Here is a 71,724-nt window from a genome sequence, read left to right as displayed (position 1 = left end):
AGAAGTTCCTTTGTGTTTTTGTTGTTGTTAATGCATTTCTCTTCCCTTCCAGCTTGCAGCATCCATTAAGGAACTGTCTTCCCCGCCTGGTCTTTCTTGTATGTGTCAGACTGTAACACAGACCTGGTACAGGTCAGAGGATTAAAAATACATGCAGGGTAAATGAATAGAGCACTGGGAAAGACTAACAGAGATCTCCTAAGTATCATCTGAATTAAGAAACAAAGGAAGTGGGTAAAGTTGTGAACCCCAAGACATGAAGTTTTATAAATCTTCTCCCACCCCCGTCTTTTTCTTTGTTTCTTTCTTTTCTAGATTGCCATGAATTAAATTAACACCTTAAATTTTTAAGTCATATAAAAAAAGAAATGCTTGGCACTGCGGGCGTTCTTGCTTGTTCTTTCTTACCATGAGGACATTTCAAACTTTTGTCTCTTTTCATTGGTTCTTTGGACAGCGTTTGACTAACACCAGACTTTGTGTCTAAAAGGCCCGTCTAATAGGGCCTTAGAGAAACTTCTGTACCCAAGCTGCACCAATGAGAAGCAAATCCTAGTGCAGACCCCGGAAGTCCCGAGTGTGTGCAGGGTTCCCTACTGGGTGAGGACACCGCCATTCACTTTGGCTCTGTAGACCCCACACTTGAGTCTCATGATTTTTCTAACTGCCTCCTTGAAGTCCCTGTTCCTCAGGCTGTAGATGACCGGGTTCAGCAGCGGAGTGATCACAGTGTAGAAGACGGAAATGACCTTGTTGGTCTCTGGTGCCAAGTGTGCATTTGGGCGCACGTACATGGAGATCATGGTCCCGTAGTAGATGGTGACCACGGCCAGGTGCGAGCCGCAAGTCGAAAACGTCTTCAGCCTGCCGGAAGTGGAAGGGATTCTCAGAATGGAGGACACTATGAAAACGTAGGACATGAGGGTTAGAAGGAAACAGATGCACAGCACAGCAATAGACAGGACAAAGATGGCCATCTCCGTCACATAGACACTGGAGCAGGACAGCTGCATCAGTGGAGGGAGGTCGCAGAAGAAGTGGTTGATGCGGTTGGGCCCACAGAAGTCCAGTTTAGAAATCATCAGGGAAGGCAGGAATCCCGTGCCCACCCCTGTCACCCAGGAGACTGTGACTAGGGCAGCGCAGTTGTCAGGACTCATGAGCTCAGAGTAGTGGAGCGGGCTGCAGATGGCCAGGTACCGGTCATAAGCCATCGCGGCAAGGAGGAAACACTCAGTAGCACCGAAGAACACGAAGAAGTAGAGCTGCGCCATGCAGGCAGGGAAGGACAGCGTGTGGCCCCAGGAGGCCAGGTTGGCCAGCAGCAGGGGCACCGTGGTGGATGTGTACCAGATCTCCAGGAAGGACAGATGTTGGAGGAACGTGTACATGGGAGAGCGCAGGCGCGGGTCTTGGCTCACCACTGTGATGATCACCATGTTGCCTGCGATGGTGAGGAGATAAAAGCACAGAAAAATGGCGAAGAGGAGGGACTGCCACCCAAAAAGGTTCTGGAATCCTAAGAGCTGAAATTCGGTGACCTTGGACAGGTTTTGGGCTTCCATTTCCTGTGAAAGCAGAACATATGTTGAAAAACATAGACTACACAAGGCATAAAGCATTTGCAATTTTTGGTGTCTAGAATGCCAGCGGTTAGTCTTTTAGTAGTTTGAAGCTATTGTATGGGTGTTGTTTGCTTGTTGAACAAAATGCAACTTCTGGGAGGAAGGGTTTATGGGGACTCATAGTTTGCAAGTAGGGAGGGCAGAGTTGGGAGGGTATGGTGGGGAGGTCAGGGTAGGAAGGTCAGGGCAGGGAGAACATGATGGGGAGGGCATGGGGGCATGGTGGGGAGGGGAGGGTGGGGAAGGCACGGTGGGAAGGGCATGGTAGGGAGAGCAGGGTGGGAAGGGCAGGGTGAGGAGGGCATGGTAGAGATGTCAGGGTGGGGAAGACATGGTGGGGAGAACAGGGTGGAGAGAACAGGGTGGGGAGGGCATGGTACGGAGAACAGGGTTGGGAGGGCGTGACAGTAGGAGCATGAGGCAGTATTGTATCCACAGTGAGGAAGGAGAGGCGAGTAGGCGCCAAGCTTGCTGTTAAGCTTTCTCCTTTTCATTTAGCCAAGACTCCAGGTCAGCGGGCAGAACTGTCATTCGGGGGGGGGGGGGCTCCTCTCACATAAATGACTGAATCTAGACACTCCCGCCTAGACACACCCATAGGCTTGTCTGTTTGCTGATCTAGATATCAAGCTTTCAATATTACATGTAGGTTTTCAGAGGGACAAATATGTTAATTCCTACTTTCCTCTATACAAACATTTTGTTTATTTGGGTTTCTTTTTTCTTTTCTTTTTTTTTTTTTTTTTTTTTTTTTTTTTTTTTTTTTTTTTTTTTTTGCTTTTTTAATTTGGTGGCACAGGGTCTCACTAGGTAGTACAGACTGCCCTGGAATTCATTATCTGCCTGCCTCAGGGAGTCAAGCTCTGAGATCACAGATGCTCACCGCCACACTCAACTTGTACCCACATTTAGAGTAACAAGCTGAAAATAGATGTCAAATCCTAGAAAGAGATCGAATTCTGTTTCTTTGCAGTTTGTGAAATCCTGAAAGCTCAGATCCAAAGGCACAAGGGAATGGCGTATGTAGTAGGACACACACACAAGGACAGAAAGAGGCAAGCTGCCCAAGACAATGGGGGAGGTGAGCAGGATCAGAGTTCTGGTTCATGACAGCACATCAAAACCAAATTCTCATCCCTTGAATGTACACATTTATGTTTGACATCAATAACATTAAAAAATCTCAGAAACTGAGAAAACAACAAAACTTTATTTAAATCATGAACACGTGGAAGAAAATGCGTTTCTAGTCTGAAAAGGAAAGAGGACTCTCTGAGCTCTGGGAAAGTTTATTCAACCTTCCTTAAATAACATTTTACTGACAGTCTACTGTGAATGCATGTGTGCTTGACGATGTGTGCATGAGTGTATGTGTGAGCATGTGGATGTGTGTGAGTGTGTAAATGTGTGTGTGGATGTATGTGTGTGAGTGTGTAAATGTGTGTGTGGATGTATGTGTGTGAGTGTATAAGTAGCTCGGTGATCAGTTAATCTCTTTCTCACTCCCACAAAGGCCCTTCTTACCTATTAGGTAACACAGCCCACCACAGAGAAGGGTCTTGAATTAATGTTTTCCAAACACTGCTTTTGTTCCTTTGTTTCCTTGTGGAAGACGTGGCCTCTTCTGGCTGGACTTACTCCTCAGCTTTCTTTATCCACGGGGCTTTTCTGTCATCTCTGCTCCTCTAGGGCCCTGCCCTGTCCCTCCTGCCCTGCCCCATCTGTCCTCATTCCTAATCCTCTTCATCTGTCATTAGCATCTCACTGCTCGGTGACCTCTCCCTCTTCCTGCTCGCTGGCCACTCAGCGCCCAACTAGTGCTCCCAGACCAGGCTCCACATTCATGTCTGCATAGCCTCCAGGCCTGTGCCTCTCAGTCAGCTCTGCTCCTTGCCTCCTTCTGTCTACTAATTTGTGGGTTCTGGGGATAGAAGCCAGAGGCTCCTTCTGCTTCACTCTAAATCCTGTCTTGGCTCTTCACTCTCAGGTCCGTGCGTGAAGCTAAACTCCGGGTGACCATTGACCATGCTGTGTTTGGAACACATGCTCACATGTCTGGTCAGAGTTAGCATCCGGAAAGTCAGTTTGGGTTCCCATCCGCATGAAGTCCTTCTGCAATATACACCCCAGTGCACAGTGCACAGTGTGCTTCACAAATGATCCGCAAATCACTTCTAAAATACAGGTCCCTCGAATGGTGGCTGCTTCCAAATGTCCATGTGACTTCACTTCTACTGGGCTGGAGAAAAGCTTCTGCCTCCCAAAGGTTGTGTTCTGAAGCCCTGGGGGCATATGTGTGACCTCAGCTCTTACTGTACCAATCCTCTTTAAATTTTATAAAGTCGTCACAATCAAGACTGCCACTGATCTTTGCAGCCCTGCATATAGCCAAGTAAGTGGCTTCTTGGCGTTACTTTCTGACTATTATGGCTTTATTTGTTGGCCCACTGAGGTACAATTACCTTCTCTTTCATATAAACAGAGTACAGGTCCCGGCTGAAATTGCTATGATCATTAGGTATAACACGCTGGAGTGAGTATCACTTTAAAAAATCTAACACTCAAAACCACAAACATAACAGAAAGTGTGTGACACTGGACAGACACGAGAGGACATACCATGTTATCTCCTGGATGCAATTCCACCTACATGTCCAAGCTGCCCCCACTCCTGCCCCTCTGAGCCATGCCCAGAGGCCTGTGGAGCAAGGTTCCCCTTGCCCAGATAAGAGCAAGCTGTGCTTGTATGGTAAGATCTGGGACCTGCCATCTCCTGCTGCTGCTGCTGCTGCTGCTGGATGCTGAGGGAAGCAGGGCTTCTTCTTTCACCAGCCCTGGGTTTCCTGGGGACATGGCCCTTCTGAGACCCTTGCTCCCTAGACAGCCTTGTGTAATTTCCCAGTCAAGTGGGTAAACAATGAAAACCTCCTGCCGAGATCCAGCTCAGTTCCAAGTCTTCAGTGACAAAACTCACGGGAGAGACACCACTGTCACATTCTCCGTGGAACGAACCTTTTCAAACTTTTAAATTAGGGGAGGTTCCTATAATTTTGACCTAAGACTTCAGTCAAACAAAACGATGTTTCATGTAAGCCCAGTCAGTGGTCACGCAACTGTGATGAACCTTCGATAGGCCCTGCAATTCTTGTTTTTGTTTTGTGGGATCTCATTGTTCTATTATAATTACAAATGAGATTAAATATTTATGCACCTGCAAGCAAATTAGCTCATCAGCCACACAAGTTTGTGCCAGAAATCTCTGTGTCTGTGAATACTCAGTTGATCTAGGCTAATGATGTAGGACTTGGCCCAGGAGGCGATACTCACTGGCATTTTCAAAGACGAATTGAAAAAGGGATGATCATAACTCATCTGTAACCTGGCAGGGCTTGAAACAAAAAACCACTGATATATAATATCGTATATTAATTTTCTAATATTTTTAGTTAAAATAAATGTATACATTTTAATTTAAAAGAAAGTATTAAAAGGTGTTACTGAGCCAAGGTCTCAGGCTGGTCCACGAGCTCCTGCTCCTCCTGCCCTCATGTCCCTAGTGTTGAGGTGACAGGCTTGTGCCACCATCCCCAGCTGCTTCTGAAGATTTCAAAAATCACTCATGCATTCAACCACCAAGTATGCATTGCTGAATGTCCGGAGTCCTTTCAGGCATTAGGTTCATGCACACTGTGTTGTGTGTGCTGCCATTAATTGATTAGTGCTTCATTTAATGAATATTTTCAAAAGAGTATGACCTGTGTGTATAGCTTTCGCCGAAATCAAGAGGAGGAAAGCGGAATGGAAGTCAGATGAAGACAAATCTGCATCTTTTGGAATTACCCATGGTTCTGTGCTCCAAAGCCAAGCAGCAGTGGCTCTTGAGACTGCCTGTGTGTCTCCACAAACGCGGTTGACAGTTGGATTATAGTATAACCTCCATCTTGGTTCCTTTTCTACTTTCACGGTTAATGTTTATCCTAGGGGCCTTAAAAATTTTTTTGAGGGAAAAATATTAAACTCTTGTAATTATTAATCACCCTGGTATTGTGGGAATCATGATGACTGGCCCAGAGGCAGCTATGGCTCACGTAGTTGTTCATAGTTTGGGATAAATACCATCCAGACCTAAGATCTACGTGCTGCCAGAGAAAGGACCCTGAAAAGCCGGTCATGTGCTCATTTTCCCTGCCAGCTGCAGAAACAAACCAACAGAGCTTTGGTTCAGGTCAATGCCAGCTTAAGCAGAGGCTGGAGGGTCCTGGGGTTTACAAAGTCACAGCCCAGCCATGAGCCAGAGCCAGCCAAAGGCAACCAGGGACAGGACGGTTCCAGGTATCAGGCCTCCCAGGCAGAGGTGTGACAGAGAGTGAGAAAGGAATGGCAGGAGCTGATGGCCAAGGTTCAGCCAGGCCACCACAGAGCTTTTCTTTCCTGGGGCAAGACACATAGTCACCTCTAAGAAGGAAGGGAATGATTATGTGTGTGTGGGGGGGGGGGAGGGGGGAATGATTATATGGGGGGAAAAACAGCCATGAAGGCTGGAGAGAAGGTAAAGGGACTTACTTAATCCTGATCCGAGTTTGATCCCTGGGCCCCATATGATAGAAGGAGGGAACTCCCACAAATTGTCTTCTGACCCTCACAAGCCCACCACAGCATGTGCCTACGCTCAGAAACACACATACACACACTTTCAATGCAAAATTAAAACAAAACAAAACAAAGCCATAAGCTGTCAGTCAGGGAGTCAAGTCATCCTGCTCCCCGCCCCCCCCCATCTTAAGCTAAGGAGAAAGAAAGATGTGTGTTAAAATGAGTGATTGCAACCATGAGTTCTCATTGACACTATCAGTAACACAATATCTAACCTCTAACGTGGGAGCTCTAACTCCTGTGCTCCTACCCCAGTGTTCCTCTAATCTGTTTTACCATCACAGACCCGAAGCCACCGTGCCAATGGGCATGGACTGGAGCCTATGCAAAATAAACGTGTCCATACTAAATCAACCATCTCTGGCATTTGATCCCAATACTGGAAATCTAACTTGTTCATAGGCGTGCAAGCTTCCTACAGTACCGAGAGTATCTAGTAACTTTTCCTCTCCAAATGTAGGGAGTGGGAGAATCCTGTCTGGCCTGGTCATAAAACTCAGGTTGGGGACACAGCGTCTCTCTTGCTGGTTTTCACTTCTCAAGGCTGAGCTCTAGCAGCTTCTAGATAATTAGAATGGTCTGAGGATTTAGAACTCTGTGAAAGGAGAAGGAAGAGGAGGTGTTTCATTTGATGCAGAAAAAGAGAGATAAACATCACATAGAAGAACTGATTTACAACATTTCCTTCCTTCCTTCCTTCCTTCCTTCCTTCCTTCCTTTCTTCCTTTCTTCCTTCCTTCCTTCTTCACTCCCTCCCCCTCCTCTTTCTTTCTTTTTTAAACAGAGTCTAACTATGCATCCCAGACTGACCGGGAACTTGCTATGCAGACCAAGCTGCCCTCACACCCACAGAGATCTGCCTCCTTCTACTCCCACCTGCTGGGATTACAGTTGTGTGCCACCACACCCAACTATATATTTAAATTTATAAATGGCGTCAGCAGTTGGTGACATTGGGTAAATACATTTGGGTTTAAAGGGAGGGATGTTCTACAACTCGGGCTTTCAGTTGTTTAAGCGACCATACAAGGAATAATGATTTGGCAGGTGGGAGATATAGCCAATTGTTTTCTAGAATGTAATTCTGTGATCTCACAAACAAAAAGGTGCATGCTTGTTTTACAAATTAGATGAGTACTGTTGACCAAATCTTAGTACAGCTTTGCCAGTTTGAGGACGGAGGAGGAGAGATTTCTAAAAGTCAGATTAACTTCCTAAAAGCCCTGACTGTCTCAGAACCCATACCAACATTGTTCTTATTTCTGACTTGGTCTGCGAAGTCCAGAATCAGATTGGTTGTTGGGAGAATTATCTTCCAGCATATTTGCCTGTTTTGTCTTTTCTCTAAGGGATTCGGCAGCAGCTCGACCCCGTTGCTGCGCTGTGGATGTATTTCTGTCTCCAACACTGCCTTGCAGCTTCTTCCAGAGTAATAGACGACACTGGAATTCTATTGGTATTTGCTTGTGTTCCAAGAGCAGGCTAGGGCAAAAGGTCTGCTATCATCTTAGAACTGTTCGCTGAAATCAAGCAAATGAATTAAACCACTGATTAATTAAAACCAAAGATCCATAGACGAAAAATGCTAATCTAGGAGTCAACAGCTGCTCCCCTCAAGACAGTCACATCTTGAAATAACAGATAATTTGCTATTGTTTTCATGAGCCAATTGGTACATAATTAGAAAGTCTAGCTTTTGAATACTCCATGTTGAATTCACAATGGAGAAGAGAGAACTTCAGAACAATTAGACCCTGCAGACAACTGGATGTGTTCCCCAAAGGTCCTGCTTCCTTTCCTTCTCCCCCTGTGGAGCCAGGTCTGGGAGCAGCTGCTGGTACAGTTTAGAATCCCCATCTCTATCCACAATACCTGCCGCGTACCACACCCCCGTGTCTGCATTCGATCCGTTTTTACCCAGTTCGCGAGATTCGGGCAAGGGGCAGGAGGTTAAAATACACAAACACAGACAGACAGAAAGACAGCGACACGGGTCATCCTTGAATTCCCCAAGAATGCCCCCTTTATTGTGTTCAGGGGCAGATTATATAGAGATAGCCACGCCCCAGCCAAACCCACCAGAAACCACTCTCCTGCCATCAGGAACTCCTGAAGGTCTCGTGCTCAGAGCAGCTGTAGGCACTCAGATCAGGGGATTACAAAAAATTCAGGATCTGGGGTCTCACTGCTCCCAACAAATATCCGTATGCAAGCCGCAGAGGGTGGAGGCAGAGGGTTGGGTGACTCACCGGGGTCCTTGAAGGGCTTAGCAGAGCACTGGGTGCCAACCCGGGTCTACCTCAGTTTTGAAGATGCTGTCTTTCACTATGGAACTCTGAGGAACATTCTGGGAATCTCAGATGCTGCCATAGTGCAATCAAACTCGCTCCACCAAGAACACAAATACTTGTCAGCTCTTCAGGAGATACCGGGACTGCCAGGTGGTCTGGAGCCAGTAAGAAATACTCAGAGACCAGACATCAGTTCCCAAATCAGAGTGGTGGATCAGGTGTATGGAGAGAGCCTCCTTCTCCACAGGGAGCTGGGGAGTTTGGGGGCACGACTCTTTGGGCTGGTGCTCCCTATCACCGCAATCTTCTGTGAAGATCTGCTTTCCAGACAAATTTCACAACCAAAAAATTCTGAAGAAATTTTATTTCTAAAGGCCAAAAAATAAATTTACATTGTACTCTGTGATCTTTTGTGGGGCTGATTTTTGTCTTGTTTCTTTGAAGAATGTTGCATCTTGTCAGAGACACCACATTCAAACATCCTCTGAGGTCTCTCCTAATTTCACTCTTGCTTCTAGCCCACGTTGGGAAGTTGTTTTAGATGGAAGGACTTTTTTCCCCCTGGTTTCTATAAAACAGAAAGGATGGTGAAGGGCTCCTTATTTGGACTAGTTGGTGGAGGGGGAGGGGACAGACCACAGGAGGTCACTTTGTGAATGAGGGCTCAGGGTGAGCTAAGTGAGATTATTCAGTCACAAAAATGACAAATATCTGGGTCCCCTTTAGCAAAGTAATCTGTAGTCATCAGAAGCGCCGGAAGAACAGTGGGGTGGGGAGAGGAGCTTATTGTTTAGTGGGCACGGAGCTTCCTTTTGTTGGAAAAGAGGGGAGAAGCTTTAGAGAAAACCAATACATTATAAATATCTTCCATGGCATTGACCAATATACACTTACATTTTAAACTGTACACTTAAAATTCAAATTTTAAATATTAACATTTAAGTACATTTAAAGTTGTACATTTTGTAACGTACATCTGTCACAATTTTTGAAATTAGGAGAAAAATGTAGGACACAATTGCTTAAATGCAAACAAACTGAAGTCCTAAAAGTAGAACAAGCAGGAGAGGACTTGCTGAGTCAGTGGCTGATGCTCCTGAGTTCTGCGGTTGAGAGATGGGGAAGAGGGAGGGAGGAAAAGGGAGAGAGAGAGAGAGAGAGAGAGAGAGAGGGGGGGGGGCAGGCGCGGGAGCAAGAGAGGGAGGAAAGGAGGGGGAGATGGAGATGGAGAAAGAGGGAGGAGGAGGGAGAGGCAGAGGGAGAGAGAAAGGCCAGCTACTCAGGAGCACACAGACTAGGGGACTGGGTTGAGCCCTGGGCTGTGGCTCCCTCTAGTGGTACAAAGGTGAAACCAAGACGCACTGGGACGTGGCACATTGCGAAGAACCCACGATGTTCTGAAGCAGTGGAAACCAGACCAAGGACCCAAACGAGTGAAGAAGATACTTGGGGTACAGATGTCACTGAACTAATTAAACGTCAGAGAAGACAGAACCCAGGTGGAGAGGAGGGGTCAAGAGAAAGGCAGGCTGAAATAAGACTTGGATCCACCCAGGCAGCCTGACCATGAGCCAGCTTGTGGGCTGCAGGGAGCAGGGAGGGCAGAGTGGGTCTTTAGGCACAGCTGGGCTGCATGGAAGCAGGTACTGCATCAGAAAGAAAAGACCCCGAGAAAGTACAAATTCCAATTAGATCCTCTCTTCCCCAGAGAGCTAGAAAGTGCCGGGGAAGTGTTCTCACACATGGCTCTTATGTTACAATTCATCTCATTTCTGTATCCATAATGGAATTTGGTGTCATTTCGGGAACACTGGGGCCAGTGAGGTGGCTCAGTGGCTAAAGGTGCTTGCTGTCAAGCCCGATAACCTGGGTTTGAGGCCCTAAACGCACATGGTGGAAACACTCTTACAAGTTGTCCTCTGACCTCTGTATGATATTGTGCACCGTGGTACACATATGTCTACACACACACACACACACACACACACACACACACACTATCTATCTATCTATCAATCATCTATCTGTCTGTCTGTTTGTCTGTCTGTCTGTCTGTCTATCTATCTATCTATCCTCGGTCCTAGCTACAAATGCTGGAGGGAAACCAGTTTAAGTACAGTTACTGTAAAACAGCAGAGAGGTCGCCGGCCCCGATGCCCACCCTCACCCCCACCCAAAGCATATCGCCCCTCACATTAGCATACTAGGTATGGAAGCCTGGCTTCAGGTGAGGCTACCCTATTTGGTCAATTAGGACGATGCTGCAGCATCTGTCTGAGCAATGGAGACACAAGGACATCTGTGTGCTCTGTAGAAAAGCACAGATTGAACTCTCCCCTATAGAGCATCTGTGATAGACTCTTAATTCTGTTGGTCCACTTTCTTATTTATTCTGCTGGTGTTTGATGAGTAGCCGTATGCTTCCATTATTCTGTAATGTTCCGGGGGTAAAGAAGTTGGCAAGAAACCTCCCAGTACGAACACAGCTACATGATGATCTGTCCTTTTCTTTGTATTCCAATTTCTATTATTTTTCTTCAGTCATAAATAATTACTATATGGTAACCTCTTTCAAGCATGGTGGTACCTATTTATGAGAGAGAGAGAGAGAGAGAGAGAGAGAGAGAGAGAGAGAGAGAGACTTAAGCACCATCATCCTTGGCTGTGAGGTGAAATACAGCATAAGACACGGGCACAATCTGCCCCAAGTCACTTGTTCTGTATTCAAGATCTATTTTGCTTTCCCTGAGCCATTTGCCCCCTTTTTTTCCCTGATGTCACATCTTAAATGTTTTCTGCAGTTGGCTCTGAAGAATCCATTTCAATTATCCACTTAACCCCGAGACAGCTGACCCCAAAAGCACTTTGACCCTTTACCCCACCAAAGCTCCAAGCCAAGATTCATCTCATGATGAAGCTCTGCCAGGTCCTGAGTCACCAGCCTGGCCGCTCCTTGCCAGCTTGTCTGCTACTGGAAACTTCTTAATTATTTGGAAATGGTCAGCCCTTCTGCCTGGGACACTTTGGGGCCACACAGCCTGGAACAGGGGCTTTCTGTTGCCAGCTTGCCCTCACCTTTCCCCTGTTAGTTCAGAGAACTTTGAGGTCCAACCACCGGAGCTTCATGGTGGAGTCCTGTGCCATGCTCCCACAGGATCAGTGCCTGTCCTTGTTTGCTGATTCTGAGTAGGTCTCCACCAACTGAGCACAGGGTTTCTGGAGGGATGGGGTTCAATTTCCAGCCTTCTCCTTGTGCCTTAGTCCCCAGTACTGCCTCTGAGACTCTAGACTCCCAACAAATATGTGCATGCTGGGGATGGGACGTATGGATGGATGTGGCAGAAGCATGCCAGCCACCACTTGCACCTGTTGAATGGGGGATACTGAGGCTTGGAGTAAAGTGGTTTCATAGGGGATGTGTTATGACTCAGTCCCAAGAGGAGGCAGCTTTCATGGGCTGGATTTGTTTATCCCAGAGGCTGAAGAGAGGACTCAGAAATCAAGAGGTCTTGCAGAGGGCATGAGTTCCATTCCTGGCACCACGTCAGGTGGCTCACAAGCACCTGTAACTCTAGCTTCAGGGGATCCTATGTCCTCTTCTGTCCTCCTTGGGCAGGAGGGCATCCATTCTACTGTTCCCATCCATGCTGGGCCACATCCCTGTCATTATCATCCATGCCATTCCACACATCTTCCCTTCAAGTGGTCATTTTTTTTTTCTGAAAGTAGGAAATCTCAAGTTTTGGAGTTACACCTTTCCTTATGATTAGGATAATCAAGAATCACAGGTTAGTAGTTAGTCACTGATAACAATCAAATTTGTAGATGTGTTAGGTATGCTTTCTAGATCACACAGAGACATAGTTTAGATTGATAAATGTTTTTCAAACACTTCAAAGATCTATAAGATATTGTATTTAAATGTTTTCTTAACTTAGGGGTTTTCATGACAATGAGACACATCTGTTTCTGGCAGCACCAATTTACTTCATAAAAGGATGATGGGCATTGAAGAAACTCCATAGGGGTTTGTTTTCCCATGATTAGCCATTTGGACAAGAAACTGCTTTTGTTTTGACTGCTTGACTGTGTGCTATGCAGACTGGACATACAGAACCCGCAGGAAAGTGACTGCTGAATTTTTCCTGAACAAGGTAGAACAGTCCTTCAAATTTCCTGCTTCATTGGAAAGGTCTGCCAGATACTCTAGGCCTGTAGGCTGAAGATGGATGCCACAATATTGCAGAGGAACTTTGGGTGACTCCAGGCAGCCAAATGTCTCTGTTGTTAGGTAATAGTAACTCCTTCTAGGGTCTTTGGTGGAGCTAAACACTAAATAATTAGAGTTTCAGGTTTTATTTAGTTATGTTAGAAAGTAAGTTAGGTATAAAACTTTGGACTCACTAATATAGATAATGTAGTATTTTCTCTGAATATACTAAATACAAATGGACTAGATATTGTAAATGTAATTCTTAGTTGATAATTGTCCTTTTGCATGTAGTTTTACTGTGTTAAAGTTAAAACCTTTCATTTTTTATTTAGACAAAAAGAAGGAAATGTGATTTTAAGATGTGTTACATTTGTTTATGCTGTGGAACATTTGTTTAATGATGCAAAGATGGGTTGCGTTCTTTTACGTTGCATTTGTTTAACTCCGTGAAGCTGTGTTACTTTGCCTGTCTAAAACACCTGATTGGTCTAATAAAGAACTGAACAGCCAATAGCAAGGCAGGAGAAAGGATAGGAGGGGTTGACAGGCGGAGAGAATAAATAGGAGGAGAAAAAGAGAGATTAACCAAGGAGTAAGAAAAGAAGGGCCAGGCATCAAGCCACACAGCCATCCGCCAAGTAAAAGTGAAGGTCAGATTACAGAAGTAAGAAAAGGAAAAGCCCCAGAGGCAAAAGTTAGATGGGAATAATTTAAGTTAAGAAAAGCTGGTGAGAAATAAGCCAAGCTAAGATGGGGCATTTATAAGTAAGAATTAAGCCTCCATGTGTGTATTTATGTGTCCCCCCCCCTCCCAAAGAGCAAAAGAATAAATAAAACAACCAACAGCAGGGCAACTTAGTTGGCCTTGGTGTACTTCTATCATCAACTATTTGGGAAACTGAGCTAGGAAGACAGAGCATTCAAAGTCAGGCTGGGTGGCAGAGTGAGTTCAAAACCAGCCTAGACTACAGTGTGAATTCAAGACCAGCCTAGGCAAATTTGATAGAGCCCTGTCTCAAAATAAAAGGTAAAATGAGTACTGGGGACGTTCCTCAGCGGCAGAACTTGCCTGGCTTGTGTGAGGCCCTGGGTTCCATCCACACCACAAAACAGTGCTATTTCAATCACCTCTAATGTGAGTCAGGATGGTGTAAATGCTGCATTACATTAAAGAACTCAAATAACACTAGTGGAAGAGGAATAGTAAAAAATAGGAAAATAAAAAATAGAAAAAATAAGAAAAGGTTTCTTAGGAGGTGACAGTTACTAAACTTGTTGCTGTCACCACGAGTGGTTCTTTTTGGCTGCTGGATCTGGCCCAGCCCAGGAGATAACACCCCAAAGCTTGCACCCCTCCTTGTGGGTTTTCTTCCTTCTGTGCAGACCGCTAGGGCAACAGGAGCTCCTGCCACCGGCCAGGGCCATGGCCACTGCACCCGGGGAGCGGCTGCGGGAGGAGGCTCGGTGCTCCGTGTGCCTGGACTTTCTGCAGGAGCCCATAAGTGTGGATTGTGGCCACAGCTTCTGCCTGCGGTGCATCTCCGAGTTTTGCGAGAAGTCGGACAGCGCTCAGGGCGGCGTCTATGCCTGTCCCCAGTGCAGGGGTCCCTTCAGGCCCGCCAGCTTCAGGCCCAATCGGCAGCTGGCCAGTCTGGTGGACAGCGTGCGACAACTGGGATTGGGTACAGGACACCCAGGGACGCGCCAGTGCGCGAGGCACGGCGAGGACCTGAGCCGCTTCTGCGAGGAGGACCACACGTTGCTGTGCTGGGTCTGTGACACTAGCCCTGAGCACCAGAGCCACCGCACCGAGCCGCTGCAGGAGGCTGCCAGCCGCTACCAGGTGAGACGATGCTCAGGTTCCCCTGTGGAAAGTGGGAAGACCCTGGGGCAGGCTCCTCTGGGAATGTGAAGGGCCATATTCATACAGATCCAAAAGGTGTCACCGAGTCTCCTAAGTAGCTCCCAAGCTCCTTTCTTCCCTGGCTTCTCCATCCTTCCTAGCTCACACTTCCTGGAGCCGCGGTGGCTTTTGCCCCTGGGAAACCCGGAGGCTGGGCAACTGTTAAGCACAGCCTCTGATAACAACGGGCCTCCTGCTGCCGGTGGCTCGCTCCTGCTGAGAGCACAGTTGCTGCTTTCTGTAAAGAGGGGGCTCCCTAAGGCTTCCAGCCTCTGTGTGTATTAATTATCTCGGCAACAGCAGAAGCCTGCTCGCTCATCTTCCGCCAAATTTGCTGGACACGTTTTAAGTACATTTAAGTTTTCAACTTCCTGAACAACCCTACCAGGGAAGCCAGTGTGGTTTTCCTGCCGTTGGCAAGCTTAACCACGCTGTTGGAAGGAGCAGTGACGTTCTTAAAATGTTGGCTGGTTTATTTTCTCTAAAATTAAAATTAATTAATTAAAACTAAATTAAAATTAATTGGAGTATTTTCCTCAACTCATTGGAAATATCTCTTTTGATTTTATTGCTTGCTTCCTCTTGATTTTGAAAAAAAATTCAGGCATGAGGTATTATTTTTTAATCAGATTTAAAACTTATGATCCTACCTGTTTAAGTTCTGAAAATGTTGCACAGAACTTGGCTAGTGAGACATTTCTGATACTGTTTTCTATAACGAGTCTGTAGTTTCTTTTTCAGTTAAATGCCAAATAAACACCATCTAGACCTCTCAGCCAACCAGTTACAGCTGTCTAAGGCTAAGTGCACAGCTCTTATCCTAACCAAACACAGATCCAGCAGAATCCGCCCTGTCACTGTTGTCCCCAGGCCTGCCATGCTGTTTGTCACCTCCTTGGCCTGGCTCATGGTTTCTTGGGGCTGACAGAGCAAAATGTCCCAACAGCAAAGCAAATCCCACCGTAGTCTTGTCAGGAACCCCCACAAGTTCCAAGGCTTTTAAAAGCACGTTTTACAGAGCGCTATGGTGGCCTCCTTTCAGGTGTAAGCTTTGTGTGTGTGTGTGTGTGTGTGTGTGTAGAATTTATTGGGTAGCTTTCACAGTGAGGTTCATTTATCTTCCTTCCCAAAGCATATTTGTGTGTGCCCTCTGTAACCAGGTATACACACGTGCCTCCTGCAGGGTCCTATTGCCCAAAGGAGATGTAGCCTTTGGTGCATCCTCTCCACTCCTTGGTAGGGGCACTTGCTGGCAACTTCATAATCTGAATTTGATCCCTAAACCCACATGATCGAGGGATAGCTGGCTCCTGCAGATTGTCTCTGACCTCCACATGTGTCTCTGGCACTCTTGTGGGCACACACACACACACCACACACACACACACACACACACACACACACACACACACTGAAAAGTGTAAAAAAGAATAAAAAGCTCTTAAGTAATAAGAAATGCCATCACACTTAAATCTGCCAACAATAGATGGCAATTCCTCTGTGGCGTCATAGTTTTTATGAATTCACTGTAAACATTTGTTTTTCACATTTGGCATTATCTGTATTCCGTCGCTACTATATCCTTTCACCTCGCGTTGTGACATTTTGTATTACTGTTGGAAGGAGTGACATGATGAGACACTTTTAGGACCATGTCTGCTGAATTTGGTGAGTACTGAGTTAGGTCAGTTAGGGACTCCCGAGCTGCTCTTTGTCCTGTACATCTGAGCGAACTGGAGGCCTGAGAGAGCGCACCTGCAATGGTCTTGTGTTGTCTTCCCAAACAGAGGATGCTCCGAGCGGCTTTGGAACTTGTGAGGAAGGACATGGAGGAGGCCCTGATGCAGGAGACCAACGTGGGGAAGAAGACTGTCATTTGGAAGGTGAGGACACAGCTGTGGCTTCAGGGAGCTTTCAGGCTGAGGATGTGAGACATTATTTTGTCACCTTTAACTCTCTCACACTCGTGCTCCAATTCCTGAATCTCTATCTCCCCCAGAAAGCATCACAGTGTCCTCCTAGGTCAACCCACCCCTTTTACAACCTGTTGATATGACCTGACTTATAAGTAAGTAGCTTTGCTCTCTGAATCTTACTGGCAAACTCACTGCTAAAAGCCCATCACCTCAGCCCATGACTCCTAGACAGATCTGTGAGATGAATGAAAACCAGTGCTACACAACACATTAACAAGAGTACGGAAAACAGCAACCATCCTATACACAGAAGGACAGTCAGCCGTCTGCAGTCACGCAACCACACATTCCTCTTCTGTACTTCATCCAGCCCCTTTTCTTTCTTTCTTTCTTTCTTTCTTTCTTTCTTTCTTTCTTTCTTTCTTTCTTTCTTTCTTTTTTCTTTTTTTTTTTTTTTTGGTTTTTTTTTTTTCGAGACAGGGTTTCTCTGTGGCTTTGGAGCCTGTCCTGGAACTAGCTCTTGTAGACCAGGCTGGTCTCGAACTCACAGAGATCCGCCTGCCTCTGCCTCCCGAGTGCTGGGATTAAAGGCGTGCGCCACCACCGCCCGGCCCCTTTTCTTTCTTAAACATCTCATTTGCATCCCCGTGGATGCAGTGTTTCTGAACCTGGGTTTTTGCCAGATGTGCCACAAATTGTAGCATGCTGCCGCCACCTAGTGGGCAGAGTCAGGAATGCTGCTGAACACCGTAGCAACGGTGTCGAATCCTTTGGACACTGAGACCTAACACTGTGTTGGGCTGCTTTTACAGCTGTCCCCCAGCACACACGCAGACGGCCCGTGGCTGTGGGCTGGACACACCTGCTACCGTGTATAAGATTCTCCCCACACCGGTGTCACAGAGATGCTAGGTCAGACTCTCAGTGGTGTCAGAATATGAAACTTAGAAATCATAGGCTTATCATGTATACATTGTGTTGTGTGATGTCCAAGTTTATATTCTTATTTTTCTCCTTCTACAAATAACTGTCTCTATTATTATTTTTTATTTTTCTAGATATTTCCTTCTTGTTTTTGTTGTCCTTTATAGACAAATTATTTCCCCTATAAGAACTTTTTTTTTCTACATTTTTCTTCTGGGATAAGTCTTATTCCATTCCAATCACACTGTCCAATATGGGTGAAGTTCAACATTGATTCTCAAATTAATAATATCCAGGCTTATGAACCAAGTCACTTTCTCTTGATCTTAGCCCGTCCATGGACCTAGGAAGTCAGAGTCCCATATCAAAGACCCTAGTCTTCATATCTAGATCCCCTAATGGCTACGCTAACATAGATGTGATGCCAAGATTTCCTGTTAAGACAAATGCTACTGCATGGTTTACAGTCAGCCATGTGTCCACAGGAGACACCGGCAAACAAAGTTTGATAAATAAATAAATACAGGGTCCTTCTTCCTGTCTCGGTAAGTTTCACAGGCAGAAGGATGGAATGGAGGAGGATGGGTTGCAGAAGTGTCTCCTCACCATCGCCTCTCAGGTGCTGCTGGTTTGACCCACAGCTCTGCTCTCCGTCCGCCTCAGCAGGAGCATTGCCTCCCACATCGGGGTGTGTGGTGTATATTTAACAGGAGCCTTACCTTTCAGAAATCAGGGCTTGAAATTCTGATTTATTTGACTTTAGAATGTAGCCATCACATTATAAATGTAGTGGTTTAGAAAATGTGGAAAGAGAGATGAACACTGGAGGAAGGTGTTGTCTTAAGAGAGGGAGATGTTAACACAGCTGGTTCTAAAAGAAAAAATCCTGTCCTTCAGTGAAACCAAGAAATAAGAAACATTAGAAACAGAGCAGAGAATGCAGGAGGTAGATGCTCGGGGGATAATTTGCTTCTTACCCTTCATTTACAGCTGGTTTCCTAAATACTAATTTTGTAAGAATCAAACTGAGATACAATAACCCATAACAAAATCTATTCCTTGGATCTCATTAGGAGTCTAGACGTGAAAGGTGGAAACCAGGATAAAGATCTAAATCTGATGTGCAAGCCCCTGCCTGAGGAGCACTCAGCTTTTTCTTGGCTGTGCAGAAAATGTAAGCCACACCATTACCATATAGTAAAGGACATTTAGAGCCAGGGAGATGACTCAGGGGCTAACGTGCTTGTCATGCAACCACGAGGACCTGAATTTGAGTCCCCAGCACTCACATCAAAATTTTGGGTGGCAGTGCATGCTTGTAACCTTGGTGTTAGGGTTTGGGGAACAGAGACCGGCAGATTCCTGGGAGTTGCTGACCAGCTTAGCCTAAACAAGGATCGCAGGGCTTGGGTAGAAACCTGTCATAGAAACGAGGGGGAGGGAGAGAACAATAGAGGGAGATACCTAGAGTAAATCTCTGGGCTCTACATATGTACTCACAGATAAATACACCTCTATATACACATACACGCATGAACACACAAGCACACGTGCACATGTGCATATGTGCATGCACGCACATATGCACATGAGCACTGAAAAGAACATCTGTTCTTAATATCAAGCTTTTCACAGTTACAAATCCAGGTTTCTTTAATCTCTCCATTGCTGTTTCTAGTAGATACAGTAGCTGGTAGAATCAACAGTAACTAGTGTTGTGTGGGGGCTGGACACTGTTCACAGATGGGCGGATGGCACTGACCTCCCACCCCCACACTTCTCTCCTATTTTACATATGATACTGAAGCTTGTATCCAGAAATCCTTGCCTTCAAATCTCTGTCTAATTAAGGTCCTGAGTCCAGTAACCTTTCTCAATCTGCTGCTGGGCCAGGCCCCCATCCGCCATACAAATGGCTTATGCATGCTGTTAGAACACAGCCAACAGTCAGTTCGAGAGCCTCCCTAGCTCTACTGCCCCACACTTGAAAGCAGGAGCCCCCACCCCCCAGTGGCACCTCTCAACATCCTCCATGATCCAGGTTGGTATGTCTCCACAGGAGAAAGTGGAGATGCAGAGACAGCGCTTCAGGCTGGAGTTTGAGAAACACCGGGGGTTTCTGGCCCAGGAGGAGCAGCTGCAACTGAGGCGGCTGGAAGAGGAAGAGCGGGCGATCCTGCAGAGACTACGCGACAGTAGGAATAGGCTGATCCAACAGAACAAGGCCCTGAAGGAACTGGCAGAAGAGCTGGAGGAGAGGAGTCAGAGGCCAGCCCTGGGGCTGCTGGAGGTGAGGCTAGCTTCTGGGGTGTAGGCAGATACCGGCACCTAGGTATGCTTGCTCCTAAAAGAATGTAGAGCTGATGCAGAAGACATGAGAATCTGAAGGGATTCACAGAGAGCCAGGTAGCTCACACTAACAAAAAGCTTAAATGACACACGTTAAACAATTTAGTGTTTACAAAAAGTTTTATCTTGACTGTCTTTAGATTTCAGGTAATTCACACACACACACACACACACACACACACACACACACACATTACTTTTAAAAGATAAAGTGTTACCAGATATTAATGGCTTCTTTTCAATGCAGATCAAGTGATCAGCTTTGGTATGATGGATCAAAGAATCAGACATTTAGTATTCACTTACAAAGGCATTAAGGGTAACATTTGTGTGTGCATTTACCTCAAATAAATCCTTCCGATATTTTGATATCTTTCCCTCAATTCTGTCTTCAATAAGTACAGAGTATAACTTGTAACTCTACCAAAAGAATCAATTGGCAGAATTATTGGCTCAGAAAATAGCTAACGTGATGGATTTTGGGGAAATGGATGTAAACCGTGTGCAGCATGAGTCTGTTCTGATTGTGACTGATTTTGCCACCGAGACTCTTGGTTATTTAAAGCCCTTTCTTTCTGTAAAGAGCAGGGATTCACTGTTCCCTGAAGCTTCATTTTAGGTGTTAGCAACTCTTAAATATTTCTGCTGAACTCTTTACTGTGCACCCAGGCTGACTTCAGGAAGAGGTCAGAGGCCTGACTCATCCCTGTGTGTCTTTCATTTCCAGGGAGTGAGAGGAGTCTTGACCAGGTATGGTTTATTTCTGAATCAGTGTGGGGTGGCTGGTGCAGGGGAGGCAGGCCCCTGGTGACCACACTGACTCCTGTGGGCTCTGCACACTTCCAGAAGCAAAGCTGTCACACGGCTGGAACCAGAGGCGGTGCCCTTGGAGCTGAAGACAGTGTGTCACATCCCTGGGATGAGGGAGATGCTGAAGAAATTCCAAGGTAAGCATCCAGGGCCTCAGGTCCACCCCGCTCCCTTTTACAAAAAGAGTAAGAGACAGGAAGAGGTCAAAGGAAGTTAGTCTGGGCCAGAACTGGGGAATGAAAAACTCCCAATCTCTCTCCATGTCGCCTGTAAAAATCTCACAATGTGTAGGAAAGATAAACCAAGACTAGGATGTGTGCGTGTGCAGACTCAGCTGTTAGCTACGCCCTTTCCTCTCAGCTCCCAAGGCTGCCTATTCTTACCAGAAGCATGCCGCATTAGTAGACAGAACCTTGATGCCTGGGCCAGCCTCTCAATGCAGCCGACTCTGTGGATGTCACTCAGTGGTAACAATCAGAGCCCCAGATCCTAGAGGCAAGACTTATTTGAGAGTATGCTGTCGTGAGTGGACCGTGAGACCCAGAGCTTAACCTCTGCCCTGGTGCTTGTCATCAGGGAGAAGGACTAATGAAGCAAAGATCATCTTTTTCCCATTCTCTCAATGACCCTAGCACCTTTTGTCACCAAAATGTGTTAGATTCTTCCCTCCAACAATGCCCCAGTGGGTTCCCCAACTAGGAATCTAACCCAGTTCCCTTTCTGACAAGATCAGCCAAGAGATGGAATCAGGCAGGCAGTACACCCCTCAAGACTGACATTTACCCTACCCCATCAATAGCAAGTAGGTTGTGGCCTCCATTTTTAAGAGTTTTATTGGGAGAGGGGTTGTATTTGTTTTTGTTTTGTTTTGATTTTTTTTAAGTAAGCATGCAAAGTAATGGGTTTCTTTCTTTTTAAAGTGATTTCTTTATTTTTATTTTTCCATATGAGTTGTTTTGCCTGTACCATGTGTGTACAGTGTCCTTAGAGACAAGACAAGGACATCAGATCTCTGGAGTTATAGATGGTTATGTGACACAATGTAGTTGCTGGGAACAAAACCCCAGATTCTCTACAAGAGGCCCCTGTGCTCTTAACCACTGGGGATCCTTCTATCCCCAGCACTGGGTTCTTTATGACCTTGTTATATATGAGCGTCATTGGACATTGCTCATGCTGAACCTCTAGGGCCCCCTTCCCTCCTGTCTGTCTCTGACTCACTCAAATGCCTTCATGTCCTAATCTGAGCAGATGATAGATATTTCCCATTACCAATTTCAGAGTCCCTGTGTCTTCGATTAAGGCCTTTGATTTACTTTGAGTTGATTTCTGTGTCAGCTCAATGATAAAGGTCTAGCTTCATTCTTTGGCATGTGGGCATCCAGTTTCCCAGCAACATTTGCTGAAGAGACTCTTTTTATTTTTCCGATGCATGATTCTGGCATTTTTGTTGAGATTCATTTGGTTGTAGCTATGTGAGTTTACACCTGGGTTCTCTCTTCTATTTCCCTGCTTTACATGTGTTGTGGCCACACGTTGGGGTGACATCTGTCAGGGTCCCACCTCAATGGGGTTTGCAGGTTTCAGGGTAGAGGCATGTGGATTAGAAAAATTAGGTAGGAGGTATAGAGATACCAAAGAAATACAGACTTAGGGTAGAGCTGGGAGCGAATCTGGTGAATACTGAATATTCCTGTGTTTATTTTCCATATGTTTATATACCCCAATCCAAAAAGGGGTGAAGAAGGCAAAAGACTGCTTTAACATGACACAAAGGATAAACAGAACAATTATTTGTTCAGTACTTGGAATATCAAGCAACTACATCCTTTAGTTAAATATTCTGTTTAGGCAGAACATGAAATGACCACACCTTAGACCAAGTATCCTGTAGGCAACTACTCCCTGAGTCAAATCTTCTGTCTTAAAAATGAAGGTGTAGGAATAGACTTGGATTCTCTGACCTTTGGTTAAGGTGAAGCAAATTCACCTCTATGGGTCATCTTAACATCCAAAATACCAAGTAACCACACCCTAGGTCAAGATATCTTGTTTGTAGCCACTCCTTAAGTCTGATTTCTTGTCAACAGTCGGATTAAGCTCTCTGACCTGCAGTCGAGGTAGAGCAGACCCACATACATGAGTGATTTTGTATCAACACTATGTTGATTTTGTCACTATGGCTCTGTGGTATAATTTGAGGTCAGGCATTAGGATATTTTCAGCATTGTTCTTTTTGCTCAGCATTGCTTGGGTTCTGTGTTCTGTGTGCTTCCATATGAATTTTAGAATGCTTTTCCTCTTTCTAAGATTTCCACTGGAATTTCGATTGGGGATCATTGTAATCTGCAGACTGTTTTAGTAACATAACCATTTTCATAATAGTAATTCTGCCAATCTGTGAGCAGAGAGGTCTTCCCATCTTCTGATAGTGCCTTTCAATTTCCTCCCTTATTGCTTTAAAGTTTTGTTTGTAGAAGTTCTTCCCCTCCTTGGATAGGTTCATTCCTGGAGTTTTGGGAGGGATTTTATTATTATTTTTTTGTCTTATTTCAGCTTTGTAGAGGCTGTCGTGGATGGTATTTTTCTTTCTTTATCACCAAGATCATTGTTTGTAGGAATAAAATATACTGATATTTGATGTGGGTTTTGTATCCTACTGCTTTGCTGAAAGTATTTATTATGTCTAAAGTTTTCTGCAAAAGTTCTGAGGGTCTTATATATATATGATTTAATCACTTGTAAGTAGGACTAATTTAATTTCTTTCTTCAAATTTGTTCTCTTATTTCTTTACCATGCTTTTATTGCTCTGGCTAAGACTTCAAGCACTACACAGTGAGGACTGTGTGTATTCTTGCCTCCCTCCCTGACTTTTAGTTTATCTTCTCTAACTGTAGTAGGGAGGCCACTTGTTTGTTTCCCAGCTGCCCAGACTCCCAAAATAACCAAACAGAAACTGTATTAATTAAATTACTGCTTGGCCCATTAGCTTTAGCTTCTTTTTGGCTAACTCTTACATATTAATTTAACCCATCACCATTAATCTGTGTATGACCATGTGGCAGTGGCTTACCAGCAAAGTTTCAGCATGTCTGTCTCTGGCAGCAGTTCCATGGCTTCTCCCTGACTCTGCCTTTTTCTTCCCAGCATTCAGTTTAGTTTTCCTCACCTAGCTCTACTCTTTTGCCAAGACAAAAGAGGCCAAGATCACAGGTCAAGACAGTTTTTTTTTATTAACCAATGGTATTCACAGCATACAGAGGGGAATCCCACACCACCTCCACTTTTCTGTCTAAATAAAAAGGAAGATTTTAACATTAACACAGAAAAAAATACATTTAACAAAACAGGTATCAAGCAAGAATTGCAGTTACAATATTTATGTCTACTTTATTTTTTATCATAACTAAGGAAAACTATATTATAGCTACATATTCTTCGACTCCATCAAAGACTCCAGAAGGATATAATATTACCTAAGTAAACAGGAAGTACATTGTAAACAACTTCCAAAACTCTAGAATTGACAGAGACATCTCACTGCCTGGATGGTCATCCAAAATTCTGCAACATTGTGGGTACACATCTTCAGCCTACTGGCCTATAGTATCCAGCAGACTTTTCCATGAAGCAGGAAATTTCAAAGACAGTTCCACCTTTATTTGCAGTTTATCAGTCACTTTCTTCTGTGTCCTACAGAATGTCTGGCAGACTCTTTCATGAAGCAGAAACTTTGAAGGACAGTCTCACCTTTAGGCAAGTTCAGCAGTCATTTCTTTGTGGGTCTTGCATGTCCAGTTCACACAGCATACCATCAAGCAGTCCAGGCAAGAGTAGTTTCTTGCCCAAATGGCTAACAAACTCCATAAGGAGCCTCTTTGATGCCCATCTTCCTCTTGAAGTAATTGATGCTGCCAGGAGCAGATGTGTCCCACTATCATGTCCTAAGTTCTTAAAACATTTGAAATGACATATTCTGAAGGTCTCTGAAAGATTTGAAGAATACCTATCTAACTGAAATATATTTCTATATATCTAGGAAACCTAACTAACATGACTACAAGCTTGACTATTATAGATGATTACCTATTTACCTATATTTCTTAATTATACATTTTAAATGAGCTGTACAAACATAATAATCAAGATCAGAAATACACATGTTACAAAATTAACCTTAAATTTGTATCAATAAACCAAGATCCATACAAATGCAAATTATTCATCTCTATAGCATATCCCCCCTTTAAATGTAAAGAAACATTTATAAACAATATTTGGGAACACCCCCAAAAACTACTTTGCCCAACAAAAAGCAGGAAGTCGTTTTGGGGGATGTTTACAGCGACCTTTTGGAGGTCTTGGTTCATCAAACCACATTAGTCTGGAAGGATTCCATAGGTTCTCATCCTCTTGGAATCAAAAGAAGAACTTCTTTTCCAAAGCAACATATCCTTAGACTCAAATTCAGAAGTCATGATACCTTTATGTTGGTTTAACTTGCAGTCCATACAATGAAATGTCATTCATTAAGTAGCTCTTTAACAGTCAAAAAAATTCAAAGAAAACACAATAGTATACATACTCCAGACTCTCTGTGTATATTTCATCTTTACAAATATTATGTTTTTACTCTATTACTTTTTAATATTTATTTTATTATCCTTACTCCTTTATGACTATCTGTATTCTTTTATATTACATTTACTGTCTCTTTACTCTTTTTCTTCTCTATCCCAAGTCTATGTACATTTTTTTAAACACATTGTGTCTCATGTAGAGGTCTTTTACATCTGAATCTGTCCTTTTCTGACCAGAAGTGCTTCTTAAAATGCTAAGCCCTTCTTATGAACTTAAGAGGCAGCATTGTTAGGTAAAATATGGCTCTGCCTGCTTGCTCTGCTCAGTCCCACATGGCAGAAGTCCATTCACTGCCTCCGAGACTATCAGGTAGGAGCCTTTCTCACCACCTCAACTCTGATAACCAGTTGATCCATGCTGCTACCAAGTAACTTACAGCACACTGCCCATGCACCCCATTTAAATGCTCAGCCTCCTTAAAGAGCCAGAGTTCATGCTGGCAGCACAGCCCAGGAAGCTGCCATTTCATAACCATGTGGCTTTTTTTTTTCTGCTACCGCTGAATCAAGAAAACCTCTCTTAAGGGAACTGTGGCATGCTACCACCTGAAAAAATGAAGCTAAAAATTTTTGTGTGTGTCTAGAGTTCCTTTCCAAGCTTTCTCAGGTTTTATGTGGGTTTTAGTTGACCATGTTGATGTACCAATTTGTTATAAGGAGGCTGATAGTTAGTTCCTGACTTTATTTTGTTCTGGCATCATGAAGGGATAGTTAGTATCATTGAAGGTCTTTCCTGTATCTGTTGAGATGACCATGTGAGTTCTGTTCTTAGGTCCATTTATGTGCTAGTGTGGTAGTTGGGATTACTGTTGCTGTGATCAAATTTCATGACCAAAGGCAAGTTGGGGAGGAAAGGGTTTATTCCGCTTGTGCTTCCACATCACAGTTCACCATCAAAGGAAATCAGGACAGAAGCTCAAGCAGGACAGAAACCTGGAAGCAGCTGCTGATGCAGAGGCCATGGAGGGCTGCTGATTACTGGCTTGTTCAGCCTGCTTTCTTATAGAACTCAGAACCACCAATGCACAGATGGTACCTTCCACCGTGGACTGGGCCCTTCCCCATCAACCACTAATTAAGAAAATGCCTTACTACTGATTTTTGGAGGCATTTTCTCAATTGAAGTTTCCTCCTTTTAGATAACTCTAGCTTGTGTCAAGTTGCCGTAAGACTAGCCAGCACAGCTGGGTTACTTGTACTTTTTACTGAACCAACATGACAATGGAATATGGCATTCTTAATGTTTTCTTAAATTTGATTTGAAAGTATTTGAGTGAAATTGTCTGCATCATTTTCATCAGGGAAGTTTATAGTTTTCCGCTGTGTGTCTCTTTGGGCTTGGTATTAGGGTGATCCTGGCTTAATGGAATGAGTTTGATAGCATACTTCCCCTTTTTGTTTATAGAACTGTTTGGGGAGAAGTGGTGTTAACTCATCTTTAAATGGCTGCAAGAACAGCATTGCAGTTGACTGGTCCTGTCCTGTACCTGTAATTGGTCAGTGGTCAGCAGAATTTCTTAGGACTCCTGTCCTCCGGGTCAATTAACCCAGTTAATTTGTGAGGCCTGCTGACAGAACACAGTGAAACACCACTTGCCATTAATTGTGAAAGAGTTACAGAGGGACAGGCAGGCAGAAAAGCTGAATAGGGAGCAAGAAGAAGAGGCTCAGCTTCTGCCCCATCCCTACCCCTCCCTACGCCAGACTCCTCCTTCCAGGAACATCTATGTGGTTAGTGGTCTGGAGGTCACACATTCTGTACTTTCCTGCTTATTTATTTCTCCTTTGCACATAAAGCAATGGATTTTACTGTGTCACTGGACAATGCAAGTCCCAATGTGTACAGCAGAATTCTGTGAGACCCAAATCATGGTTTTTGCCAGGGTCATCTTTTGAGGGTTCTTAGTGGTGCCTGAGTTTTCCCCAGCTGGAACTGAAGCTCAGTGATGCTATGCAAGGCCCTGGGATCCATCCTACACACAGTAGATGGGAGGGAGGGAGGGAGGGAGGGAGGGAGGGAGGGAGGGAGGGAGGGAGGGAGGGAGGGAGGGAGGGAAGAAGGGAAGGGGGGAAAGGAGGGAAGGGGGAAAAGAGGGAAGGGGAAAGGGGGAAGCATAAAGTTTTACTAGGCCTTTCTGCTCATTCTCATGCTTGGTAAAACTCCACAGTGGACGTGAAACTGGACCCCGCCACTGCCCACCCCAGCCTGCTCTTGACGGCCGACCTGCGCAGTGTGCAGGATGCGGAGGTCTGGAGGGATGTCCCAAGCAACCCTGAGCGCTTTGACACCTGGCCCTGCATCCTGGGTCTGCAGGGCTTCTCCTCTGGGAGGCACTACTGGGAAGTCATCGTAGGAGAAGGAGCAGAGTGGGGCCTAGGGGTTTGCCAAGACTCGGTGCCGAGAAAGGGGGAAACCACACCATCTCCAGAGAACGGCTTCTGGGCCATGTGGCTACTGAGGGGAAGTGAGTACATGGTCCTGTCTTCTCCCTCGGTGCCTACGGTACAAGATGAGCGACCTCGCCGCATCGGGATCTTTCTGGACTACGAAGCAGGCGAAATCTCCTTCTACAACATCACAAATGGGTCTTACATCTACACGTTCAGCCATCTCTTCTCCGGCATTCTCAGGCCCTACTTTTTTGTCTGTGACGCAACTCCTCTTATCTTGCCACCCATGACAGAAGCAGGACCTGGAAACTGGACCCCTAGGGGTCTCCTTGATCTAGCTGCTACTGTTAGAAGGGAGGACTGCTGAAACCACCCAGACGTGCTGTGCTTCACAGAGGTCCTGGGTGGATGACCATCATGGCTGTGCTCTGCTTCAACAAGCCACAGCCGTGGCAGCTCTGTGGCCCGTTCTGTGGAAATTCTCCTGTGGGGACTAGGGAGTGGATCCAGGGTGGTTCACACACTGAGGAGTGAATGTGGAGCGAATGGCGGAGCCGGCAGCAGGCTCATCAAACCCCGTTGCCAGACATCTCGTTCTTCCTTGGTACATGCTCACAGTAATAAGCTAGAACTAAATGTATTGTCCTTTCAGCCTCAACGTTCCATGTAATGGGATTTAGGAGTATCAGTTCTACTCGTTTCTCTTTGTTTTGTTTTTGAGACACAGTCTTGCTGTATAGCCTAGGCTGTCCCCAAGCTCTTGCCTCAGTGTCCTGGGAGCAGGTGTGTGCCACAACGCTTTGCTGAGAAATAAGATGACTTCATAATAACCCGATATTGTGCTAGTGAGACCCATATTCAGAATCTTTTTAAATTTTCCTTTCTTGATTTTATTCTCTCGCTTTCTTTTGTTTTATCTCATCCTACTTAGTCTTAAACTTCCTTCTAGATGAATATATTCAGAGTCATTCCTTTATATGTTTGTATTTCCTAGCGTTACAGACAATTACTTTCTATCTTTTCTGTTTAAAGTTTTTTTTAAATGTGTATATGTCTGTGCATATGTATGCTACATCAATGCAAGTGCAGGCCAAGGCCAGAAGAGGGCGCCAGATCCCTGCAGCTGGAATTACAGACATTTGTGAGCTGCCCAACATGGGTGCTGAGAACTGGGAATGGGACTCCAGTCCTCTGGAGCAGCAAGCAGTTTTAACCACTGAGCCATCTTTCCAGTCCCTGTCCCCTTTATTTTAGAACCAGTTGTCAATTATTTTGAAGTTCATTACTCTAAATCCGACAACACTGATTCCTAGATCTCCCCGTTTTGTCTTTGGATTCATTGTTTATTTTAAAATATTTTAATTTTCTCTTAAGATTTACTTATTTTATGTGTATGGGTGTTACTCCCACAAATGCTTGTGCACTGTTCCCTTGAGCCTTGAAGTCTCTGTTACACTACAAGGCTTACCATTGATGACTAGCCAGAATTTAACTCTTACTTAAATACTATGTAAGGATGGTGATGAAATGATAATAATATTCGTCTTATTTTCCAAGTATATTCTAACAAAACCCTTAAAGGTCATTGAAGGCTCCCTACCTATCGCTGCTCTCTGTATCTGTATCTGATAAATAAGTGTTAAACAAATGTTACAAAGTGTCATGTTCTGAAATGCCAGCCCTATAGGAATTATTGGTAAATGCAGTTACCTTTATCTTAATAGTCTACCAAAAATTTCATCTTCCTCTTTAATTTTACTTGAAAATGCAAGATGTTTTCCTTTTCCATGGATATTTTTATGGTCGACATTATTACTTCTAATCATGTTATTGACATGTCTTTTTAGAATTTTAAAAAATCATGTGCAGATAATTCTCTGCTCTATCTCTCATTTACAGACAGGAAATGACATGTCTTCACATGTCCCTGTGTGTAGTTCACAGACCACACAAGCCATCTTAGTGCACAATCTGAGTGGAAGAAAGGGACTTTAGCCCATCAATAGAGTCTGGGCCAATGGACCAATGATTGGCCTGATGTGACATCTCCCGGGGATCGCCAGCCACTCACAGGGTCATGGAAACCATCTTTCTGGGACTGAGGCAATTGATACATCTGAGTCCCAGGACCAACCTTTCTGCCATGGAGATCCTAAGTCATGTCTCTGGGGTGTCCCTAAGTTCTACCATCTCACAGTGCCCCTTAGCAAGATGTCAGTCACCAACCTAACATGAGTCATTGAAGACTTCATCCTCTGTGTTCTAAGATCTTGCCTCTCCTGCTTTGATCTGTCTCCTTGCCTTTCCAATCTTCGAAATAATCTCAACATCCTCTCTGGAATTCTACTCCATTGACTGTAAGACCCTCTAAATGGGTACCTGTTTCCTCACCTTCCCCACCCTTTCTCCCAAACAATACTTTTTATATTTAGCTCTTGGCTTGAACTCTATAGGCATTTAAAGCCCAGCCTGTCTAAAACTTAGCCCTAGACCTTACCATAGTACAATCCTCCTCTAATTAAAAACAGAAAAAAATGACCCATATCTTGTGCATGGCAATGTCTTTCCTTCAGCTTCTCAGACTGAGCGACCCCTTTACTGTGTTCTTGATCCCACTGTCCACCTCTAGTCCCTCAGAAGTGACAGTGTGGCTCTGCTTTCTAAAGGGCGAAGAGTCCAGCCAGTCTTCATCTTTAGCTGCTGCAATCTCAGCCTGCACGTTCACCCCAACCCTTCTCTCTATGGATTCCCAGCTGGCCCTTCCTTGCTCACGTTCATCGTCAACATCTCTCAGGCCCCAGACAGTGGTACCACTGCACTGACCTTCTCAATTGGGTTAGAGTCTGGTGAAAACTCCACCCTTCATGGTGAGATCTTGGGCCCTCAGAGAACTGGGCTCAATCTCTCCTCCAATTCTATCTTCCTCCCTCACCTCTCTTTTCATTCTTCTCTACCTACCTTGTCTCCGTGGTAGATCTATATCAAACCAAGTGCTTCCCACCACAAGGCTTCTCCACAGCTGTGATTTAGGCTTGCAGTTCTCCTTTCTCTGTATCTCTTCATCTCTTTCCTTCTCTCTGATAAGCCCACTCAAATGCTTCTCACTAAAGACCTCTTCTCTCCACATCCCAGAGCACACCTTCCCAGTTCCCCTCATGAGTTTGCTTACCCCACATAGTCTATATCAGTATGTATCAGCTCCCAGTACATCATAGTTAACTCTTATTTATGAAGTTTTATTTAATTACTAATTTATTTGTTCTTTTGTGGTGTGATGTAAGCATCATGAAGAGAACAGAATATTTATTAACAATATAATCCTAAGTATATCCCACAGTCTCAAACACTGGCTGGGTGTGTGGTTATAGCCAAATACATATTTGCTGAATGAGTAAATGATTAACCTGAAAGGAGAACTAAATGATGCAACCAGCAATGTTTTACAAAATGCAATATATAGATACTATTTGTAACCAGTTAGCCACTATCCAATAAAGGTTAATGCCCAGTGCTAAACATGTCAAGTCTATTAGAGATACAGGTGGAAAAAAAATCTAAGTAGAAAACCAACTTTGGAGAAATCCAGGATTCCAGTGATGAGATGATGCTGCCTTTTCAGGCACGGCTGTCCTGAGCCTGCTGGAGTTTGGGGTCCTTGCAATGCCACAAGGGCACTGTTAAGTTGCGCATTGCCTCGGGAAGCATAGGCCCCATCATCTCTGCCCTCTTGTGCATCCCTCTCAGGACAGACTGAACAATTTTCTAGTCTGAAATATTATCATTTCCCACTGTGTCTTGTTTCCTTCACATTGCTCTGACAATTAGGAAACTCTCTTCTCTATAAAGAATCATTACAAAGTCAACCCCGCATTAGATTCACTTGTCCTAAGCTATAAACTTGAGTTGTGTCTATGTAGGGTGAGACCTATATTTCCAGCAGACTAGATGAGTTCTTTACAGAACTAATTTCATGAGTATTGTTTCCTCCAGTCTCACTCTCCTGAATCAAGTCACTAGTTTGATACATGAATTGTCTAAATAGACCAGTTTTCTCAGCATATTGAAAATCTGGAATACTAAGGGAAAACAGTATGCAGCATTGGCCCTGCTCACTAGCCCAACTTGGAGTGGCAGCTCCTACTCCCAGAATCTCATTGGGGCAGAGAAAGTGGAGGCACTGGATAACTTGTTAAATGTGTCCTGTCTCCTTTGTGGCTGGTGTTTGTTTCTGGGGTCTTCTGTCCCTATATTCTACTGTACATGGAAGAGGAAAGAATGTAGGTAGCCAGCATGGGTGCAGATACTCACCCAGGGACATTGTGGACCCACAATGTCCACAGTTGTTGGCGGGAAATATTTTCTGCAGCTGTAATTACGTTCAGTCAAAAGTGCCTGCACAGCCATTTTGATGAATCGTTGACCAATGGCTCTAATTCCACCTGCTGGTCTCCAGAATTGCCTTGCTGATTTCAGGAGCTTGGCTCCTATTAATTTTTTTTATTTTTCCTATATGTTTTTATTATGTGACATCATTTTTCCCTCCACAGTAGCATTAGGAACAAGGACACAAGTCTGTGAAGGGCATTCAGTGGCCAACACTGCCTATATGACGTCCTAGACTCTATTGACAGTACCGCAGAGAAATAATAAATAGATGCATATTCACAGCCAAAGAAATCAGGGAGCTCAAGATATTAGTTCAGTTTCTAAAGTTAAAATACAAATGTATCTATGACAACATTTTTCCATATTCAATAGTAAAAATAAAGAAATAATACAAGAATACTTGCCAACTTCTTAACTGAATCTTTCTGCTGTCTTGAAAAACAGGCTCTTTTGGCATAAAATTATTGGTTATAGATATTAAAAAACAAACAAAAATCATTTGACTGTTTTTTTAATGTATCTTATGTTTTAAAAAGTGTGTGATCAGTCAGATAACGATGGTGCACACCTTTAATCTCGGCACTCAGGGAGCAGAGGCAGGAGGATCTCTATGAGTTTGAAGCCAGCCTGGAATACAGAGAGAGATCCAGGATAGGCAGAGAAACCCTGTATTGAAAAACAAAAGAAAGAAAGAAAGAAAGAAAGAAAGAAAGAAAGGAAGAAAGAAAGAAAGAGAAAAAGAAAAAAGAAAAAGAAAAAAGTGTGTGAGCCTGCTTTAAGTAAATTGGACTAGTTGTACCTCAACTGAATTTTTAAAGCCACATAGTAATTCTCGTGGACAAGGGAAAGAAGAAAATCAGCCCCTGTATATTCCTGTCTTTTGAACAACAGACTGTGCCCAAATTTTGCTTGCATGCTATATTAAATTATTTTTCTATCAAGGGACAAATTCTCATGGCCCTCATTTTCTGGTTGGACCTGTGGGGACTGGAACAGTGAGGTGGCACAAACTGAATTTGCTAATGACTCTGGTGGGTTCAGAAGATTGCCCAGAGCTCAGAGATGCTGAGGGAATGTCGTCCCTGCCTCCCTTGGGGATGCTGATGAACCCACAACCCCCACAGAAGACTCTCTCCATCTCCTCTGGAGAGCAGCATGTTTGCAGCTTCAGCATTCCCCTCTGCAAGCCTCAGGACCCGTCAGACAGACAATGATGCCAAATCAGCAATAGGCACGTGGATTTCCTCCACAGTGACTCATCCGCAACAGCTATGGGCCTCTAACTGGAGAAGACACTGCATATTCTGCCCCTGATCACCTCTGTGGGGCCACACCTTCTGCACTGGGGTGCCTGGAGCACCAGCAGCATCCAAGTACCATGGTGAGTAGGTTTTGAATTGGGGAGCTGATCTCAGAGATCTGCACTTCTCAGCTGAAGCACAGTTAGGTTTAGCTCAGTGGAAGAGTGCTCACCTAGCTTTGCCAGGTCCTGGGGCATGGGGAAAAGTGAGAACCGCAGGCTCACCCAGAGGACAACAGCAGCACAGGGCTACACATTGCATTGCTTAACTCTACGAGTGATAGACCATTTTTATAAATGGATTAGTTATAAAAGTACTGAGTGGACACAGAATACATGAGCTTTTTGCTGTCTTAGTATTGGAACTAGTTTACTGGGAAAAAGAAAACTGATTTTTGGCAGATAAAAATGAGATCTGAGATTTGAGTTTCTCTTTGGTCCCCCAACCCCCATAGAGCAATCAATGCATGTGGACTCCTCGCTGGGAACTTATGATGACCCAGGCCCCCAGGTCTGAGAGCAAAATCTAGTACCTGTCACACAGTTATTACAGTCTAAGTGGGGGGGAGGATCTTTAGTCTTCTAAATGATAAAAATAAATTCGTTTTAAAAGTTTAAATTAAGATTCAAATAAACTAATAAACTAAAATATTTTCTTTTTTTTTTTTTTTCGAGACAGGGTTTCTCTGTAGCTTTAGAGCCTGTCCTGGAACTAGCTCTTGTAGACCAGGCTGGTCTCGAAATCACAGAGATCCGCCTGCCTCTGCCTCCCGAGTGCTGGGATTAAAGGCGTGCGCCACCGCCGCCCGGCCTAAAATATTTTCTTATGAATACTGCCAGCCCTCTAGAATCTGGCAAAAGCACTCATTTTTTTTTCCTTCTATCAAGTGTAGTCATTTCTGAGATTGGCTGGTATACGTGAGGACAGCGGATCCCCACTGTCTGACCCATCGGCACCCATAGGCAACACTTGTGTGATACACGGTTCGCTTATGCTCCCAAACACACAGGCTGTAGAGATGTTTCACAGGGAAAGGGCCCCTCTGTGCAGGGGAACAGCTTCGCTGTCTTTAGTGTCCTGAAATACCAGCTCTTAGCGGCCATCCTCAGTTTCCTCTTGGCCTTTCTGCCTGTCACCTCACCCATGTGAGGAGAACTCAGGACTCCAACTTAGTGTCTGGTCCTACCTGTGGTGTTTCCCTCTGAGTCAGGAAGGGAAAGAGGATGTGCTTCTCCAAGACCAAGAAAACACGCCCTGCTGTGACGCTGAGCTAGTAATCCATGAGCACCTGCCTGCTGTGTCCAGATGTGAAAGATGGAAGTATATTCCTGCTCTGACTACCCCAGAATAGGAAACTCTGCCTGGTGCATGAAAAGCATTTACTTAGTTTAATGTCACTGGGACACATAGGATCCCTTTTGTAGATCATTAGCCTTATAAATAAAAGAATTTAAAAATGGACCCAGAAGAAAACTCAAGGACAATTTTACTTTCTTAGAGTTCAAGAAGCCAAGGGGCAGGAAAGCTGGAGAGCTTAGCAGCTGCTGGGAAGGGACAGAGAGAAGGAAAGAAGGAGGGATGAAGGCAGGCAGGAAGGGAGAGAGGGAAGGAGGGAAGGACAGAGGGAGGGAAGGAGGGGAGGAGGGATGGGAGGGATGCCAAGGAGAACAAGAAAGGAGGAAGAAGGAGAAGGGAGAGAGAGAGAGGGAGAGAGAGAGGAAGGAGGAGGAGGAGGAAGGAAGGAAGGAAGGAAGGAAGGAAGGAAGGAAGGAAGGAAAAGGGAAGGTGAGAGAAGAGAAGGAAGAAAGGAAGGAGGGAGGAAAGGAAGGAGGAAGGGAGAGAGAGGAAGGAAGGAAGGAAGGAAGGAAGGAAGGAAGGAAGGAAGGAAGGAAAGAAAGAAAGAAGGAAGGAAGGAGGAGAAAAGGAAAGGGGAGAAGGAAGAGAGGACAAACATGGCTTTTGAATTAGAGGTAAAGGAGGCAGAAGTCTCAGCAATGGAGTCTGATTAGTTGCATGAGTAGGGGCTGAGGGCATGTTGAAAGAGACTCCTGTCTCCTGTTCAGCTCTTACATTTGTTTGCTTTGTTTTAGGAAGAGAGATAAAACCCTCATATTAGAAAAATCTCATCTTAGAAAACAGTTCAGTAGAATCAAATTTGCAATAGCATTTTATGCAAGATCCAGGGATCCCGGTAATGGCTTCAAGCCTTGCAGAGGCAGGAACCCCTAGCGAGCATTAGAGTCTGCAGAATTTTTTAAAGAGGGTGAGTGAGGCAACATTGTAAGAGATGATGCCACGGGAGCCACAAGTGTAAACATCCCCTTTAGACACGAACATAAAAAGACACCAAACCTTCCCGGGGAAAGTCTTTCTGGACTGTTTCAGTCAAGAGAATGAATATTAGGAAGGATATACAAACGTGGGCTGTCCTAAAAATCGGACCCAAGCCATTCATGTGCTAGGATTTGTTTCTCAGTTTCCAACCCCCAACTTCTCCAGATTTCTGAGTCAAACACGATGAAATCCTGTAGTGCTCCCAAGCACCGGATTGTTGGCACGGTGCCTGGAGAGCCATTTCAGCTGTCTGTGCTGTGGCCTCTGCGGTGTCCTTCCCAGTCTCCCTTCTCATTGTTAGTGCTTAGGAGATCACAGAGATCTTTCCCCCAATAAACTGGTAAGCAAAATAAGAAATGAAGAAGAAACTTATAGAAAACAAACAGTTTACAAACAAGTGGCTTTTAAATTTGAGAAATGTTCTCATTGATGGCTGAGGACCAGAAATTTAAACCATGAAGACACTGATGTGTAATCACCAATAAGCATGTTAGTTATTTAAGGGAAACATGCCATGAAGTATGCAAATGGATATGATATTTAGAAAATATGCCAGTGAATAATTTCAAAAATATTTATTGCCAGGCATGGTGGTACACACCTTTAATTCTAGTAGTTGGGAGGCAGAGGCAGAAAGATCTCTGTGAGTTTGAGGACAGCCTGGTCTACATAGTGAGTTCTAGGCCAACCAGGGCTACATAGTGAGACCCAGTTTCAAAAAAAGAAGAAACAAACAAAGAAAGTAAAACAGTATTATCATTTAATTTATTATTTAGTTACGTGTGTGCTCTCACCATACATTTTGTTTTGTTGTGTAGCTCAGGATAGTCTTGACCTTGTCTATAGCCAAAGATGGCCTTGAACTCCTGATCCTCCATTCCTGTTTCCCAGGTCCTGGGGTTGCAGGAATGCACCACCACATCTAGTTTACACGTTGCTGGGGAGAAAACTAGGGCTTGGTGCATGCTAGGCAAGCACCTTCAAAAGTGAGCCTCAGCCCCGTATCTTGTTTTCTACATATTTGAACTTAATATATTTGGGTGGACAAAGTTTCAACTGATGTCATATGCCTATGCTTATTTGAATTTGGCAGTTGCTTGCTTCTCATTTGTAACAGCATGGTCTGTGAAATAAAAAGCTATTAACCACAAACCCTGTTTCCGCGGATCACCTGCCTCTGATCTGCAGATCGCCTGCCTTTGATGCCATGGAGATGTGTGGAGGGTCAATATATACAGGGCAGATTCCTACCCGGGAGATTAATTGGACAAAGGGAAAACACTAAATTCTCAATTCTGTAAGAGAAACGTATTTCTTTTATTAAAGCAGCATGCCCAATATTGAGATGTATGTACACAGAAGTAGTGATTTCTTAAAGACTGTGACTTCAGTTTAAACTCCCATCAAGAACGCCCAACTGGCCTCACGTCCCATGCCTTTCTGAGCCTCATGTAGCACTGGTACAGAGTGTGCAGGCCACCTCAGCTTCCCTGTGTGTCAAAGAAATTAGGGAAAGGAAACTGGTAGAGAAATTGGATTTATTTACACTTTTACGAACCTGAGAGAGAAAGAGTCTTCCTTTGTCTCTGTCTTTCCTGTAATGTGTTACAGTTTCAGAGAAAAGAGGAAACAGAGGCCGGGGGATACCCATGTGCTGTTTATCTGTGAGGTGGGTAAGTCGGTCTTCTCCTGGCAGGATGCAAACCTGGGCACTGGACCTTTTCCATTTCTTCTGGCCAGCAAGAAGATTCAGTGGGCAAGGGAACCTGTTGCCAAGCCTGATGGCCTAAATCTGATCCCCTAAGTCCACATGGGGGCAGGGAAGAATTGATTGCTGAAAGTTATCCTTGAACCTTGAAAGGTGAGCGCATGCACACACACACATGCACACACACGCACACGCACACACACATGCAGCACACATGCATGCACGCATGCATGCACACACACATGCATGCACACACACGCACATGCACACACACATGCGTGCGCGCACACACACACACACATACACACACTAATAGTATTTTTTTTAAAAAAAAAAAGCAAAACCATAAACTTGGATTCAGCTTTTCTTTAAGCAACATTTCCCATGTACTTGGAGGATAAACAAGCCCCATAGCAGGCCCAGAAAGAGTTTTTGTGAGCACAGCTTTCACTGATAACCTATTGACATCTATTGTCATCTACTGTGGTTGTCTATTGTCGTCTATTCTTGTCTACACCATTTTTCTACTCAGACATCTAAAATTACCCAAAATTAATAATCAGAAAGACAGAACGAGTCTTTGAAACCAAAAGCATCCCAAATAAATAACTGGACCCAGCTGTTAAGGGTGTCCACCACTTCACTGTTAGACATCTGGGTAAAACATTCGACTACACTCTAAAATAACTACCGGCAGCCTGCGGCTGTCCAGAAACATGCAGGTAATGGTGGCATTTGGCTCGAGGATATTTCAAGAGTCTCTGTATTGCAGAGTGGAAACTGTGTGAGGGTCGGAGGCACTTTGTGATGCCACACAATGCTTGGCGAAGGTTAGCTGCTGAGTTCTAGATGGGTGGTGTTTGGGGTGGATTCTGAACCCTTCAGTTCACAGCAATAGCAACAAGAATGGCTGAAATCTCGAGGCAGAGCCATATACCACGGCTCATTTGACCCAGATATGGCAGAGTGCTTCCTGCCACATTTGGTTAAGCTCCTCTCTGCAGGGTCTTTGTTCCTGTCAGTTTTGACAAACTTTGTTCATAATAGATTTCTTTACTTTTACAGTATATTATAGCATGCATAATGTCTACATATTGTTATATATTTGCAGCTTTCCAAACTTAAAAACTTTAAAGATATTTCTAGGGAACACCATTTTGTTCTTGAATTACCAAATCATTGAAAATCTCCAGAAAAAATCCAACATATGTATTTTAAAAACCTCTCTGTGTCAGTTAACCCACAAGGGTTCAGATGAGTGATGTCCAAGTGTCCAGTCAGCTGTTCTGGGCCTCTTCAAATTCTATTGGTTGATTATTTGGGGCTGTATTTTTTGCTTCCTGTGATTGTACAGGAGCTTGGGATCACGTGTCTCGAAAGACTCAAAAGTTGGGCCACAGTACAATTCCTCTCTCACTTCATGGAATTAGAGGCAGGACTAGAATGACTAAGGCTGACACACTAAGCTGCAATTGTTGGGTTCAAACCCAACTCCATCCTCTTTCTCCTCACAACTGGCTTGCTACATGCACGACTCAGTTTCCTAGTCTGTCAATACTATCTATACCATTGTTGTAGCTAAATGAGCAATACATGACAGAAACACTGATTACCATCAGTACTGATGTCTTCCTCAGGTGCACAGAGATGGGCACAGCCAATGACAGCATCTTCAGTCATTTCATCCTTGTAGGCTTCTCTGACCGGCCCCAGCTGGAGAAGGTCCTCTTTGCCGTCATCCTGCCTGCCTACCTCCTGACCCTGCTGGGCAACAGCACCATCATCCTGGTGTCGAGGCTGAACCCGCACCTGCACACTCCCATGTACTTCTTCCTCACCCACCTGTCCTTCCTGGACCTCAGCTTTACCAGCAGCTCCATCCCGCAGCTGCTCTACAACCTCAGTGGGCAGGACAAGACCATCAGCTATGTGGGCTGCGCTCTGCAGCTGCTTCTGTTCCTGGGGCTGGGGGGTGTGGAATGCTTGCTGCTGGCCGTCATGGCCTATGATCGCTTTGTGGCCGTCTGCAAGCCCCTGCACTACATGGTGATTATGAGCCCCAAGCTCTGCATGGGGCTGGTCTCACTGGCCTGGGGTTGCGGGGTAGCCAACTCTTTGGCCATGTCTCCAGTGACCCTCAGCTTACCCCGCTGTGGGCGCCACAGGGTGGACCACTTCCTCTGCGAGATGCCAGCTCTTATCAAGATGGCCTGTGTCAACACCGCTGCAGTGGAAGGCACAGTCTTCGTCCTGGCCATAGGCATCGTGCTGTCTCCCCTGGTGTTCATCTTGATCTCCTACGGCTACATCGTGAGGGCCGTGCTGCAAATCCGTTCCGCTGCAGGCCGGCAAAAGGCCTTCAATACGTGTGGCTCACACCTCACAGTGGTCTCGCTTTTCTATGGAAATATCATCTACATGTACATGCAACCGGGGAACAGCTCCTCCCAGGACCAGGGCAAGTTCCTCACCCTCTTCTACAACATTGTCACCCCTCTCCTCAATCCTCTGATTTACACGCTCAGGAACAAGGAAGTGAAGGGGGCACTCAGGAGGTTGCTGCTGGGTAGCAGAGAGACAAAGGAAATACGGGCTGGTCCTAGATAGAACAGAGGGAAGCTGTCCTAGTGAGGATGGCAATGAAAAATGAGATGGGAGGCAAGCTCTTAGGCAAACATTTTAATGAGACAGAAAGGGACTGAGAAAAATGTTCCACAGTGATTTGGCGAAAATACAGGTTGCCCTGTGGCAGAGAGAAAGCAGGCATGTTACTGAATTCTTGAAGAGTTCTGGTATTTGGTTGGCAGTCATGATGACGGCACATGTTTTACATTTCTTTTTGTGGTTAAAGAGGACTTTTCCATGTAAGATGCAAATTTGGCCATTTGTCACTATAATGTCTTGGTATTATGTGTGGTGAAACGTGTTCTCAGAGTAAGGTAGGGAGACTAGGGAGACAACAGGTGCCTTGAGGCACTGTCAACAGCTGGGGAGAGTGACTGTAGGTAGCACACCTTAAGGCTTAGGGCATAAGCATCTATGCTGTCCTGTCTCCACCTGTGTCCCTACTTTAGTTTCAGGGATATGGGAGGATCCAGCAGCCCTGGTTTGGATGTCACTCTATGCAAGGTCTTGGGTAGCAATGGCAGTACTAGGTCTGATCAACTCTCGCCTGCAACTCTCCATTGATTTACATCTTCTGGGCTTCTATAAGCCTGTATAAGCTCCCAGATCTTCTGCTTTATGAATGAACCGAATGTTGCCTGTCACCCAACCCTTCCATGCTGTCCCATGATGAGCTACGAATCAATAAATCAGAGTATGCTCACTCATCTCCCTTGTTGGTGTGGCTAGGTTTAGAATCACCCAGGAGACCGAGACACGTCAGGGTGGGTCAGTGAGAGGGTTTGCAGAAGCTTGACTTATGGGGATGACCCACCCAGAGTGTAAGTAGCACTGTCTGATGGCTCAAAGCTCCAGACAGACCAACAGGACTAAGAAAGAGGAAACAAACAGGATGTCACATCTCCCTGCCCTTTCCTGGCTGTATTTTCCTTAATCACAAAATTGTTCCTCTATTCACAGGAACAAAGTGTCTCTCCATGACCACCATTCAGCATTGATGTCAGCATAGTTTGATGTTTTATATTTCCCAAGTTCTCATCTAAAGCCCATGGTGGAGTTGTGTTGGTTCTTTGCTCTGATTTGACATTCCCCTCCCCATATCTGTCATTCTGGAATAACAGAAAAGGTGACCTATGATAACAACATGGGTGGCATTAGATGAAAAGCTTTATTATGTCTTGGGTTTGTTTTCATTTTGTTTGTAAGAAAAATTGCATGTGTGTTAAGTCCTTGCCTGGCGCTCCTATTGTGTAAGCTCAGTGTTTGCTTGTGGCTGGCCTAACTACTGTGACTCCCACAATAGACTCAGAACTAAAGACAAACCCCAGCAGAATCTGCGCCAAATCCAAGATGTCTCAAGGCTCACCTTATTGCTGATATCTGTGATTCTATTGTCAAAACTCTAGGAGGGAAGCAGAGGAGATCCTTTTTTCAAAATTATTTTATCTATTCTAAGTGTTTTTCACATCATGTTTCTTGATCCTATTCATTCCCCATCCCTTTACTTTCCACTCCTGTACTACTCCTAAATAAAACAAAAGTCAACAGAGAAAAATGGAAAAAATGTATCACATCTTAAATTAATCCACAACATTTACCCCTTTTTGTCTTAATAAAAAGAAAAGGTTTTAACTTAAACATAATAAGACTATCTACAATAATAATTATAAAGTAAGAATTATGTTCACAATGTCCAATTTATTTGTGTCTGGCAAATTTAAAGAAAATCTTCCATTATTTATACTATCTTACTGAATCTAAAGTTTTATACCTAATTTATTTTCTATAATAACTAAGGAAAACTGAAACTCTAGTTAGTCTTCAACTCCATCAAAAACGCAGAAGGATATAGTATTACCTAACAACGGAGACATATTGCTGTCTATAAAGTCATTTAAAGCTTCTTTTCAATGTTGGGTCATCCACCTTCAGCCTAAAGAGCCAGAGTGTCTGGCAGATTTTTCAGTGAATCAAAAAATTTGAAGAACTGTCCAGCCTTGTATTGATAAAGTTCATCAGTCACTTTCTTATGTGTTGTGCAGAATATCTGGCAGACTCTTCTGTAAAGCAGGAATCTTGAAGGACTGTCTTACCTTGTTTCAGCAAAGTTCAGCAGTCATTCTTTTAGGTCCTGTATACTCATTCTGCATAGCACACAGTCAAGCAGTCAAGGCAAAAGCAGTTTCTTGTCCAAATAGCTAATATTGCCACAATGAAAGCAAACTCCTTCTCCAAAATCAACCATATACTCAGTAACAAAGTAAATCTGAACAGAAAAAAAAATTGGAATAACCCCTGTGTCTTCTCAGGTCATCATAGATTAAAGTTAGAATTCAAGGGGCTGGAGAGATGGCTCAGAGGTTAAGAGCATTGCCTGCTCTTCCAAAGGTCCTGAGTTCAATTCTCAGCAACCACATGGTGGCTCACAACCATCTGTAATGAGGTCTGGTGCCCTCTTCTGGCCTGCAGGCATACACACAGACAGAATATTGCATACATAATAAATAAATAAATATTAAAAAAAGAATTCAATAACAACCCTAATTGCAGAAAGCCTACAAACACATAAAAACTGAAAAATGCTCAACTGAATCACCACTGGGTCAAGGAAGAATTAAAGAAAAAAATTAAAGACTTCCTAAAATTCAATATAAATTATTGCACAAGCATATGGGACACAATGAAAGCAGTGCTAAAAAAAAGTTCATAGCACAAAAAGGCCTACATAAAGCAGCTAGAAAAATCCTACACTAGCAAATTAAAGAACAACTGAAAGTTCTAGAACAAAAAGAAACAAACTCACCCAGAAGGACTAGAAGACAGGAAATAATCAAACTGAGAGCTGAAATCAACAAAATAGAAATAAACAAAAAACAGTACAAAGAACCAATGAAACAAAGAATTGGTTCTTTGAAAAAATCAACCAAATAGACAAACCTTTATTCAAACTAACCAAAGGCAGGAAGAGAATACCCAAATTAACAAAATCAGAAATGAAAAGGGGGACATAACAACAGACATGGAGGAAATCCAGAAAATCATCAAATCATACTTCAAAAACCAGTACTTCATAAAATTGGAAAACTTAAAGGAACAATTTCCTAGATAAGTATCACATACCAAAATTAAATCAAGACCAGGTAAGCAAATTAAATGAACTATACCACTAAGAAAATAGAAACAGTCATCAAAAGTCTTCCAACCAAAAAAAAAAAAAAAAAAGTTCAGGACCAGATGGTTTCAGCGCAGAATTCTTTCAGATTTTCAGAGAACTAATACCAATATTTCTTAAATTGTTCCACATAATAGAAATATAAGGAACATTGCCAAACTCTTTTTATGAGGCTACGATTATCCCAATACCCAAACCACACAAAGACATTACTAAGAAATAGAATTACCAACCAATCTCACTCATGAACACTGATGCAGAGATATACAATAAAATACTGGCAAACTGAATCCAAGAACACATCAGAAAAATCATCTAACATGATCAAGTAGGCTTCATCCCAGAGAAGCAGGGATGGTTCAACATATTAAAATGTGTCAGTTTAATCCATCATATAAAAAAACACATGATCATCTCATTAGATACTGAAAATACCTTTGACAAAATTTAACATCCCTTCATGATAAAAGCCTTGGAGAGCTCAGGGCTACAAGGAACATACCTAGACATAATAAAGGCAATATACAGTAAACCAACAGCCAACATCAAACTAAATGGAAAGAAAATAAAAGTGATCCCCCTGGAATCAGGAAGAAGACAAGGATGTCCATTATTTCCATATCTATTCAATATAGTACTATAAATTCTAGCTAGAGCAATAAGACAACAAAAGGAGATCAGGGGTTAAAAATTAGAAACAAAGAAGTCAAGCTTTTACTATTTGTTGCTACTGATATTATGGTATACATAAGTGACCCCCAAAATTCTACCAGAGAACTCCTACAACTGATGAACACCTTCAATAATGTAGCAAGATACAAGATTAACTAAAAAACAAAAACCCAATAGCCCTCCTATACACAGATAATAAATGGGGTAAAAAAAGAAATCAGAAAAACATCACCATTTATAATAGTCACAAATAACATAAAATATCTCAGGGTAACTCTAACCAAACAAGTGAACAACCTGTATGACAAGAACTTTAAATCTTTGAAGAAAGGTATTGAAGAAGATATCAGAAAAAGGAAAGATCTCCCATGCTCTTTGATATGTAGGATTTATATAGTAAAAATGGTGATCTTACCAAAAGCAGTCTTCAGATTCAATGCCACACTAGCAAAATTCTTCATGGACCTCAAAAAAAGAAAAAGAAAAAAAACCCACAATATTCAACTTTATATGGAAAAAACAATATAGCCAAAAAAATCCTGTACAATAAAGGAACTTCTTCAGGAGTCACCACCCCAGACTTCCAACTGTACTATAGAGCTGCAGTAATGAAAACAACTTGATATTAGCATAAAAACAGACAGGAGAACCAATGAAATCAAATCGAAGACCTGGATATTAACCCACACACCTATGAAGACCTGATTTTTGACAAAGAAGCTAAAATTATAAAATATAAAAAAGAAAGCATCTTCAACAAATGGTGCTGGCATAACTGGATGTTGACATGTAGAAGAAAGAAAATAGATCCTTATCTATTGCCATGCATAAAACTCAAGTCCAAATGGATCAAAGATCTCAACCTAAAGCCAACCACACTGAACCTCACACAAGAGAAAGTTGGAAGTAGCCTTGAACACATTGGCACAGGTGACCATTTTCTAAATTTAATTCCAGTAGCACTGAGACACTGAGAGCAACAATTAATAAATGGGACCTCCTGAAACTGAAAAGCTTCTATAAAACAAAGGACACAGTCAACAAGACAAAAACAGCTATCTACAGAATGGGGAAAGTTTTTAACCAACCCTACATCTGACAGAGGACTGATTTTCAAAATATACAAATAACTCAAGAAACTAGACATCAAAAGAACAAATAATCCAATAAAAGAATGTGACACAGATCTAAACATAGTACTCATAATAGAATAATCTCAAATGGCCAAAAGACACTTAAGGAAATGTTCAACATCCTTAGCCATTATAGAAATGCAAATCAAAACAACTCTGAGATACCTGTCATAATTGCCAAGATAAAAAAAACACTGATGGCAACTTATGCTGGAGAGGATGTGGAGTAAGGGGAACACTCCCCCATTTCTGGTGGGAGTGCAAACTTGTACAGCCACTTTGGAAATCAGTATGGCAATTTCTCAGAAAATTAGGAATCAATATACCTCAAGACCCAGAAATACCACTCTTGGGTATATACCCAAAGGATGCTCAATCATACCATAAGGACATTTGCTCAACTCTGTTCATAGTAGCATTATTCATAATAGCCAGAACCTGGAAACAACCCAAATGTCCCTCAACTGAAGAATGGATAAGGAAAACATGGTACATTTATACAATGGAGTATTACTCAGCAATAAAAAATAATGTCATCTTGAAATTTGTAGGCAAATGGAGAGAACTAGAAAAAACCATAGAGTGAGATAACCCAGAATCAGAGACACAAAGAGCTCTTCTGATGTGAGACAGTGATTTTGGATTTTCCATTAACAAACGAACTTGGGTTTAGAGAAGGAGAGTCACATTCCAACTCCAAAGCCAGCTTTAAATTATAATTGAATTGGGACTACAAAAAGACTATATATATATACTGTCTCACGTCAGAAGAGCTCCCTGATGTGTGACAGAAGAAAACCAAAATTAAGGGACTTTTCTATTGCCACTAATATTATAATCCTTTGATTTTATACTAACTATTTAAAACTTTTCATAGGCAAAGGACATCAGAAACAAAAATTTAGGAAGACTTTTGAAATTTTATGCTGTTGGAAATGTACTATATCTTTAGGCCAATTTGACTCTTCAACTATCGTCTCTCCTCATCAGGAAGGCTCTCCTGTTTAAATCTATTCTCTATCAGTCTTGATGGTATCCACAGTTTTTGTTCTTCTATGGAAACAAAGGCAAAGCCTCTTCCCCAACATAACACATATCCTGGTTTCCATTCTGAGTTTAATACATCTTTAAAATATGTAGGTTGATTTAATTCATCAGCTTTTTCTATTATCCAATGTCCCTCTGCAACTGTTGTTCCTTTTTCATTCGCATTTAAGAAATATAAAGTTGCTGGGCAGTGGTGGTGCACATCTTTAATCCCAGCACTCGGGAGGCAGAGGCAGGTGGATCTCTGTGAGTTCGAGGCCAGCCTGGTCTACAAGAGCTAGTTCCAGGATAGGCACCAAAGCTACAGAGAAATCCTGTCTCGCAAAAAATAAAACCAAAAAAGAAAGAAATATAAAATATATCAATATAAAAATATAAAAATATAAAGTCAATAATATATTGTGTAATCTGTCTCTGGGTGTCTCTATTACTCTTCTGTTTTTAAGCATTTCTTTTAAAGTTCAGTTAGATCTTTCTATAACTGCTTGTCCTGTAGGGTTACTTGCATACCTGAATATATGTCTATGGCATGGTATATATATTTTAATTTTTATTTGGGACCTGGGTGATAGACCTGACTACACAGTGTGACCTAGCCTCAAAACCCAATAACTAAGGAGGTAACTCAGGGGTTCAGTGCTTGCCTAGGCCAGGTGCTTGATCCCAACAAAATACACACACTAACACATGCACACACACACACACACACACACACACACACACACACTGAGGAAATCAGTGACCAGTGCCAGGGTCTGGATAACATCTGGCACCCGGGGAAATTTAGGAGCAAAACGAAACTGGGCAGTCTAGCATTTTACTCGCTTAGGGACTACTCTGGAGGTGTGGGTTAGCTGAAGTCTTTATATAAAAAGTAACAATCATTTTCTACATTGCTCTATTAATTTCTGCTTAATTTTTTTCACAATTCATATTTTGAGAATTTGAAAAAGATTGCTAGCTTTGTTACTTTAAAGTCTCCTTGTTTTATGCAATAGATGTATAATATGACATAACAATATGCTTAATGTGGTTTCACACGAGGTTCTCAGGCCTTACGTAATCCTCATGTAGCCATACTCTATATTCTTAATTTTTACATTGCACAGTAGTCTCAGTACTTCATTCTCATCCTGTATAAACTCCGTGTTTCTGTTTCCTATGACTCTCCTGCCAATGCCTTTGTTTACACAGTTATAGAACCAAGTGAGTTAACGCCTTCACAAAAAGAGACCTGAGCTCCCATCTCTCATCAGGAAGAATTTGCAAAGAGGAATGGAAATTTTGCTGAGAATGATGCAACTGGTTATTTTATGATCATTTGATTTCGTTCCGTGATCTCAAAATGTTTGCTCCGATACCTCAGTTACAACTTACAAAAACCTTGAATTGAGAGAGGGACTGAAGACTCCATCCGTGTAGAAGTCATAAGGACAGAGAATCAGGAATCCAATCTTTGAAAAAGAGCGTGCCTCCAGGCATGCATTGAAACACCACAGTCTTATATTAACACATATGATTGCAACAGATTAAGCAAAATAAAAAACATTAAAAAGAAAAAAAAAAGAAAAAAACAAACAAACAAAAAAAAACCATTAAAAAGAACTAAAAAGGACTTTTTCAGTAGCTAAAGCACAGGATGGAAGAGAGATTTCCTTAGAGCTATTCCAGAACAATTTATCTCATATGTTAATTGTCATTTGCTTTCTCCCCAGGTCAGTCCTCATCAGACCATGACCCTTCCAGATTGTGTCTGCTCTGTTGGTCCAGTCTGAGCCATGGAAACGGGAAATCAGAGCTGGGGGACAGACTTTATCTTGGTGGGTCTTTTCCAGTACGGCCAGATGGACGCTCCCCTCTTCACAGTCATCGCCATCCTCTTTGCAGTAGCTCTGATAGGCAACATCACACTGGTCCTCCTCATCAGGCTGGACCGGACACTCCACACCCCCATGTACTTCCTCCTCAGCCAGCTCTCCATCATCGACATGATGTACATCTCCACTGAAAGAGGAGTGTCTATGTGTTACTTTTATTATTAATAAAGAAACTGCCTTGGCCCTTTAAGAGACAGAAAATTAGGTAGGCAGAGTAGACAGAACAGAATTGTGGGAGAAAGGAAGCAGAATTGAGGAGATGCTTCAGGCAGTCGCCATAGTGAGTCGCCATGCTTCTCCTCTCTGAGATGGACGCAGGTTAAGACCTCTCCTGGTAAGCGACCACCTCGTGGTGCTACACAGATTACTAAATATGGGTTAAAGCAAGATATGAGAATTAACCAATAAGAGGCTGAAACTAATGGGCCAGCAGTGTTTAAAAGAAGACAGTTTCCATGTAATTATTTTGGGTAAAACTAGCTGGGTGGCGGGACACAGCCCGCCGCTCCTTCTACACTCCACCACTGTTAAGAATATTTTCTAACACGAGCTCTCTGCCAATGCAAAAATCCCAGTCAAGCCAAATCAAAATGTTATGCCCAAATCTGCGAAGTCCCCACAAAAGCCAACAAGGAGACTGAGTCCCGTTTGTAAAAGCAAAGAGCCTTTATTTTAAGTTTAAATATTAACAAAATAAAACATTTTATAGCACAGATGTCTCACAGCCTTAAAATTTAATATTTTTTAAAATGTCTTCCTGTAATATTAAAAATAAAGTACTTCTTTAGTCCCATGCTCAACAGCGTATACATAGCTGTCTTTTAGATCTCAGCCTGCTCCACTTTACTGTAGCTGGTACTTCGTGGTACTACACAGATTACTAAATATGGGTTAAAGGAAGATGTGAGAATTAGCCAATAAGAGGCTACAGATAATGGGCCAGGCAGTGTTTAAAAGAATACAGTTTCCGTGTAATTATTTTGGGTAAAGCTAGCCCGGTGGCGGGACACATCCCCTCCGCTCCATCTACACAATGACACAGAGTTGGAATGGTAAGTCCTCTCCTGCAATCCTGCACTTCAATTCAGCCTAACTTGTGGAAATTGGCAAGTGCCTTCCATCCTCATAAGGTGTGGGAAGGAAAATTAAACATTAAGGATGATAAATATCATTTGTCTTTTAGACTAAATCAAAAACACCCTTTTCTGGTATGTTCTTAAATTTTACTTTTGAGAGTTAATACATTCTGAGAGCAAGGCCAGCAACCTGGATATCAGTAAGGTTATCGAGGCCATGGCAAGACTCCCCTGTGACGATCCTGATGCAAAGCTCACTGAGAGAATATTGAAAAGAACACATCCATGTCGAATGGTTGGACTGGTTGTTGCAGTTATTATGGGAATCAATGTATTGACGGTTACAGCAGCAACACCTTGAGTGGCACTTCATAAAGAAATCCAAACTGCTGGATTCATTAGAGACTGACATAAAGTCAACAGAACTATGGATTAAACAAAATAAGATTGATAATGAGATCATGAATAAATTAGCTGAGTTAGGGCAAGCTGTTATATTGTTAGGGGACCAGTGAAAAATTTTGAAGGAGCAGATAAAATTAAAATGTGATATTGAAATGTTTCTTCTTATTTTATTACACCCTTAAGATTTAATGAAAGCAAGTATGATTGGGATAAGGTTAATATACATTTGATGAGTCACCCTAATTCTTCTCAAATTGTCTATGATTTACAGAAATAAATTATGGAGACTTTTATCAAAAAAGTTACTGAGAAGACAGAAATAAATATTATGGAAAGTCTCGTAGATACTATAGCTTCATTCAACCCTATGAATCACCTTAATAGAATTCTTATTGTAGCAGGTGTTGCTCTTTTCCTATCAATAATAACATTTACTTGATTCAAAATGTGTTTTGGTCTACTTAAGACTGTAAGTCTTAAGATAGATAGAAAAAAGATTCATATACTATGAGGCTACATAACATTCACAATAACTAAATTTTATATAAGGGAAAGGGGGATCTGTGGCAGAAATTCATGCCTGCCTAGACCAGGGGGTTAGCAAGTAACCCTCACTAGCCATGAACTCCTGCTGGGCTATTTCTGACCTGGCTCCACAGTTTTCACACAGCCCCCAGTCCATCCTTTGTGTTACAAATACCTTTTGCTGCCCTGTACGAATCTTGTCTGAGTGTTTCCCATGGACCATAGTATCGAAGAAGACTTTTTCATGCAGTAAATTTCAAAGACAGTTCCACCTATATTGGCAGCTTATCAGTCACTTTTTTCTGTGTCCTGCTGAATGTCTGGCAGACTCTTTCTTGAAGCAGGTAACCTGAAGAACTATCTCACCTTTAGGCAAGTTCAGCAGTCATTTTTGTGGGTCCTGCATGTCCAGTTTATATAGCATATCATCAAACAGTTCAGGTAAGAGCAGTTTCTTGCCCAAATGGTTAGCAAACTCTACAAGGAGCCTCTTCAATGCCCATCATCCTCTTGAAGTAGATTGGTGCTGCCAGGAGCAGATGTGTCTCATTATATTGAAATGACATAAGTTCTTAAGACATTTTAAATGCCATATTCTGTTAGTCTTTGAAAGATTTGAAGAATATCTATCCATCTAAAATATATCTCTGTGCATCTAGAAAACCTAACTAACATGACTACGAGCTTGACTATTATAGATGACCATCTATTATCTATATTTCTTAATTATACATTTTAAAATAAGCAGCACAAATATATGTTAATCAAGAGCAGAAATATACATATAACAAAATTGACCTTAAATTAGTATTAATAGACCAAAAAATCCATACCAATGCAAAGTCTTCATCTCTATATCATATCTCCCTTTAAATGTAAACAAACATCTATAAAAAATATTTGGAAATTTGGGCATAGTTCTCTCCAAATTGCTTCCTGCTTTTTGTTGGGTGAAGTTTTTTGTTTTGTTTTGTTTGTGTTTGTTTGTGTGTTTCAAGACAAGGTTTTATGGTAGCTTAGGTGACTGTCTTGGAACTAGCGCTTATAAACCAGGCTAGCTTCAAACTCACAGAGATCCACCTCTTTCTGCCTCTCCAGTGCTGAGATTAAAGGCATGTACCACCACAGCCCAGCTAGTATTTTATTAAATCGCAACACTTCTTCGCTTATTAGCTTGTGCATATTTCTAGCTAAATATTACATCTTGAATCAACATATTTATTAATCTCTACTAATCAATGAGGTTATAGCTCTACCTCAAGGTTCTGGTGTATGTCTGCTATGGCAGCTACACGGCATTTCAAGCAGTGTTGTAATTAATATAGTTTCTGAGTGATTATTTCAGGTCTGGGTGGCTAGGAAATAATCAGCATCCATCAACACATGCCTTCAGAAAAGAGCAGGCCATCAAGGGATATCAAACAAACACAGTGTAACAAGATACAATAAGACTAGGCACACAACCTTATATCAAGGCAGGGAAAGGCAATGAAATAGGAGGAAAAGGGTCCCAAGAACAGGGAAAAGGGTAAGAGACACTCCCACTCCCACTGTGACAAGGCTGGCTGTTTGGGCAAGAAACTGCCCTTGCCCGTCCTGGTTGATGGTATGCTGTATGACTAGGCATGTATCACCCACAGAAAAGTGACTGCTGAGCTTTCCAAAAGACAAGATGGTTCTTCGGGGTTCCTGCTTCACAGAAGAAACTGCCAGACATTCTGTAGGAAACAGAAGAAAGCAACTGACAAACTTCGTCAGTACAAGGGGGAAAGGATATTCAAATTTCTTGCTTCACTGAAAAGTCTGCCAGATCCTATTGGCCTATAGGCTGAAGAGGGATGCCCCAATGTTACAGAAGAACTTTGGGTGACTGTACAGGCAGCAAGATGTCTCTGTCATTTCTAGAACTTTGGAAATTGCTTACAATGCACTTCCTGTTTACTTAGGTAATATATCCTTCTGGGGTCTTTGATGGGGTTGAAGACTATAATTATAACTACTTATAACATATGATAAATAGATATACATGAAACTTTAGGCTCATAATGATAACATAGATGATGGAATATTTTTTAATTTTTCCCAATACATATAGACTAAATGTTGTAACTGTAGTTTTCCTTAATAATTGTTGTGTTATATGTAATTTCACTATGTTAAAGTTAAAGATAAAACCTTCCTTTTTGTTCAGACAGAAAAGGGGAAATGATATGGGATGTCCTTCTGTATATGTGTTGCTTTTATGGGTTAATGAATTAAGCTGTTTTGGCCAATGGCCTACCAGAGTGAAGCCAGGTGTGAAATCCGTCCAGAGATATATAGAAATAGAAGGTAGAGTCAAATGATACCAAAGCAGACCAGGAAACAAGAAATGTAGAAAATGAGGTAACACCATGGCTTTGAGGCAATACATAGACTAATAGAAACGGGTTAATTTAAGATATAAGAGTTAGCTAGGAATATGCCTGAGCTATTGGCTAAACAGTTTATAATTAATATAAGGCCCTGTGTGTATCTTTGGTACTGAAAGTCTGTGGGGCCAGACAAGACAGAAATTTCTGTCTATACATGTTCTCCTTGTGTTTTTGACTCCTGGACCTACAATTCATTCCTCTCTTCTGTGAGTTTCTCTGAACCACAACAAGAGGTACTGAATGAAGATGTCTAATTAGGGTTCTTGCCACCTATTATCTGATGGTGGGGTCTCTGCCTCTGCTATCTTCAGCTGCTATAAGAAAGCTCTCTGATGATAATTGGGCTAGGTAATCTTCTGAGTGTAGCAGAATATCATTAGGAATCATTTTATCAATTTTTTTTGCTAGGTCTCTGTGCTATCCAGCCTCCAGGTCCTGGCCATCCAGGGAGTTATGGGCCTAGGATTCATCTTATTGCATGGGTCTCAAATTAAACCAGTAATTGGCTGCCACCCGGACAAATTCTGTGCTTCTGTTGCTCCAGTGCATCTTGTAGGCAGGACAGGTTGTGGCTGGATTCGTGTCCCATTCCCACAATTGGAAGTTACCTAGTTACAAAAGATGGTCAGTTCAAGTTCAGTATCCTCCATTACTTGGAGTTCTCGCTAAGGGTCACCCTCATAGAATCCTGGGTTTTCTACTGCACTAGGTTCCCACATTGTCCTTCCAATGCCCTCCAGTTCCTGTTGTCTCTCCCACCATCCCTTCTTGCCTAATCTGATCCTTCCTGTTTTCATTCCCACAGACCCCAGGTTCTTCCACTAAATTGATTCTAATTTACCTCCCAGGATGATCCATGCATTCCCCTTAGAGCCCTTCTTGCTACTCAGCCTTGCTGGGTCTGTGGATTGTAGCATGATTATCATCTTTTACCTAACAGGTAATATCCACTTATAAGTGAGAACATAGCATGTTTGTCTTTCTTAGTCTGAGTTAGAATGAGATTAAAATTAAGGAAAGTGGACTAATTGGTTTGGCAGAGGAAAGATGTGAGAGCAAGCTTAAAGTTGAAGTTAAGATAAACAGCAAAGACTCCCTACCAAAACTTTCAGTCAGCATTCACTGAAAACTGGAAGATTCCTTCTGTGGACAACTTTATAGAGAAGAACACGGAGAAAAAAAATACTTCAAACTAATTAGTTGCATCTGTTATAGCCAAGAAAAGGAGATGGAAATTGTGTGTATTGGCTAGGAGAATAGGAACCAGCTGCCTAGGAGGAAGGTTGAAGCCACATCAGCATCCTCTGGATGCCAATTCCAGTCGCCACTCTGCCTGAGCCTCTAACTCTTCCTCCCTTTTCCCCCTGAGCAATGGGCTCAAGGATTTCTCCTCAGTGTGCAAGGAAATTCATTCTTCTCAATCTCACAGTAATTTCTGAATAAACACTGATTTACTGTCAGTAAAGGAAGACATTAAGTGGGATCTTGGCTACAATCTAAATTCTTTCCATGGGGTGCCATGAAGTATTAGCACATTTGAATGTACCTAGGGCTTGCAGAAGGATGAGTCTACTTCAGGCAGAAAGATTGTTTTCAGGGTCGGATATTACACTATCTGAAACAAAACCAAGTCTGGATCATTCACCTCTTTGAAATATCACATTGTTACTTTGTGTTGTTTTCCAAAGGTCTACATATTTCAGTTTGTTACTTATTCGAAGCTGAGTCTCTCACATGAACATCATAACCAGAATGGGCTTTTACACTTTCAATTGTGACTATTTCTAATTTGAACAAACATTTTGAGAATTATGAATGCTATTTTAAATGCTTTCCTGAAATAAAATGCAGACACCAACTCTCATAAAACAGATCTTTTGTACATGGTGTGTTTAATTGTGGACCAGAGACTAGTTTTCCCAGAAGGGCTGAGATGGAAACCAGGTGAGTTCCACCCTTCATTAGGTAGCCAGACCATTGGAGACACTCAAAGCACCTGAGAGGTTAAGAATAATGACAGCATTTTGTATAAGTACCACTTTTCACTGAAGCTTTTAGTGCTGACTGAAGGTTTATTTAGATAAGGCAAAAGCAACAATTTCTGAATTCATATGTTGAGATTGGAGGCTGGAGCGTGGAAGCTGTTCTTCCTCAGAAGACACAGCTCAGGTGTACCTATCCCTTAGAGCATGTCAATTTCTTTTCCTATGTCTCTTTTATGAAAATAATCACATGTATCATGATTTCATTTAACAGTTCCTTGAGGAAGACATAGCTGTGCTCTCTAGTGCCCATCTCTCAGTAGAGGGAGAGTGTCAGGAGCTCTTCTGTGTCTGCCTTTGAAGTCTGTTTCCCTGTAGCCATCCCAGAGAAATTGTTTATGTGCAACAAAGTGGCTAGATGTACCATATTTATTATTGAATTATTTTTTTCAATGAAATGACAAACAGTCCATGTCTAGACATCTGGAGAAAGAGCCCATCCACACTCCCCATGTTCAAGGCTCAGGTGGGTGGAGTGCAGAAGGTTGGTTCATGCACATTTCCTCAGCTTCCAGAGAGCTGCATGGCCAGTGAAGTCCTGAAGTGAAGCAGAACTCCTGGAGAATTGTTGAGACACAACTAGCCCTGCCTGCTGGTTCAGGTATGTCCGACAGGCATTGACCTGCACAGAACTCTGCATCCTTTTCCTGTAGGCTCAGGTTCTGATTTAGATTTATTACAGGCTAGACGCGTTTTCAGGCTAGAAGCATTTCTAGGCATTGATTTAAGAACTCCTGTGTTGTTGGGGTGTGTGCTGGAGTCACACAGTGCTCTGCAGTGCAGCCTCTCACAGTTGTAGGGACAAAAGCTGGGCTCAGTGTCCCAGCATGGGAGCACAGGTGTGGTCCTGCAGTGAATTTTCTACCTGAGGGAGCAGGACCAGCAGAACACATTCTGTTTTTGGGAAGGAAGCACACCTCTTTCTCGTTTTGACCTACTCATGGGAAATATCCACTTCTGTAACATTTTGGATTTTGGATGCTATGAAGTTCAAACCATTGATATCTGGAGGGGAGGGTTATGCATCCCTCTTCCTCCTGCTGCTGCTGCTGCTGCTCCTGCTGCTGCTGCTCCTTTTGCTGCTGCTGGGGCTGTTTGTGGTAGTGATTATGTTTTTTCTTCAGAGGTAGATTACCTGACTAGGTGATTTCTAATACACTGAAAAAAATCTGCTCTCATATGTGATAAAAGGAAGAGAAAAGAAAAATGTCTTTTCCAGCACCAAAAACTTTAGAACATCTGTTCTCAACCTGTGCATCATGACCCCAAAGACCCTCAAAAACACAGATATGTATATAAAGATTCACATCATTAACAAAATTATACTTATTAAGTAGGATCTAAAATAATTTCATAATTGGGGAGAGGGTTACTACAAGCAGAGGAAATGTATAAAAGGTTGAAGCATTATGAGGTTGAGACCACGGCTTTAGAACATGAAGGGGCTGCTGAGTTGAGTGTGAATAGCACTCCTGATGACCCAAGGTCAGAGCACACTTGGGCACTGTGGTGCAGCCTCTGATCCCAGCACTCAAAAAGAGGAGGCAAGAGGATGACAGGTTCAAGACACGTGAGGCTCAAAGATCCTGGGTTACAGGGCAGGATTCTGTGTCAGAAAAGAAGGTCTGATGCTGCAAAGCACTTGGCTAGGCTGTCCAGCGCTCTGAGTTAGAGCCCCAGTAACACATAAACACACACACACACACACACACACACACACAGAAAAAAAAGGCTTTAAACCAGGCAGGAAATCTGAACACACACACACACACACACAGAGAGAGAGAGAGAGAGAGAGAGAGAGAGAGAGAGAGAGACAGAGACAGAGACAGAGAGACAGAGAGAGAGACAACGGGAGAGACAGAGGGGGGTGGAGATACCCATACCCTTAGAGCAATGACAGACATCATTATCTTGACAAGACCTGACACCTAGGGTGACTCTCAGACATTGAGAGCAACAGGAAAATGCCATCACTATCAGTATAGGAGCAATATGAAAGCCAGGAATAGTTCAGAATTTCTTTTTAGTGAGGGGAACTAGGGGAATGTGTGGGGTTAATTCCATGGCCTGGGGAGACACACAACACAGACCAGAAAGCGCCTCTGAGCTCTCTGGGACTGTTATTATTAGTTCACATTTGCATTCATGTAGAGTATTTCACTACATTGTGAGCAACAGACATTATATTGTGCATATAGTCTAGATTTTACCTAGAAAATCTGTCAATAGTGCTCAGAGCTGAACTGTGAGCAGGTTATGATTCATGACTCAGAGGGATCTGCCTGCCTCTACCTTCTGGGTGCTGGGATTAACGAGATTATTTTATTTAACTTACCGTTATGTATATTTATGTAAATCATTCTATAGCCTTCTATTTTCTATTTCTTGAATCACTTATTTACAATATTTAGTCTAGCTACTCAGGTATTTAATTTTTTGTTGCTGAAGATGTGTGTGTGTGTGTGTGTGTGTGTGTGCATGTGTGTGTACATCCTTAATTTTACTTGATATTTCAGATATTTTTCAGCACGTGTGTTTTTCAAGAGCAAATACTAATCCACGGCAGTAACCATGGATAGAAAAATCATTTCAAATATTTGAAAAATGTTTTCTACTATCTTATCATCATAGCAGTTTCCTTTTTGTGTTTTTAATTATTAGTTTTAACTCCATGCCGTATATTTTCATCACTCTCTTGTACTCCCCCGACCCGTCAGCTCTTTCTCCACCTTCCTAGCCACTCAACTTCATGTTCTTTCTATTGAAAAGAAAAACCAAACCCAAACCAACCACAAAAAAGGCAGAGTCCAACCTGTGTTGGCCAACAACTAAGCACCGGGCAGTTCTCTGCTTTGTATCGCTGGTCTATGTCACTCAGTGTATGCAGTTCAAGATGAATTCTCCCTCAGATGTATTGCTCTTTCTTATCGCTTCCAAATTTTTTTGTGTTACCTTCTTACCAACAATTTTCACATCCCTATGATTTGATTCTTCTTTCTGAATTTTTGCGAGTTTTTACATCATGTTGTAAAATTTGTAATCTTGAAATTTAGGGTTCATCACTAACAAAACCATCTGCTGCTATACAGGCCATCTATGTTTGTCCCAAGAAGTATTGTCTACTGAATGCAATATGTAAACTGTTCTTATTATAAACATATTAAAATAGAACCTACATATCATTAGATGTGTATTAACAATGTGAAGTGTTTTAGGTTGCTGCAAATGCAAAAGATGTCTGATAAAATTCTGCCTCTATAATAATTGTAACTCATACAGTCAGCCTATTTGATGTTTGCAAAGATATTTTTCACTTTTCAATTTTACATTAAAATATTTCAGTCTCATTGTAATAACTCCATTATTTTTGTGTTTCAGTAATGATTGCTCTCTGTGGTCAGAAAATCAAGGTCAAATAAATGCCAAGAAGTAAAACTATTTTAAAACATTTCACCAAGTATCTAGAGCCAGTATTTACCAGGACATTAGTTCCCCTCTGAAAATATGGAGAAGCCAGGCACTGTGTCAGTCCAGAACAAAAATTTCATATGTATAATTTTGACTTAGCAGTCTTCACACTCAAAGAATAAAAGGTACCAAGTCAAATTCAATCGAAAGATTTTTATTTTACTTTATTTTATTTTATGAGCATGGGAATGAGGCTTGTATGTATGTCTGTGTGCTATTTATATACTTAATATCCATAGAGGCCAGAATAGAGCATTAGATTCCCCTGGAAGAGAAGATGCACACACTTGGAAGCTGTCATGTGTTTTCTGGGACTTCTACCTGTGTCCTCTGAAAGAACAGTCAGTGCTCCTATCTGCTGAGCCGTCTTTCCAGCTCCAACTAAACGATTTCTTAAGTCATTGTACATTTTTCTCCATGTTAAGTTTATATGAATAAGTTAATTCTAATTCATAAGGGTTGAAAACTTCTATGTAAATACTGCAAAAATCTTAATTGCTACATATAATTAAAACTAAAGGTGGAATAAAGAATCATTAACAATTACTCTATATTTGATCAATTCTGACATACTAAATTCATCACAAAAGTGAGAAATTGTCTTCATTGCCAAAAACCTAAGTTTCAGCCCATCAAAGTAAAGACTCTATTGAAAAGAATAAAACTTTTGAAAACAAAATAAATAAACAAAATAATTTGTTCTTAACACATTTAATCTGCAATCCTGTAAAATCTTTCCTTCCACGACCCCTTTGTATTAATTTTTTATTTTTATCTTTTGTATTAGTATTTCACCAAGGCATTGAGACAGGAAGAATCTACAGACGTCAATCATGTGAAATGAGCAGGAGTAGGGAATTTGATGCACACATTCTGCATTTTACAACATATGGAAGCTTATACACGGTATGAAAGAGAGATTGCTCTAGAGCTATTCCAGAACAATCTATCTCATATAATGACTGTCATTTGCTTTCTCCCAAGGGCAGTCCTCATCAGACCATGTCCCTTCCAGATTGTGTCTGCTCTGCTGGTCCAGTCTGAGCCATGGAAACGGGAAATCACAGCTGGGGGACAGACTTCATCTTGGTGGGTCTTTTCCAGTACGGCCAGATGGACGCTCCCCTCTTCACAGTCATCGCCATCCTCTTTGCGGTAGCTCTGATAGGCAACATCACACTGGTCCTCCTCATCAGGCTGGACCGGAGACTCCATACCCCCATGTACTTCCTCCTCAGCCAGCTCTCCATCATCGACATGATGTACATTTCCACCACCGTGCCCAAGATGGCAGCTAACTTTGTGTCAGGCACCAAGACCATTTCTTACCTGGGTTGTGAGATTCAAGCTTTTATGTTTATGATCCTGGCTGCCTCGGAAGCCCTGCTGCTGGGCTTCATGTCCTACGACAGGTACATAGCCATCTGCTGGCCCCTGCACTACCCTGTGCTCATGAGCAGGAAGATCTGCTGCTCCATGGTCTCCTGTGCCTGGAGCAGCAGCTCCTTCAATGCTTTAGTTCACGTGCTGTATGCATTTCAACTTCCATTCTGTGGATCTCGGATTGTTAACCACTTCTTCTGTGAGCTTCCATCTCTCCTGCCATTGGTGTGTGAAGACACTTCCCAATATGAGCAAGCAATCCTCATGTGTAGTCTTGTCGTTCTGCTGCTCCCCTTCCTGGCCATTCTAGCTTCCTATGCTCGTGTGTTGGTTGTTGTGTTCCAGATGCGCTCAGGGAAAGGGCAAAGTAGAGCCCTGTCCACCTGCTCCTCCCACCTGACTGTGGCCAGTATGTTCTATGCTACTGGTCTCTCCACCTACACCCAGCCAAATTCCCTGCATTCTCCTGAAAGGAACAGGGTGCTGGCTGTATTTTACTCAATTGTCACTCCCGTTCTCAACCCCTTTATCTACAGTCTGCGTAACAAGGAAGTCATGGGGGCCCTTAAGAGACAATTGGGATGATGGATATTGGAACAAAAAAGTCTGAATTTGGGTCACCTTGTGGACTGATCTAAAAGCTGGTCTTGAACACTACCTGGGAAGACGACAGGACTGATATTACAGGGGAAGTTCATCAAGTTGTCTAACTAAACCAACAAGAGCAGGAAACTTTGTCCTCTCAGTGTCACATCGGGTTGATGGCTTGAATCTGAGTGTTGACTCTGAGGGAGATCAAGGGCTTCATCCTTGTCCCTGGGATCTCTGGCTGCCTGACATCCTGGGTTGCTTTCCACGGAGCTTTACCACCTTCTGCCCTGACACACGGCACCGTGTCTTCTCAGACTGTGTGAGGTAGCATATGCACGTGCCCACCTCTTGCTCTGGAAGCTCTTCCTGCTTTTTATGAGGACAGCAGAGACTTTACATAAACCTAGAATAATTTTTGTCAGATACAACTCTTATTCTAGAGTGTGTATCTGTTTTGATCCTACGATATATTATACGGACAATTCTGAAAGAAATAGGAAAGAAGAAGGTAGGTTACTGTTTCCTTTGATGCTTGTGTGACTATTCCCATGTGAATAAGGTTTCCTGGCTCTCCTAAGCTGTTTAGTGATGTCTCACCAACCCCCCTTTATTAATACTCTTCTCCAAAATTCACTAATAGCTTTGTAACAGGCATCATCAATGGATCTGTCTGTCAGCACAGACTCTGTCTCTTTCCAAAAAACTTTATGTTTATTTTCCAGCATCATGCTAGCATATGTACATTAGGACAAACGGACCCAGAATGGTTCTGCCATAAAAGATTTCTGTGTTTTGTTCATGGTTAATATACAATGAATGTTCAGAAAATCAATGTTATTTCAAGGGAATTTCTTTTAGTAATAAGATTTATTTTTACAGTGCATTTCTTTATAGTCTTGGCTATCCTGGAACTCCTTATGTGGACAAGAATTGCCTCAAACTCACAGAAACTCTCCTACCTCTGCCTCACAAGTGCTAGGATTAATGATGTGAGCCAATGTGCACAGGTTTTGTTTTATGCATTTTGCTGTTGATTTACAAGCACTGATTTTTTTTTTGCTTTAATTTGAATTTACACATGCTTATGAGTCGCCATGTAGATGTTGGAAATTGAACCAAGGTTCTCTGGATGAGCAATCAGTTCTTTCAACTGCTGATCAGTTTATCCACTGCCTCCACATTCTTAAAATATTCAGATTTTTGTCATGAAACTTAATAATCAATAAATAGAAACAGCTATTCACCTAAGTGTGACTATAAGTAATTTTATAATTCTCAGTTTTGAAGCATGAATGTTATAAGGCTAGAGAGGTGGCATGGCCTTTAATGGTACTGGCTGCTCTTCTAGAGAACTTGAGTTCAGTTCTTAGTACCAATGTGAGGTAGCTCACAACTATCTCTAACTTCAATTCCAGGGTGTTCAAAGCCTCTAGTCTCCTAGGCACTGATGTGCACAAATCCACATCCACACCCACACTTACACATTATTATATAAATGACTTAAAATTTTGAAGGTTCATTATTGCTTCTTTGTTACTAAAGCCAAAAGTTAGAGTGTAATTTTAATGACCCCAAGAAATACCTCCTTTTGGCTCTAATAAAAATTAATTGCATCCATAAACATCTCACTTTTGTTATTTTATTTTCGTGTAATTTAATGTCATCCACAGACTCACTCAAAATCGAATGATTGAAGTTGCTAAGTATTCTCAAAACTCTCACCTCATGTAACCCCCATCATTGCGATTTGAGAGTGATCTGTCCCTACAGATTCCTGCATTGAAATACTCAGTCCTCAGATGGTAACAGTGCTTGGGAACATTTGGAACCTTTACAAAAATTCAAAGGAGTAGGTCACAAGGCTGGGTTCTGAGGTTATGTACCATGGCCGTACTTCCTGTTCTGTGCTCTGCTTCCTGAGTACAGATGCAATGTGACCAGCCAAGTTTCTGGACATACCACCATCATGTGCCTTTCTGCCTCCATGTCTATCCCAAGCTCTGGAGCTGTGACCCAATAAATACCCCTGCTCTCTTAAATAACTGGCTATTTCTCTCCTGATTGCCAGTTCCCAAATGACCACTCAGAGGCTTAATATTCTTATAAATGCTTGGCCAATTGCTCAGGCTTATTACTTGCTAGCTCTTACATAAATCAACCCATTTCTATTACTTTGTGTATTGTGCTGCGTGGCCCATGGCTTAGCAGTAGTACTCTGGTATGTTGTTCCTTAGAGTCTGCCATCTCTCAGACTCTGCCCTTCTTCTCCTACATTTCTTCTTGGATTTTCCACCTGTTTTTATCTCCTTTGTCATAGGCCAAAACAGCTTTATTTATTAACCAATGAAAGCAACATATAGTCACAGTATGCAAGAATACCATCCCACAGCACTCTCCCTTTTTTCCCCAATCAAAAAGGAAAGTTTTTTATTTTAACATAATAAAATTATCTAAATGAAACAGTTCTCAAGTAAGAATCAGTTGCACTATCCAGTCTATTTGTGTTTTGCAAAATCAAAAAAAAAAATCTCTATCATCTAACCTCTCTCAGTGAGTCTAAAGCTTCATATCTATCATTGTCATAACTAAGGAAAATTATAATTGGAATTATACTGCCTTCAGCTCCATCAAAGAGACCAGAAAGATATAATATTACCTGAATAAACAGGAAGTGCACTGAAGGAAACTTCCAATACTTTAGAGTAAACAAAAGTTTCTATCTGCTGGATAACACAGTACTTCAGTCCCAAAAAGACAGAAAGGCTTATATTAATTTAAAACTGTTTGAAGTATTAGCTTGGGCTTATTATTAACTAGTTCTTACAACTTAAATTAACCCACAATTCTAATCTACATTTAGCAATAATTAGATAGGCATTCTCATCTTGCTTCCTCTGTTTCTGGCTGATGACTTCATCTCTCTGTCTTTCCCATTCCCAGAATTCTCTCAGTTTTGTTGCCCCACCTACACTTCCTGCCTGGCTAATGTCCAATCAGCATTTTATTAAACCAATATGAGTGACAAATCTTTCGAGTGCGCAAAAGCATCATCTCACAGAATTTGAAAAATGACAAAAACATCTGTCTGTCTGGAAAGTCACCCAAAGTTCTTCTGTAACATTGCATAGCCATCTGCAATCTATATGCCTAGAGTTTCTGGCAGACTTTTCAGTGAAGCAGGAAATTTGAGGGTCTGTCCTGCCTATTTTGGCAGAGTTTGTCAGATGCTTTCCTATGTGTCCTGCAGAATGTCTGGCAAATTCTTCTGTGAAGCAGGAACCTGAAGGACCATTCTGCACTATTTTAGCAAAGTTTAGTGACCATCTTTATTTATCAATCAATGAGAGCAACCCATATTCACAGTGTACTGAAAGGTGACCTAACAGTACCGAGTCTCCTTTGGGGGCGGGGTGCGAGGTGTGTTATCATAGCAACAGAGAAGAAATGGACACAAATGTGAGTCTGAATTTGGGGTCTTACTATATTTATATTATACCAAACAAACTTTGATGTAGAATTTCAGAAAATTTACATTCAGGTATTTTCAACAACAAGTTACACAGGCTGTCCACCATTCCTTTGGAAACAGCCTTTTTTCCCAGATGATTTTATTTGATAGAGTGATGATGTTTGTTGTCACAAAAGCTTGTTGTTTTGGTAGAGGCATAATTTTTTTTTGTGTGTATGTGACTTTACGTATAAATGTGAACATGATGGGAGAAATGGTGTGGGACTATGCGCGCACACACACACCACACACACAACACACACACAACACACACACAGAACACACACACACACACCACACACACACACACAAACACACACAGAGGATAGAGGAAGGAGCTGTATCTCCTATGTAGTTTAGTTACTGAATATTTTCTTCTGTAGTGTAATCAACCCCCTTCTGCAAATCCTCGGGTTTCCACGTGGTGGCTTGTTGTAATTCTTCAGAACATGCTCAATGTTGATTTCTGTTTCTGTTTTTTATATTTCATTTTTTCTATGTATATTTAAAATCGTGTATCTAAATTCCATTAATTTCCCTATCCCTTACCTATGCCCTCTGATTCTACACACCCCCAATAATACAAAATTTAAGTGAAAAATAGATGAAAAAAATAAGTAAAAATGCAGTAAAAAGAGAAAAATGTTTAAACTTTCATCGTGGAACCTGCAGAGTGAAACTGTGAGTCACACTGTGAATCCCTTGGTCCATAAATTTTACTTGCAAGTGTTTACTGCAAGGAGTCATTGGTCTGGTTCAAGTTTTCTGCTACTCTATCAACGCTGTACACTCGTTTGGGGTCCTTCTGGACATCCTGTGTTTCCCAGTGTTGTGGAGACCCTGTAACTCTGGGTCTGAAGATCAGAGCCTCTCAGGTGCTCAAGCAGATCATAGAAAGGGTGGAAGATAGGGAAGGCCATGTCGTATCCTTGGGTCTGGGTAGGCAGCTGCGCTCTCATCAACAGGGTGGTCTCAGCTGTGCAGCCCAGACAGTGTACAGGGCAAGCTTTCCCATGAGTTGCTGCTGGTCAAGGGTTCAGCTCCCTCTCCATCTCTTATGCTCCCTTTCTCTCTTGTCTCTTCTGATGCACCTCAATCCACAGGACCAGAGCCGTTCTGATTCTCTTTCCCATGAACCACCATACCATATCTCTGCTCACACCAATAGTGTCCCACTGGCTGGTTCTGCAAGGTACCACGTAGCCCTCCCCACCCTCCAGACCGGAGTGGACAGCTCCAGAGCTGCACGGAGGTCTACTTGTCACATACACGTTGTCTTGGTAGTGTGCTAAGCCATGCTACCTCATGAGATCAGCTCAGTGCCAAATGGCCAAATGCCATAGGTTCCTGACTGGTGAGTTAGGCTGCATGGCGCAGGTTGAAGGGTTTCTCTGGACTCCGGCCTGTGGCTGGCTGGGTCCCACACATCCTAGCTGCATGGTGCATGAGAAGGGGGTTTCTCCTGTTTTCTCTTTCTTAAGATGAGATCCAAACTATGTATTTGTATTTTCACATTCTAGAAATATCTTCAGCATAGAATTCCTACCCAAACTCTTTGCCAGCATTCACAGAAAACTGACACCTTTATAAAGTATTATTTAGTAACTGGAAAACAGCCCAAACTAATTAATAGCAAGTGTTATAGTGAAGGGAAGGAAATAGAAATCATGTTTATTGGCTAGGAGCATAAGAGTAGCTGCCTAAAAGGCAATTTGTTGAATCCACATCAGCTTCCTCTGGATGCCAATTCCAGTTGCTACTCTGCCCGAGCCTTCCCCTCTTTCTCCTTTTCCCCCTGATTAAAGGGCTCAAGGATTTCACCTCAGTGTGCAAGAAAATTCATTCTACTCTATCTCACAGCAATCCCTGAATAAACAATGCTACTATAGAAAGGCAATAAGTGGGCACTTGGACACAGTCTAAATTCTCTCCATGGGGTGAGATGAGGTATTAGCACATTTGAATGTTCCTGGAGCTTTCAGAAATAAAAGTCTACTTCAGGCATCAAGATTGTTTTCAGGGTGAGATTTTACAAGATGTGAAACACATCCAAGTCTGATCATTCAACTCCTTAAAATATCACATTGTTACTTTGTGTTGTTTTCCAAAGGTCTACATATTTCAGTTTGTTACTTATGAGCAGCTGAGTCTCTCACACGAACATCAAAACCAGAACCAGCTTTTACACTTCCAATTGTGACTATTTCTAATTTAAACAAATATTTTGAGAATAGGTTATGAATGCTATTTTAAATGCTTCCTGACATGAACTGCAGACACAAGCTCTAATGAATTACGTCTTTTGTACATGGTGTGTTTAATTGTGGTCAAGAGATTAGTTTTCCCAGAAGGGCTGAGACAGAAACCCTGTTGAGTTCCACCCTTGATTAGGAAGCCAGACCATTGGAGACACTCAAAGCACCTGAGAGGATGAGGATAATGACAACGTTATGTATAGTTCCACTTTCCACTGAAGATTTTAGTGTTGACTGAAGGTTTATTTAGATAAGGCAAAAGCAACAACTTTTGAATTCATAGAGCAGTCATAGTTCGTAAAATATGGTTGAGATTAGAGACTGTAGCAGGTTAGCCTTTCCTCTTCAGAAGACTCAGCTCAGGAGAATCTGTCCCTCAGAGCACATCACTTGCCTTTCCTATGTTTCTTATGTAAGAATAATCACATATATCATAATTGCAAATGAAAGTTCCTTAGGAATTCACAGCTGTGCTCTCTAGTGCCCATCTGTGTAGGTATGAAGTGTCAGGAGCTCTTCTGTGTCTGCTTTTGCAGGTCTATTTTCAAGAGAAAAGGTTTATGTCCAACAAAGTGGCTAGTTGTACCATAGTTGAGTTATTATCGAATTAGTTTTTCAATGAAATGACAGACAGTCCATGTCTAGACATCTGGAGAAAGAGCCCATCCACACTCCCCATGTTCAAGGCTCAGGTGGGTAGAGTGCAGAAGGTGGGTTCACGCACATTTCCTCAGCTATCAGAGAGCTGCATGGCCAGTGAAGTCCTGAGGTGAAGCAGAACTCGTGGAGAATTGTTGAGACACAACTAGCCCTGCCTGCTGGTTCAGGTATGTCCGACAGGCATCGACCTGCACAGAACTCTGCATCCTTTTCCTGTAGGCTCAGGTTCTGATTTAGATTTATTCCAGGCTAGAAGCGTTTCCAGGCATTGATTTCAGAACACCTGTGTTGTTGGAGTGTGTGCTGGAGTCACACAGTGCTCTGCAGTGCAGCCTCTCACAGTTGTAGGGACAAAGGCTGGGCTCAGTGTCCCAGCATGGGAGCACAGGTGTGGTCCTGCAGTGAATTCTCTACCTGAGGGAGCAGGACCAGCAGAACACATTCTGTTTTTGGGAAGGAAGTACACCTCTTTCTCGTTTTGACCTACTCAAGGGAAATATCCACTTCTAAAACACAGTTATGAAGTAGCAACTAAAATAATTTCATGGTTGGGGTGGGAGTCATCACAGGATGAGGAAGTGTATAAATAGGTCGTAGCCTTAGGGAGGTTGAGAACCTTGGCTTTAGAACATGAAGGGGCTGCTGGGCTGAGTGTGAATAGCACTCCTGATGACCCAAGGTCAGAGCACACTTGGGCACTGTGGTGCAGCCTCTTATCCCAGCACTCAAAAAGAGGAGGCAAGAGGATGACAGGTTCAAGACACGTGAGGCTCAAAGATCAAGATCCTGTCTAGCCTGTTACAGGGCAGGACTCTGTGTCAGAAAACAAGGTCTGATGCTGCAAAGCACTTGGCTAGGCTGTCAAGAGCTCTGAGTTAGAGCCCCAATAACACATAAACACACACACACACACACACACACACACACACACACACACAGAGAGAGAGAGAGAGAGAGAGAGAGAGAGAGAGAGAGAGAGAGAGAGAGAGAGAGAAACTAATACTCTTAGCCTTGACAGACATCATGACATCACCTACACCCAGGGTGACTCAGACACTGAGAGCAACAGGAGAATGTCATCACTATCAGTATAGGAGCCATCGAAAGCCATGGAAAATTCAGCATTTCTTTTCAGGTAGGGAAATTAGGGGGTGCATGGATTTAATTTTACAGCAAAGGGAGACACACAAGCACAGACCAGTAAGCGCCTCTGAGCTTTCTGGGATTGTTATTAATATTTTACATCTGCATTCATGTAGAGTATTTTAGTGCATTGTGAGCAGCAGGCATTATAATTGCGCTCGCGGTCTGGTTTTACATAGGAAAGCTGTCGCTAGCACTAGAGCTGAGCTGTCAGCAGGTAACATCGACTCATGAGCTACAGAAACTCCTTTCCATTGTCCTGGTCAGTGCTCCAGGTTGTTCTCAGAGAGCGAGCGCAATTTCCCGTGCATCACAGTCCTTCTGTCCCTAGAATTCCTGGCTCAGGAAATGTTCCCAGTGTTTATTAGAAATCTGAAACTGGACTTAACAGTGAAGGGAAACCTGATGGCTCTTTGGCCTGGAGAGGGAGGCAATGGGGTTATGGGTGGAAGGGAGGGGAAGAAATGGGGAGGAGGAGGGGAGGAGATGGAAATTTTTAATAAAAAAAATGAGGAAAAAAAGAATATCTCTTTTATGCAAAATAGACAAAAAAAAAGAAATCTGAAACTGTTAGTCTCTGAGGTGTTCAAGGATAAAAGCTAAGTAATCCGTGTGCACTAAGAAGACGCATCCCAGTGCACAATTGACTGTATTCTCAATATCATTTATTATTGATAATTTCATAAGATGATGATGATGATGATTCTTAGACAGGGTCTCACTCTGTAGAGCAGGCTGGCCTGGAGCTCACAGGGATCTGCCTGCCTCTACCTTCTGGGTGCTGGGATGAAAGAGATTATTTTATTTAAGTAACAGTGATGCGTATTCATGTAAACCATTTTATAGCCTTCAATTTTCTTATTCATGTATCACTTATTTACAACTTATATTCCAGATACTCAGGTATTTAAGTTTCCTATTGCTGAAAATACACATGCATGTGTATGTGTATCCTTAGTTTTTGGTTCATTACTTAGTTTTATTTTTCAGCTTGTGCTTTTTTCAAGAACAAACACTAATACATGACAGTAGACATGGATATCATGATCATTTCAAATATATGAGAAATGTTAACCATTTTCTTCCCACCAGTCTACAAACAACTTTCTTATTGTGTGCTTTCATTTATTGCTGGGATTTCATGCAATGTATTTCCACCTTTTTCTTTAACTTCCCCCAAACCTTCTCAGCTCTTTCTCCACCTGTAACTGGATTTTTCTTCCTGAATTTTTATGAGTTTTTACATCATGTGGTGATATTTGTAATCTTGAAGTTGAGGGTCCATTGCTAACAAAAACATTTGTTGCCATGGAGTCTGTGTATGTTAGCTCCAAGAAGTATTGTCTAGGGAATGTAACATATGCATTGTTCTTATTATAACAATATTATAGTAGAGCCTACATATCACTAGGTGTCTATTAGTAATGTGTAAGTTGCTGCAAATGCAAAAGAGGGCTGATAAATTTCTGCTACTTTAATAATTCTCACTCATACACTCAGTTGATTTAATGTTTGCAGAGTTATTTTCACTTTTCAATTTTGAAAACATTAAAACATTTCAGTCTTGTTGTAATCATTCCACTATCTTTGTGTCTCAGGAATGATTTCTCTGTGGCCAGATAGTCAAGGTCAAATAAATGCCAAGAAATGTAAAACCCTTACACCAGGAGATTAGAGCCAGTATTTACTAGGGCCTGGGTCCCCTGCAAATACGGAGAAGACAGGCTCTGTATCAGCCCACAGCAAGAATGTCAGCTCTCTAGTTTTGATTTAACAATCTTTGCATAGCACCTCAAAGAATAAAAGGTATTAAGACATATTGAATCAATTTATTTTATTTTATTTTATTTTATGTGCCTGGGTGCTTGACATGTATGTATGTCTTTGTTGCTACTTGTGTAACTAACACTCATGGAGGCCAGAATAGAGTATTAGATTCCCCAGACACAGAAGTTGCTGACAGTTGTGAGCTATCCTATAAATTCTAGGTCTTGAACTTGTGCCCTCTGAAAGATCAGGCATTGTTCTTCTCTGCTGAACTATCTTTGCAGTTCTGACAAATTGATTTCTTATGCCAAAGTAACTTTTTCTCCATGTTGTTTACATGAATAAGTTAACTCTAGTTCATAAGGATTGCAAACATCTGTACAGATGCAACAAAAACATTATTTCCTACTTATAATTAAAATAGAAATGTGGAATAAAGAATCATTAAAACATTTACTTTATTTGATCAACTCTGCCATAGTTAATTAGCAACAAATGTGAGAAAATATTTTCACTGCCAAAAACCTATGTTCCAGGCCATCAATATAAAGAATCTACAGAGAGGAATACAATTTTTGAAAACAAACTAGATGAACAAATTAATTTGTTGTTTGCATGTTAATTTTGCAAACCTGAAAAGTCTTTGTTTCCATTTCTTCTTTGTATTTCACAAGACTTTGAGAGGAAAGAATCTGCAGATTTCAATCATGGGAAATGAGCAGGAGTAGGGAAGGTGATTCCCTAATTGGACGCACACATTCTGCATTTCTCAACATATGAAATCTTAATATACAGGATGGAAGAGACATTTCCTTAGAGCTATTCCAGAACAATCTATCTCATATGTTAACTGTCATTTGCTTTCTCCCCAGGGCAGTCCTCATCAGACCATGTCCCTTCCAGATTGTGTCTGCTCTGCTGGTCTAGTCTGAGCCATGGAAACGGGAAATCAGAGCTGGGGGACAGACTTTATCTTGGTGGGTCTTTTCCAGTACGGCCAGATGGATGCTCTCCTCTTCACAGTCATCGCCATCCTCTTTGCAATAGCTCTGATAGGCAACATCACACTGGTCCTCCTCATCAGGCTGGACCGGAGACTCCACACCCCCATGTACTTCCTCCTCAGCCAGCTCTCCATCATCGACATGATGTACATTTCCACCACCGTACCCAAGATGGCAGCTAACTTCCTATCAGACACCAAGACCATTTCCTTTCTGGGTTGTGAGATTCAAGCCTTTGTCTTTCTGAGCTTGGGTGGCTCTGAAGCCCTGCTGCTGGGCTTCATGTCCTACGACAGGTACATAGCCATCTGCCGGCCTCTGCACTATCCTGTGCTCATGAGCAGGAAGATCTGCTGCTCCCTTGTCTCCTGTGCCTGGAGCAGCAGCTCCTTCAATGCTTTAGCACACACGCTGTATGCATTTCAACTTCCATTCTGTGGATCTCGGATTGTTAACCACTTCTTCTGTGAGGTTCCATCTCTCCTGCCATTGGTGTGTGAAGACACTTCCCAATATGAGCACACAATCCTAATGAGTGGCCTTGTCATTTTGCTGCTCCCCTTCCTGGCCATTCTAGCTTCCTATGCTCGTGTGTTGGTTGTTGTATTCCAGATGCGCTCAGGGAAAGGGCAGAGTAGAGCCCTGTCCACCTGCTCCTCCCACCTGACTGTGGCCAGTATGTTCTATGTTACCACTCTCTCCACCTACACCCAGCCACACTCCCTGCATTCTCCTGCAAGGGACAAGGTGCTGGCTGTGCTTTACTCAATTGTCACTCCTGTTCTCAACCCTTTTATCTACAGTCTGCGTAACAAGGAAGTCATTGGGGCCCTTAGGAAACAGATGGGTTGATGGATGTTGGAGCTATTAATCTGGTTTTGCAATGCCTGCTGGACTGAATATTCCAAAGCTGGTCATGAAGACAGTCTATGTGTGTGTAAAGATCAGTGTTTGTTCTATAAAGGCAACAGAGAGACTGTATTCTCATCAAGCCTTATATCTACAGAAGCCACAGTGCAGAATTTTGCTCTCTCAGTGGTCCCATGGTGCTGATGTTCGAAAAGTCCTATCTGGTATCCTGAAATACAATCTATAGGAAATAGAGTCTACCTAAGCTTTCAAAATAACGGTAATTTATATAGTGTCTTAAGTCTGATACAGAGAATGTCCTGGCGCCTGCTCACTCTACTACTCTCTCCATCGTGGGACCTTTCCTACGTGAACATTTCATCCAGGGCCTCCAGCAAAGCAAAGAATCAGATCAAGACTATGTGGGCAGAAATAAAAGAGAGGCTAATTCTGTAATTAGGAAGAAACTAGCTCAGAAGCATTAGGCCATGAGAAATGTGAGCCTTCCTAGGACAGTTACACAGCAGAGCCTCTCCAGCACTTGTAAAGAAAGCAGTCTTGGTGACAGAGGATTTGGAGGCTTCCTTTTTACCACCGCAGTTATTGCTCTGTTCATATTGTGTGATGTGGAAAGAAGGGACCAATTATACAAGATACACT

The 71,724-nt window shown here is 42.5% G+C and overlaps 5 protein-coding genes across 5 annotated transcripts; 4 read left to right on the top strand and 1 right to left on the bottom strand.

The window, feature by feature from the left end:
- Nucleotides 1-593: 593 nt before the first annotated feature.
- LOC119811480 (olfactory receptor 11L1) lies at nucleotides 594-1,565 on the bottom strand. Its single transcript, XM_038325410.1, has one exon. It carries the CDS (start codon nucleotides 1,563-1,565, stop codon nucleotides 594-596), a length of 972 nt encoding a protein of 323 aa, XP_038181338.1.
- Nucleotides 1,566-14,205: 12,640 nt separating this feature from the next.
- Trim58 (tripartite motif containing 58) lies at nucleotides 14,206-28,083 on the top strand. Its single transcript, XM_038325409.1, has 6 exons — nucleotides 14,206-14,625; nucleotides 16,473-16,568; nucleotides 19,585-19,815; nucleotides 20,602-20,624; nucleotides 20,721-20,821; nucleotides 27,494-28,083. The coding sequence occupies exons 1-6, from the start codon at nucleotides 14,206-14,208 to the stop codon at nucleotides 28,081-28,083; spliced, it is 1,461 nt and encodes a 486-aa protein (XP_038181337.1).
- An 11,009-nt stretch (nucleotides 28,084-39,092) lies between these two features.
- LOC119813039 (olfactory receptor 2W3-like) lies at nucleotides 39,093-40,052 on the top strand. Its single transcript, XM_038328127.1, has one exon. The coding sequence runs from the start codon at nucleotides 39,093-39,095 to the stop codon at nucleotides 40,050-40,052; it is 960 nt and encodes a 319-aa protein (XP_038184055.1).
- Nucleotides 40,053-58,951: 18,899 nt separating this feature from the next.
- On the top strand, nucleotides 58,952-59,872 carry LOC119813120 (olfactory receptor 2AK2-like). The gene has a single exon (XM_038328251.1). It carries the CDS (start codon nucleotides 58,952-58,954, stop codon nucleotides 59,870-59,872), a length of 921 nt encoding a protein of 306 aa, XP_038184179.1.
- Nucleotides 59,873-70,140: 10,268 nt separating this feature from the next.
- Nucleotides 70,141-71,067, top strand: LOC119813121 (olfactory receptor 2AK2-like). The gene has a single exon (XM_038328253.1). The coding sequence runs from the start codon at nucleotides 70,147-70,149 to the stop codon at nucleotides 71,065-71,067; it is 921 nt and encodes a 306-aa protein (XP_038184181.1). The 5' UTR covers nucleotides 70,141-70,146.
- Nucleotides 71,068-71,724: the final 657 nt, after the last annotated feature.

This window comes from Arvicola amphibius, chromosome 4, assembly GCF_903992535.2.
Source record: "Arvicola amphibius chromosome 4, mArvAmp1.2, whole genome shotgun sequence".
NCBI lineage: Eukaryota > Metazoa > Chordata > Mammalia > Rodentia > Cricetidae > Arvicola > Arvicola amphibius.
The sequence above is the reverse complement of the archived record's forward strand: the minus strand, read 5'-3'. Positions and strand labels throughout refer to the sequence as shown.

What these genes read in the sequence shown, in the direction of transcription:
- LOC119811480 (XM_038325410.1), bottom strand. Translation starts at nt 1,565, where the DNA reads ATGGAAGCCCAAAACCTGTCCAAGGTCACCGAATTTCAGCTCTTAGGA.
- Trim58 (XM_038325409.1), top strand. Translation starts at nt 14,206, where the DNA reads ATGGCCACTGCACCCGGGGAGCGGCTGCGGGAGGAGGCTCGGTGCTCC. An exon ending in CAGCCCTGGGGCTGCTGGAG is followed by an intron (nt 19,816 to 20,601) that starts GTGAGGCTAGCT and finishes TTTCATTTCCAG; the next exon opens with GGAGTGAGAGGAGTCTTGAC. An exon ending in GTGAGAGGAGTCTTGACCAG is followed by an intron (nt 20,625 to 20,720) that starts GTATGGTTTATT and finishes GCACACTTCCAG; the next exon opens with AAGCAAAGCTGTCACACGGC.
- LOC119813039 (XM_038328127.1), top strand. Translation starts at nt 39,093, where the DNA reads ATGGGCACAGCCAATGACAGCATCTTCAGTCATTTCATCCTTGTAGGC.
- LOC119813120 (XM_038328251.1), top strand. Translation starts at nt 58,952, where the DNA reads ATGGAAACGGGAAATCACAGCTGGGGGACAGACTTCATCTTGGTGGGT.
- LOC119813121 (XM_038328253.1), top strand. Translation starts at nt 70,147, where the DNA reads ATGGAAACGGGAAATCAGAGCTGGGGGACAGACTTTATCTTGGTGGGT.